Here is a 72,089-nt window from a genome sequence, read left to right on the forward strand (position 1 = left end):
ACGCTGATGCTGCTGCTCTGGCTCTCGCTCGATCGCTCGCTCGCCCAGCTGCTGCTGCTCCGGCTCTCGCTCGCTCGCTCGCGCTGCTGCTCTCCCCCTTGCTCGTGCTGTTGCTCTGCTCCGATTTAGTTACACTTCAGTCGACTGAATCGACTTTTGGGTCAGTCGATTTTCAGGGGGTGGGGGGGCTCGCCGGAGTTAAGGAAGAACCACCCACAGCGGGGATGGGGGCTCGCCGGAGAGGTACCCCACTATCTATCTTAGGGTTCAGGGTGGGGGCGGGGGGCGGGGGGCCTAGAGGGCTGGTCGGGGTGGCGGCGGACCAGTGGTGGGGAGTTGTTTCGGGGCGGGGTGGCGGCGCTGGGGCCGGCGGTTCGGCCGGTGGTGGCTGGCGGCTCACGGGGGTGCAGGTTGAAGATGAACTGCAGGCCCTCCCTAAACAACATGTCAAGTGCCTCTCTGCTACCATTGCATTCAGTTTCGACAGTAACATTCAGATTCCACAGTAAATTTCAGTTTCGACAGTTAAGTTCAGAGTCAACAGTTTTTACCTCATCTGTTGTAGTCAGGTGGTTTTTGGTGATGTAAATTTTACATCTATTTTACATCATCTATTGGAGATGCTATTAGAATCCCACTTGAGATTGACGATGTCTGTCTTGTGCTGCTTCAGCCTTGACGTCTTACGGCTCACCGGAGCTGCTCCAATGACAGAACGATCCATCACAACAGAGTAGTGCCCTGGACGCCATCTACATATTCCTTAGATCTTCCTCCACACCTCTGACAGCCACCTCTGCCTCAACTGCTTCAGTGACCAACCCAATGATGCTGAGGTCGACACGGCTATGGCAAAGAGGTTGTACACTTGTTGCATCACTTATTACTATACATTCATGTCGATCCATTAGGGCTATTTTGGTTCAACGGAAAAACATAGCAATAGGGAATTTTCCAATGGCACTCTACTATTCAATTATTCATGCATTTTGTTGAAAGGAATGAAGCAAAACATCCACCTGGACCTACTTTTCAAAATCATATGCATGAAAACAAGACCAAGTGCATTAGTGCCTGAATAACATTCTAACTGTACACGCTTTCATTTCGTTTCACTCTATTTTGGCCATGTTTCTTTGCATTCCTGTGCTCTTCCAATTCCTGTAAACCAAACACCCAAGTTGACAGAAATCATGTGTTTACAAATGCTCTGTTTACTATGTGCATTCCTATCCTATTCCAGTGTTTTTCCTATCTCTGCGTTTTTAGAATCATGCAAGCCAAATGAGCCCTTACAGAATTACTTCAGTTACAGGTAGGTGTCGAAGGGAACTTTGTGTGGTTTGTCCTGCTCCTGCCGCGACGTCGTCCACCTCACCTGAGCTGCTCCATCGATAGAAACATCCACCAAACCAGACATCACGACTCCTGACCGTATTTTGCCGCCTCAGATCTCCTTCCCTGCCGCCGGCACCCACCGCAATGGCATCACCATCATCGACTCAACAGATGAACCTGAGGAGTACACGGGTCCACAAGAGAGGTCGCACTCTTTTGTTTCTGCTTATGTTATGCATTGCTTAAAATTACCTACTACTTTATCGTCCTGTTCACCTCTTAGACTCCAAGTCAGGTCCAAATTAATGTTCAAACTTGAGTTCTAAATTAGTTGTGGGGCACATATCGAGGAAGCAATGAATAGTATCTCTGTCTAATATCTTGTTCACCTAGGGTATGCCTATGTTGTTCATCTTGGGTGGGAAACAGATAGTAAAGCAATCATCATCTATCTTTTTATTAAATTAAAGCAATCATGAGCCTGTTATCATTATTTTTGGATCCATCCACTGGTTGTTACCATCACTCTAAATTTCTGCATGATCTCCTTACATAATGTCACCATATTTTTTTCATATGCATGTCAGATATTGTACACAGTCATGCTGAACATGTAGAGAAAAAGAGAAGAGTTTTGCACGGCAATACAATGTCATGCAGACATCGCTCCATGGTGGGTTCAATGGCAAACCCACCCCACCCCTCTCCAGATTGTAATCCAGAGGAAGATATCTGTTCTGAGGTGGATTCAGACGCCACTGACCACTCCTATTTACCCCCCAAGGTGTTTGCTCTACCTTGGCATGATGATGTTAGTCATATCATGCATATGTTGCCTTGCAGTGCCTACTTTTGACATCATATATGTCATCTGCTTAGTTTAGGCATGTTCTGTAATGCCACTTGTTCAGTTTCTATATCATATATGGGAATTATGCAGTCTCATGTCTTTTAGCCAGCCATAATATATGTGAAATGTGCAATGCCATCATGTTTAACCAGACATCATATATTTGAATGATATCTTGCCCATCCTTTTCATCATTACATTTCCATTTGTCGGCAATGTTTGTACATTAAACTACTCTTCCTGTGAATCAGCCATTTGGGTGGGAGATTGAAAAATTTGGAGTGAAAACAAGGCCTTCAGAGCAGACAGTGCTACCTGTCGAAGCAGATCTCTTGTTGGGTCCCGATAGCTCCTCAGAGATGGTCTAACTTGGCACGGTTATACTACTCATATCATGCATATGGTGTCTTGCATTGCATAGTTTAGACATCATATACACAATATTCAACACCATGTTCTTAGTTCAGACATCATATCGAATGCCCTCTATTTAGCATATAAATCACATATGTGAATGAAATGATGCAATCCTGATTACTTAGATAACATGTAGGTATGTCATGCGATCCTGTTTAGTTATTCATCATATCTTTGAATTATGTTATGCTATGCTATCCAGTTTAGATAGACATCATATATGTGAAATTATGTCATGCTATCCGTTTTAGTTAAACAATATACATGTCCTCTTTTTTCCACACTATCTATTGCATCTGTCTCTCATACAATGTCTGTACATTCAACTATGTTTCCTGTTTATCAGCCATTTGAATTGGAGCGGGTGATGCCAGTTGTCGGTGTCAAAACCGGCGGATCTCGGGTAGGGGGTCCCGAACTGTGCGTCTAGGATCGATGGTAACAGGAGACGGGGGACACGATGTTTACCCAGGTTCGGGCCCTCTCTATGGAGGTAATACCCTACTTCCTGCTTGATTGATGAATATGAGTATTACAAGAGTTGATCTACCACGAGATCGTAATGGCTAAACCCTAGAAGTCTAGCCTATGTGTATATGGTAATGAGTATATGCGGTGTCCTTTCCGGACTATCCCCTTCGGTTTATATAGACACCGAGCGGATCTAGGGTTTACATGAAGTCGGTTACATAAGAAGGAATCTTCATAGTCGGTCGCCAAGCTTGCCTTCCACGCCAAGTAGAGTCCAATCCGAACACAGGTGCAGTCTTCAGCCTTCATGTCTTCACAGCCCAATAGTCCGGCCCATTGATAACAGGCCGGATGCCCGAGGACCCCTTAGTCCAGGACTCCCTCAGTAGCCCCTGAACCTGACTTCAAGGACGAGGAGTCCGGCGTGCAGATTTATCTTCGGCATTGCAAGGCAGGTTCCCTCCTTCCGAACTCCAGAATAGTCTTCGGATGAAGTAAATATATCCGGACCTGTGTATACAACTACGGAGAATACGATATCTCACGAACCCAACTTGCTGACAACTGTTCATGACATAGTATCATGCCCGCCTGGTTGCTATTTCCAACCGTTGGCTAGCGAGTCGCCCCACGTCTCGGGCCGCGGTTTTATTGGCACGTCTTGTTGAAGCAGAGATCGTGTCCCCTTATTTACGGGATCTTCATTAAGGCAGGCGTGGGTAACCCAACCGTCCCCTGGGTACAACTCCTTGATGATAGGTAAGTTTAGAGACCCAGGGGGAGACGCCCAGAATTCGGGGCCTTTATATAGAGACCCAATCTCGTCTTCTTCTCTTGCGCTTGCTCCTTCCTCAACCCTAGCCCATCCCCCAAGTTCCAACCCTCGGGTTCCAATCGCCACCAGCCTTAATCATGTCTAGATCCAACCGTCAGGGCCGGTGGGTGGCTTCTTCTATCACGGAGGAGGATATTGCGAAGCTCCGCGCAGCGAGGTATCTGACCTCGGAAATCCTTCATCGGCTGCCAGCACAAGGGCAAATTATACCGACCCCAGAACTGGCGAGAGGGTAGTATTCGTGTCCCACTTCCTTCATGGGCTAGGGTTCGCGCTTAACCCCTTCGTCCGGGGGCTCATGTTCTACTACGGGCTAGATTTTCACGATCTGGCCCCGGACTCTATTCTCCTCATCTCGACATTTATCGTCATGTGTGAGGCCATCCTCCGAACTCCTCCACACTTTGGTTTGTGGCTCAAGACCTTTGACGTGAGGCCGCAGGTGGCAGAGGAGGAGCTGGCGGAGTGCGGCAGCGTCGCAATAGGAAAGTTGGCCGGCGCGGTTTGGCCCGAGGGATCTTTCGCCAAGTCTCCCGACCTATGGCAGCAGAGGTGGTTTTATGTCAACGAGCCGCGGGGCTCCCAGTGGGCGGCCACACCTGCGTTCCGACCTGGCCCCCCAACTCAGCTCGCTTCATGGATCAATAAGGGATTGGACTGGGGATCCGTCAATGAGGTGCAGACTCTGCAAAGTCGCATCCGAAGCCTTACCGAGAAGGTCATTGATCTTGTGAACGTCGTTCAAGTAATGCTGGTCCTCCGGATCCTGCCATGTCAGCGGCGGCCTCTTCGTATGTGGGAATTTAACCCAGAAGGGCGGCGGACCCTACAGCACTTCTTCGGCACTACGCACGAAGGAATGTGGAAATTGTATTTCGGGGATCGAGAGCAATGGCCGGACACCACCGAAGATGTTGGCCTTGACTGCAACCATCCGGACACTTCGGTAAGTACACGATATCCGAGCACCTTCCATTCGAGTGTCTCTTAACAAGATACTGAACAATCCATCCTTGTACAGGACTGGATAAAGAAAGCGGTGCTAATCTGGTGTCCGGTGCCCCTTCCCGAAGACCCTCTGACCGCCCTGCTGACGAGAATGCTGGTTCCAACACCGTACCAGGTGGCTGTATTCGGGGAAACTGGAATCCCTTTGTCCAAGGGTAAGGGTGCAGAGGGAGCCCTCCATGGCAAGAAGAGGGCCGCCTCCGAAGATCAGGAGGGGAAGTCCTCCAAGAGAGGAAAAACGCCATTGTCGAGCGGCTTGGGCCGGGCGAGCGAGGCTGCCGTAGAGCTTGATGACGAGGACGAACCTCGAGGCAAACCGTAAGCGAGGCTGGGGTACCTTAAACGCACCTCGTTATTTTCCTATTAGTGAAGTAATCATCCGACATATGTTCGTCCACGCAGGTTAACGCCTGGTGCTTCTCCGTCGTCTTCCTCCTTGGGAGATCTTCTTCCGGAGATGATGGAGAGTGATACGCCTTCTCCGGCCTCACCGCCCCATGGGGGGATGATACCGAGGTATCGTCCCAAAGGGCTCCTCCCGAACACCAAGTAGTACAGGGAGCGAAGAAGGCATTACCCGAAGGTGGTACCTCTGTCACTCCGGGTTCCGGGGTCAGGACTGGCGTCGTCGAACCGTCCGGTTTACAGCCGGAGACGATTCTGGAGGCAAGTAAGCGGGTTCCTTCACAGGAATGCCATACTCCGGCGGCGGTCTCCGATGACCCAGGAGCGCCGGAAATGCTGATGGCCATGCTACGATGAGCATCCATTTCAGAAGAGCACCGTACTTTGATGGCTACGGTGGTCGAAAGGGTTCTATCCGCGAAGAGTGGATTGAACGAGGCCTTCACGAGCCTTCTAAAAGGTTTTGAGGTTTGTGATGTAGTTTTCTCAATTGAATTTTATTGACAGAATGCACCTGTTGTGTATGTAGTAGCCCCTGAGACTCGGGTTGCCTTCCGAAGGAAGCGATAGGAGGATCAAAGAGATATGCTCAGGTTTTAACCTTGATTTAATCTGAAATACAGGCTGCTTCCCCTCCTGTGGCTGCCCGAAATACGGAAGTAGCCGAACTGCAGCGAAAGCTGGATATTGTGGAGGATGACATTGCATTGATCAACAGGCGTCTTGACGACTCGCAAGGTATATATTCCAAGCATTCCTTACACCAGTGTCCTTGATGCGGAAAAGAGTTTTATATGAAATGTGCATGAAATGCAGATGGTGCTGCCGCCGTGGAGGTTCTTCGGGCGGAGCTAGTCCGGGCCAAGGAGCGGGCCCGGTTTAGTGATGCTGCTGCTGAAAGGGCATCGGCTGAATTGAAGGCCGAACAAGCTGCGCGATGCCAGGGCGAGGAGAAGATATCCACGATGTCATTCGCGTTAGAGAGTGCCACTGGCCGCTGCGAATTGGTTGAGAAGGAGAAGAAAACCTTGGCGGCTGAAATGGACAAGGCCCGATGGGAGGCAAGAGAAGCGCGATCGGAGTCCAGAGCACTCCGTGAGGAGGTTCGGCAGGCGAAGGAGATAGTGGCTGGAAAGCCCTTTCTGCTGCAGACTAAGTTCGGCGACCCAGACTATGCTCTGCTTAGCCAAGTGTGGAGTTCTCCGGACAAGTATTTGGACTTGCCGAAGAGTTCCGCCGATGCAGCGCGGTATTACCAGGCACAAGATGGATATGCAACGGAGAAGCTTTTTTGGTCACATTTTGGCGCGTCGAAGCGCCCTCTGCTGCTCAATGAACAGATGTCCCAATGGGCGGAACTTCATAGGGTATCGGCTGCTGCCATGAAGGATGTCATAATCCGGTTGTGGCCGACCGAGCCTGCGCCGAATAGCTATTTTGGTTTGGTGCAGAGGCTTGTCAATGCAGTGCCGCGAATCGATGCTGCGAAGTGATCGGCGTGCATTGAAGGTGCACGGATGGCCCTTGCCCGAGTCAAGACATTCTGGGGGAATATGAAGGCCATCGACGTCGCAACGAGGGGTCCGCCCAAAGGCGAGGACCATCCGAAACCGGAGCATTACTTTGAAGACGTCTTGGAGGCCGCCCGCTTGATTGAGGGTCAATGCTCGAAAAACATAATGTTCGAGTGATGTGTATAATGATTGTAAAAGATGATTTTTAATCTATTTATGTTTTTGCTCGAAAAGCTTGAATTCCTCCCGTGCGGCCATTTTAATATAATCTGAAAGTTTTCCAGTCGTCGGCTTCATCCCCCTCGTAGGAAGTACGGGGGTGTTCAGAAAAGCATTGAATCACTCTTTAACCAACGTCTTGGTCCATGAAGGAGGTGATAATGCGGCGAACCAGGCAATCGGACTATAAGGCGTTAACACTTTCACTTAGCCATAGGAGTTTTATGGTGGGGTTACGACATAGCCCCTGGTATGTATGCGGCATGTCATGCCTTACATATCTGATCTGAAAAAGATCCCTCATGTTACACGGAGAATCTCTAAGGATTCCAATGAGTCGTCAAGTGGTTGACCAGCTCTCGCCGCATCATGACAGTCAGTTTTCGGCTTTCTCTACTGAGGTGCTCATCCGGTTTAGGCCAGGGCACAATTGCAGTAGTTCTCCCTTTACTACCCTAGCCGATAGAGCGGAACATAGGGTAGCAAGCACAGGAGCTGAGCAACCCAACTATTGACCCAAGACAATGATTCGGAGCTGATGCATATAAGGCCAAACTTGCGACGCCGAAGTGTGCTTTAGAGCTGTTCGGACTTTTACTGGCAACTCATTCGTGCCCATGCCGAGCCCCTGGCAGGGTGTGCCGAGGTGCATCTGCAAAGCAGCCGTTAAGGCTGTACTTATTGTTGAAAGAGTATGAAAGATTGGTTCGGATAAGGCTTGCTGAGAACGGAGCGAAGTGCCAATGATAAATATATGCATATATATATATATGTATATATAAAAAAGGAACCACAGACCCGGCTATTTGACATGCTCGTGGTCGGGATCAGAGGAAAAAAAGGGCATAGTACAGGCTCGGAATGAAGAGTGCGATCTACAAAAAGTAATTTTGGACCTCCTGTCGCACGTCTGCGTCGCCCATCCTCGAGGAGGGAAGTCCTTAATGAAAGTAGCCCCTTAGGTGAGTGTTCGGATCCGAACTCCGATAGAGTCCGTTGTAGATGTTGTCCAGTTGGTCACCTGTTCTTTAAGGATGATACAGAAAAAATGAGAAAAACATAAAAAATGTTACGGGAATGCTTGAAGGGTTGTCCGTGTTGTGCTTCCGCCGATGCCCATGGTATCTTGAGTGCATAGTGATGTGCGCGTGGTACAAATTTCGCCAATACGGTAGGTGGGTGGTGGAAGCCGAACTGCTATTTGCGTTCCGGGAGTGGTCGAACGTCGGAGGGGAACTGTTTCTGGCCCCTGGTGTTCTGCTGGCGAGCCGATCCGTCGTCTTTGTCGCCCGGTGGCCTCCTCCCCTTGTGATCAGCGTTAAGCTTGCCTGCCTGCTTGAAGACCCAACAGTTACGGTTGGTATGATTAGCTGGCCTATCAGGGTGACCGTGAATCTGACAAGGTCGGTCCAATATCCTGTCAAAGGTGGATGGTCCATCCTAGTTTGCCTTTAATGGCTTCTTCTGTTGACCGGGCTTCGGATTGTGAAATCTGGCGTTCACCGCTGCGTCGCGTATATTACTGCGACTGGTGTATTCGGTTTGTCATGGCTTACCGTTGCCATCTCGGATTTCAGAAGTGCCCGGGCCACTGGCGTCGTTGCTTTTACGAGCAAGCCAGTTGTCTTCTCCCGCGCAGAAGCGGATCATTAGAGTGGTAAGGGCTGTCATGGATTTGGGTCCTTCCTGGCCGAGGTGACGCACTAGCCATTCATCTCGGACGCTATGTTTGAAGGCCGCAAGGGCTTCTGCGTCCGGACAGTCAACAATCTGGTTCTTTTTTATTAAGAACCTGGTCCAGAGCTCCCTACCTGACTCGCCGGGCTCCTGGACAATGTGACTTAAGTCATCGGCGCATAATGGCCGGACGTATGTTCCCTGGAAGTTGTCTCGAAAGGCGTCTTCCAAATCTTCCCAGTTGCCAATAGAATTTTCTGGCAAACTGTTTAGCCAGTACCGAGCTGGCCCTTTAAGCTTGAGAGGTAGGTATTTAATGGCGTGGAGGCCGTCTCCGCGGGCCATGTGAATGTGGAGGAGGTAATCCTCGATCCATACCGCGGGGTCTGCCGTCCCATTGTATGATTCGATGTTAATGGGTTTAAACCCATCTGGAAATTCGTGTTCCATTACTTCGTTAGTGAAGCAGAGAGGGTGTGCGGCTCCTCTGTGTTGGGCCACACTATGAAGCACCTCCGGCGGGCTCCGTTTACGGTGCTCGGACCGGGCGTGGCCAGCTCTGTAGTGTCCAAATAAGCGACCATCATCGTCGGTCGGGGTATATCTTCATGACCTGTACATCGATCTTGTGCGCCCTGCTCTATCCTCCATGTCCTGTTTGATATCGCGAGTGTTCCCCCGAGCTGTTTTGTTTTGACGGCCGAATGGGTTGGTATGGTGCCTTGCTTGGGTTGCTGCTTTGTCTGGACCGAACTGTGGTCGGCCCGCCGCATTGTTCGATGGTGGTATGGGCTCTATCGCCCTGCCATCGTATTGAGGGAGCCACCTACTCTTGGGTTGGCTTTTGCCTGGGCATCTAAGGCCGTATTCTTCGGCGTCCAAGACCTCGGTCCATCTATCATTGAGCAAGTCTTGGCTTGCTTGAACCTGCAGCTGCTTCTTTCTTAAGCTCCTTGCAGTGGCTATAAGCCGGCGTTTAAAGCGCTCCTGCTCGAGAGGTTCCTTTGGCACTATAAAATCCTCGTTGCCGAGAATCTCCTCCTCCTCGGAGAGGGGGAGATAATTGCTATCCTCCGAGTCCCCACATGTGGCCTGTTCATCAGGGTTGTCTTGCCCGCCTTCCTGTTCCTCCTGCTCGGATTCTACCTCAACAGGGTCTTCATTGTCCGGAGTATCGTCTTCTCTGGTGCTGGCAGTGTTTTCTCTTGGGCGATGAGGCCTTGACCGGATCCTCCTTCTCATCGTCGAGAGTGCCGTAAGGTGTGTCTATCATACACACGTCATACCAGGAGGTGCTCATCCCATGTCTAGCGGGTAGTACGCTCTGGCCTTGCCCCTCGTCGTCGTCCACACCGTCGATGTCTTTGGAGCAGGGATCGGGCATGTTTGTTACATCTTCAACAGTGGCTATGAAGTGGGTGGCGGGTGGGAAGCAAAACTCTCCGTCGTCCGCCGTAAGTTCAAACCGAACATAGTTCGGGGACGGGCCGTCCGTCAGGGATAGGCTTTTTAGCGAGTTTAGTATGTCGCCCATGGGCGAGTGTTGGAAGAGATCTGCGGCGCTGAACTTGAAGATCGATAACCGATCGAGTTCGGTACACGCGGGCTCACAGGGTTCGGAGTTCGGCATAGGAGGCGAGTCCGAGGTTCCATTGATGCAGATACCGTTTGAAGTGGAATCTGCGTGCGGCTCCAGCGCCGTGATGGGGTTGAGCGTCTCATCTTCGGACGACTTAAACTGCTTCGGATTTAGGGCCGGAGCCGCTACGGGAGCTATCTCCTAGATGCGGCCTGATGACGGGTTTAAGCCATGTTCATCGGGGCGATGGGGAGCGGTTGCCGCGGTCTTGAATCCGTCGAAGATCAAATCTCCAAGGATGTCCGCAACGTAATTCAAGCTCCCGAATCTGACCTGATGGCCAGGGGCATAGCTGTTGATCTACTCCAGATGGCCAAGCGAATTGGCCCGCAGTACGAAGCCACCGAATACGAAGATCTGTCCAGGGAGAAAGGTTTCTCCCTAGACAACGTCATTACTGACGATCGAAGGGGGCCATCGAGCCCTTTGCCGACGGCACAGTGGAACTCTCAATGAAAGCACCAATGTCGGTGTCAAAACCGGCGGATCTCGGGTAGGGGGTCCCGAACTGTGGTCTAGGATCGATGGTAACAGGAGACAGGGGACACGATGTTTACCCAGGTTCGGGCCCTCTTGATGGAGGTAATACCCGCGTGTCTTTCAAATACTGGTCAGTGGCTCTGGTAAGCCCATCCCGAGCAGCTCGGATGTATGCATCAGCCGAGCTAAAGGCCTCGAACGCCTCTTTAGCAAAGTCGGGGTCGCGAAGAGCGGCCCTCCGGCGCCAATGATTCATGGCACTCTCTACTTCAGAATTCGTGACGGATACATTGTCCGAATCCTCTGAAGGAGGATAATCCGGCATTACTCCCATGTCTGCCCCCGCCCTAGAACTAGGGTCTGGAACCTGATTGGTGGGGGCCCGACTGACAGGCTCCTCGGACACGGTCCGGCGAACGCTCTTCCTGATAAAACACAGCGGACAGTGTCATGGTTCGATGTGACTGCCATAGGGCATATTTAAAGCCATACCTCTTTGAGGAAGGTTCGGCCGTGTTGTCATTTGCCTTTCTCTTCGAAGACCCGCCCGACGCAGGCGCCGCTCTCTTCTGAGACACCTCTGGTGCAATATGACGCGTCGAGCGCCTCCCCTTTGGAGCACAAGATAGTGCGGCGGGTGAGGCATAATGAGGAAGCTCCTCTGGAGGAAATGTCTCCTGGCTACTTACATATGAGGCAGGAAGGAGGCCGGGATAATCGGCCGTGATGGCCACTTCTGTGCCATCATAGCTCGCCTAGTAGAAGACTCCCTCCTTGAGCTCCACGAATATGTCTGGATCTTCTTCGAATCCGGGATCGAGGTCCCGGTTATGGTCCTTCGGCTGTGGAGCGGGGCTATGAATCCCCGCAGCGACCCTTCGCCATTCCTATTTGACGGACGGGTTAATGTTGGTTAAACATAACTCGGGGAGAGGATTGAATAAAGTGGTGGGATTAAAACTCACCCAGGTAGGAGGATTGTACATGGAAAATCCCTCTCGGCGCGTAAGATGAGTGAACTCCTCTTTCTCCCCTTTATATAGATCGGCCAATATTGCGGCCAGGGCGGTGAGGGAATCCGGACCCTTATGTCCGCGGCGTGAGGCGTCATCTTCCCCATTGTAGTGCCACATAGGGAGCCCCTTGAATTCGAGCAGCTGAACACCTCGCGCTATGGAAGTTGCCATTACCTCGATTATTGATACTCTGGACTGGGCAAGTGTCCTTATCTTGCCCATTAATTGTTGGACTTCTGCGTTGTCTTCCTCCTCGAGGCTCTGAGGACGCCAGCTGTGGCGTTTCCTCAACGGAGCGCTAGAAAATTCGGGAAGGCCCATTCGGACTAGATCGGGGAGAGCGACATCTTCAATATAAAACCATTCCGAGGGCCACTCTTCGGATGCCTTCTTTGGCGTGCCGGACAAGTATCCGGTCCCGGCTATGCGCCATATCTCGGCGCCGCCCACCTCGAATATGGATCCCTTTTGGGTACGAGGGACGAGATAGAAAAGTTTCCTCCATAAATCAAAGTGGGCCTCGCAGCCCAGGAATAGCTCGCAAAGAGCGACAAAACCCGCGATATGCAGGATGGAGGCTGGAGTGAGGTTGTGCAGTTGGAGTCCGTAGTACTCCAGAAGACCTCAGAGGAAGGGGTGGATTGGAAACCCGACGCCTCTTATTAAGAAGGATATGAAGCACACTCGCTCCCCCTGGTTGGATTAGGGAAATTTTCCGATAGGGCTTCGCCTGTAAAAGAGGTTAATCCTGCCCGGACGGGAACTAGATCCGCGGGGGGAAGGAATCCCTATGTTTGAAGCTTACTCAGCTGGTCATGGGATACTGAACATTTCTCCCAATCGCCTTTTTCGGAGCCATGGGGGCGGGAGGAAGAACTGGGAACGCTAGCCATGCTGGAGTGGTTTCTCTTAGCAAGCTCTAAGGATTTTCCGCCTGGTGTGAGATGGCATCTGAGATCTAATCCACTTAAATATACGCCTTTCTTACATGGCCAGGGTGTTATGCGCAAAAATACTCTGACCTTTCGTGTTCGCTCGACACGTGGAAGCCGAAGCAATGGAGGCGCATAAGCAAATGGGTACAACATTAAATGGAAAGCCGAGTATAACTCTTCGGATCAGACGCATTGAAGTATTCGGAGGAAGAACCCGCCTTGCAATGCCGAAGACTATCAGCGCGCCGGACACATCGTCATTGAAGTCTGGTTCGGGGGTACTGAGGGAGTCCTGGACTAAGGGGTCCTCTGGCGTCTGGCCTATGTGATGTGGGCCGGACTGATGGGCCATGAAGATACAAGACACAGAAGACGACAGTCCCGTGTCCGGATGGGACTCTCCTTTGCGTGGATGGCAAGCTTGGCGTTCGGATATGAAGATTCCTTCCTCTGTAAACCGACTCTGTACAACCCTAGGCCCCTCCGGTGTCTATATAAACCGGAGGGTTTAGTCCGTAGAGGCAATCACAATCATACAGGCTAGACATCTAGGGTTTAGCCATTATGATCTCGTGGTAGATCAACTCTTGTAATCCTCATATTCATCAAGATCAATCAAGCAGGAAGTAGGGTATTACCTCCATCAAGAGGGCCCGAACCTGGGTAAACATCATGTCCCCCGTCTCCTGTTACCATCGACCTTAGATGCACAGTTCGGGACCCCCTACCGAGATCCGCCGGTTTTGACACCGACACTAACCCACAGGTCTTTTCCGAGGATCTTACCTGAATCTTCTAATTTTTCAGAGTTATTCCCAAATTCTCTTCAAGGTGTGACGTAAGTATGGATTCCATCTGTCAGATGCCTTTCCAAGATCGATTTCAAATTATTTTCATTGATGGCTCAACCTCTTCGCTTTTCGTTCTCCCGGAGTATCTCAACAAGTTTGGTGGTGTTCCTCGTCGTCATTCTCAACATTTGAATACCGAAGAAGATTTTTCCTCCAAATCTTGTCCGTTCTCTCGGAGATTTGTGGTGCTAGCTTGATGTTGTCCTCCCAAATTGTTTCCAATCGTGTGATTCCCTCCCTACCCATCCGGAGTATTTCAGGAGTTGCTTTCCGTTTCCATTATCCGGAGGTCATCATGTCAGAATATTTATTCGTTCCAAGTTTTCAGCTTCGTTCGTTCCCATATTTGTACCGGTGCTTCGTTCTAGCTTTCTTTAATCAGTTTGTGATCCCTTCGTTCTCTTGCATCTTGATTCACTCAAGTATCTTCGTTCGTTTTCTAATTCGTTCCGATGATTCGTTCTCTTCTCTTCGTTCATTTCATTGTCACGGTGGTTCATTTAAGATTTTCACTTTCGTTCTTATCTTATCAATTCATTCGTTCTTTCCAGCCCTACCGGTGGTTCATGAAGACCTTCCCAAGTTTTGCGCTATATCTCACCGTAATCTTTTTCCAATGCGAATAAGTAGTATGCGAATCCATTGCTTCTCATCAATTTAAATTGATGAAGGATATGCATAACGTAATGCTTACTATTGTTTCACCCAAATGATCTAATTCCTTCTTCCGGAGTTCGTTCACGATATCAATTTCTCGGTCCTAAGTTGTTCATCTTTTCTTTTCTGGAGTTCCAAGTTTCTCGCTTGTCTCATCGCGAAGCTCCATCTAAATCATTGCAAGTCTTCAAATCTTATTCTTTTCATCCTTCAATTCTATCTCATCATTCTTTTGTTACCGGAGTTCTTCACGGTGGTTCGCAAGGATTTAATTCATTCTTCAAGTGTTCATCAAGATTCTTTTCGAGGACCGCAAGTATCTTTTCTTCTCGCGTCTCGAGGTGCAAATAATTCTCCGTATTCTTTTGAAGTGGAGTTTTGCATTTCTTCGTTCTTCTCGGCAATTCAAGCATTCGGTTGTCGCATAATTTCACCTCAAGTTTTGAGATGTTTTTCCATAAGCCCACAACAAGCTTATGCATTTCATTATTAAATTTCCAACAACTCCGTGCAATCCTTCCTTGCAAGGACGCTTCTCAATTCAATCATGGTAGAAGTTGTCTTTTGTTCCTCCTTTGTTTCTTTTCCTTTCTACGAGTTAGCTTCTATTCTTCCATTCAGGAGGCAGTGTGATGTTGCTCTTTTCGCCCATCATCCAGTTTAATCATTGCTTATTCATTTTACCGGAGTGTCAAGTCCTCTTTTGAAATCTTTTTGTGCCAATCTCTGCATTCCTTTCTACCCGGACGCTATCCGAATTCTTTTGTTCTTATTCCCTTTCTATCTTGTTCTAACCGGAGTGGTTTCATAGTCCATCTTGTTCTTTGGGCTTTTGATTCTCGTCATAATCAACATTCCTCTTTTCTACCCGAGTGCTCTCGACTTTGTTCATCTTCTCTCTTAGACTCGTGGTTACCTTGTCCTCGTTCTCTTTCGTCTTGTTCCTAATATCTCGGGACGAGATCTCTTGTTGGTGGAGGAGAGTTGTAACGCCCCGAGTCTGATGCGCTAGGTGTCTCCCAGTTATTCGCTGTCGTTGCCATGTCATTCGCTTGCGTGTTGCACTTTGCCATTTCACCATGTGCATTTCATCATCATGTTTTTCAAAACTTGCATCCGGACACTTTCTCCGTTGTCCGTTTCAGAATCCGACACTCTCACATGCACCCGCCGCACCTCTCAGATCTCGTTCTTCTTCCTAGCGGGATTTCAGGCAAGATGACCGTCACCCTGGATCTCACTACTACCTTTGCTATGCTAGTTGTCTCGATGGTATCGCTATGTCGCGCTACCTACCACTTGTTTATCAAGCCTCCCAAATTGCCATGATAACCTCTAACCCTTTTCACCATCCTAGAAAATCGTTGTTTGGCTATGTCACCTCTTGTCTCAGCCCCTCTTATAGCGTTGCTAATTGCAGGTGCAGTTGCAGGTTGTTCCATGTTGGGATATGGATACCATGGATATCATGGGATATCACAATATCTCTTATTTAATTAATGCATCTATATACTTGGTAAAGGATGGAAGGCTCGGCCTTATGCCTGATGTTTTGTTCCACTCTTGCCGCCCTAGTTTCCGTCATACCGGTGTTATGTTCCTTGATTTTGCGTCCCTAACACGGCGAGGGTTTATGGGCCCCTCTTGATAGTTCGCTTTGAATAAAACTCTTCCAGCAAGGCTCAACATTGGTTTTAACATTTGCCATAATAATACTGAACTAAATAATTAATTGGCATAGGGCGTCATGAACCCGAGGATTCTTTCTACATAAACAGGGTGGGCCAGTGCTGTTGGTGTTGGGCCCAAACGGGTAGACTGCGGGGCCACCACGAGGAAACTTGAGGATTTGGTTTTACTCGTAGGATGTCCCATCCGGACGTGGCCCGAGACGAGATACGCGTGGCTACTATCAGGGTGTCGGCACGCCGGGAGGTCTTGCTGGATTAGTTTTACCATTGTCGAAATGTCTTGTGCATCGGGATTCCGAGTCTGATCGGAGGGTCTCGCGATGGAGGATTGTCTCCGTGGATCGTGATCTTGTCATGGGCTAAGTTGGGACACCCCTACAGGGTTTAAACTTTCGAGAGTCGTGCCCGCGGTTATGTGGCAGATGGGAATTTGTTAATATCCGGTTGTAGTGAACTTGAAGTTAACTCAATTAAAATACACCATCCGCGTGCGTAACCGTGACTGTCTCTTTTCGGGGAAGTTCGAGAGGAGAACACGGTTGGGTTATGTTTGAACGTAAGTAGTTCAGGATCACTTATTGATCATTATTAGTTCGTGACCGTTTGCGTAGATTATCGTATTATTCTTGTACTCGTAAGTTAGCCACCACACATTGCTTAGTCGCTGCTACAACCTCACCACTTATCTATTCCATACCCATTAGCTTTGCTAGTCTTGAAACCCATGGTATGGGATTGTTGAGTCCTCGTGGCTCACAGATTACTACAACAACAGATGCAGGTACAGGTAATGCGATGATCATGACGTGAGAGTGATGTTTACCTATTTTGGAGTTCTTCTTCTTCGTCGTCGATCTTGGGTTAGGTTACTAGTCGGCAGCCTGGGCTAGCAGGGTGGATGTCGTTTGAGTTTCTGTTTGTGTTTCATCCGTAGTCGGATGTTGTTCTCATGTATGAAGTTTGATGTATTCGTGTGGCATTGTGTGCCTTTGTATGTATCCCCAACTATGATGTAATGGTACGATGTAATGATATCCACCTTGCAAAAGCGTCTCCAATATGCGCTTCTATCCTTGGTGGGACCTTCGAGTTCCTTTAGGATAGAGTCGCATATTGGGCATGACTAGAGTCGCATATTGGGCGTGACAAGTTGATATCATTACAACTTGTCACGCCCAATATGCGACTCTATTCTAAAGGAACTCGAAGGTCCCACCAAGGATAGAAGCGCATATTGGAGACACTTTTGCAAGGTGGATATCATTACATTGTACCATTACATAATAGCTGGGGATACATACAAAGGCACACAATGCCACACGAATACATCAAACATCATACATGAGAACAACATCCGACTACGGATGAAACACAAACAGAAATTCAAATGACATCCACCCTGCTAGCCCAGGACACCGACCAGGAACCTAACCCAAGATCGACGACGAAGAAGAAGAACTCCAAGACAAGCAAACATCGCTCTCACGTCATGATCATCGCGTTACCTGTACCTGCATCTGTTGTTGTAGTAATCTGTGAGCCACGAGGACTCAGCAATCCCATTACCATGGGTATCAAGACTAGCAAAGCTTAATGGGTAAGGATTGGATAAGTGGTGAGGTTGCAGCAAGCGACTAAGAATTGTATGGTGGCTAACTTACGAGTACAAGAGTAATATGATAATCTACGCAAACAGTCACGAACTAATAATGATTAGTAAGTGATCCTGAACTACTTACGTTCAAACATAACCCAACCGTGTTCTCCTCTCGAACTTCCCCGAAAAGAGACAGTCACGGTTACCCACGCGGTTGGTGTATTTTAATTGAGTTTACTTCAAGTTCACTACAACTAGATATTAACAAATTCCCATCTGCCACATAACCGCGGGCACGACTCTCGAAAGTTTAAACCATGCAGGGGTGTCCCAACTTAGCCCATGACAATCTCACGATCCGCGGAGACAATCCTCCACCGCGGGACCCTTCGATCAGACTCGGAATCCCGGTGCACAAGACATTTCGACAATGGTAAAACAAGTCCAGCAAGACCTCCCGGCGTGCCGACACCCTGATAGTAGCCGCGCGTATCTCGTCTCAGGCCACGTCCGGATGGGACATCCTACGAGTAAAACCAGATCCTCGAGTTTCCTCGTGGTGGCCCCGCAGTCTACCTGTTTGGGACCAACACCAACAGCACTGGCCCACCCTGTTTATGTAGAAAGAAACCTCGGGTTCATGACGCCCTATGCTAATTAATTATTTAGTTCAATATTATTATGGCAAATGTTAAAACTAATGTTGCGCCTTGCAGGAAGAGTTTTATTCAAAGCGAACTGTCAAGAGGGGCCCATAAACCCTCACCGTGTTAGGGACGCAAAATCAAGGAACATAACACCGGTATGACGGAAACTAGGGCCGCAAGAGTGGAACAAACACCGGGCATAATGTCGAGCCTTCCACCCTTTACAAAGTATATAGATGCCTTAATTAAATAAGAGATATTGTGATATCCCATGATATCCATGGTATCCATGTCCCGACATGGAACAACCTGCACCTGCAACTAGCAACGCTATAAGAGGGGCTGAGCAAAGCGGTAACATAGCAAACAACGGTTTGCTAGGATGGTGAAAAGGGTTAGGGGTTATCATGGCAATTTGGGAGGCTTGGTAAACAAGTGGTAGGTAGCGCGACATAGCGATAGCATCGAGATAACTAACATAGCAAAGGTAGTAGTGAGATCCAGGGTGACGGTCATCTTGCCTGAAATCCCGCTAGGAAGAAGAACGAGTCCATGAAGAAGACGATCCCACGTAGTCGAACGAATCCTCACAATCGCAACGAATCATGAACTATTGAGAAGGAGCACAACCGGAAAGAAGCAAACAACATGGTAAACACACAACACATAACATGGCATGATGCTCAACCAAGTATGATGCATGACAAGTCTAAATGATGCTACTCATGGCAAGAGATGATGCAAACAAGAACAACACATCAAGGCAAGTTTAAATGAGGCCGGAAACAACATATAACAACTCCGGTAAGTCCTCATAAGCAAATTTCGAAATTGGTCCAGATCTGAATAACACATTATGTTGAAGTTGTTAAACAACAAGTTAAAGTGCACCAAGAGGATCTACGCGTCTTTCTAGTCAAGTTACATATAAGGTTCATTTAATTCGGAGCTACGGCCTAGAAGATATGAGCAAAACAAGTTAAACATGGCATTGATGCAAATGCAAGCAAAACAACATCACAAACACTCCAAAACATGGATGCAACAAGGTAACATGAAACTACATGCAAAACCAAGCAAGTTTCATATAGAGCATGCTCAAAACGGAGCAACGGTTCAACACACACACGAAACAAGTTTAAAAGGACAAGCTGTCCAAAACAGCAAGTAGACATTTTCCAATCAAGGAAACAACATGCTACATGAAACATATGGGCACAAACTTGATATGCACTCAAAGAACAGATTACATGCTTCGAATATCATTAAGGTTCAGGTTCATAGGCATCAAGATTAATCCAAGATGATCAATGCAAAAAGCAACTTAATAACACAGATTATGACAGTGAAAAACAGGGCATACATGTGAGCAGGAATAACATGTTGACATGTTGGAGGCATAAAACAAGAATGCTACAATGCAAAATCATAGCAAATAAAAGCATGGCATTAAAGTACAGGTAAAACATGGCAAAACGTGATTAATAAGCATCTCCATATAACCCATAGATCAGTGGCATTCATCAGGACAAGATTGCAAGTTAACAACAGATTCTCAGACTTGGAGGAAATCTGGGAATGCAAAACAAAAAAATTATGATGCTGAATTTGGAGGGACATAACAGTAAGCATAGCAGCTTTAATAAATGTGCAAAAGACATGAGCATGTAGTAGACATGATATACTTCAACTCATGTAATTGGAGCATCTCCAGAAGAGGCATAGAAAAATTAATAACAAGCTCACAACATGGCATCATGAAGTTAACAAAAAACTAGAACATCATTTAGGCATGTTGATGGCAAGGAAAACATATGCTACAGGATATATATGAGGCATCATATGGCATTGAAAGTATGTACATGTAGAGCACTACAAAATAAGAACACTGAGCTACTAACAGAAACCACTAGAACATACTTAAAACATCATGGCAATTATGCAAATGATAACAGGTTCACAGACTTGGCAGAAATCATCATCACAGAAATCAGCAACATCAAGTACCCTACTTCACAAGCTTGATGCACTCACCACAAGGCACATACAAATACATGGATTGCATCACTGTAAAGATGGCATGAATATTCTTGTAAAACATGTTGACATGATGCTCAAAAGATAAACACACAAAATGCTATGAAAAAAGACAAATCAGCAAGTTATGACAACTTTCAGCAAGTTATAACATTTAGCACTTTTGCAACAAGGATTAAGGCATCAAGATCAAAAGTAACATGCATGCAAACTATACCACCATGTAGAGCATTCAGAGATGAACAATTTGCCATATTATACACACGAAACGGATCAACATGCACCAAGTTATGGGATGATGAAGATGCACACATAATGCCGATTTCGAGGGACTTGGACGAATTCAGAAGAAGAAGAAACACGGAGTGGGCGCATGATAGCTAAGGCCAACTCCACCGCGCGACCCCAAACGGACGTCTGTTTTGTCCGAATTCTGTCCGTTTGGGTAGGGCGATGGGGTCGTGTCCGGGCCTGTCCTGGGATGCGGTGGCCGTGCGCCCAGCGCCCGGCCGCATCCCGGCCGCATCCTGTCCACGTATTATTTCTTTGCAAGTCCTTAACTTTATTTCATCATTTATTTTTGGTACATGAAAAATACATCATCACATTTTGACTAGTAAAGCAAGACCAAAGAAAACAAGAACCACTAGAATACATTTTAGAAGATACCCAACTTTCATAACTGCTCCCTTGAGTTGGGTTAGGGCCTTCTCGATGCACTCATTGTTGATCTGTGGAGGAGGCTCGATCTGGCATCCTCCTTTCTTCTTCAAGCCAGAAGTCGATGTTGCTTCCTCAGACCTAGTCTCGTGTCTAGCCTCTAATCTAGCAACAAGTGCACTTGTCTCATTTACAGCCTCTATGCTAGCTAAAAGTGCACGAACATGTACTAAATTTCACTCTATCAATATATCGATGTACTCTTCTTCCCAATACCAAAACTTGCATCCATTCTACACAACAAAATTTGAAGTTAGCACAAGTAGTCAAATCTAGAGGACAAACCGAAGCTAAAAAAAGTGCGTACCCCATCGTTTAAGCACTTGATGAACACCCATCCGGGATGTTCCGGCGTTGTAGACACGCGGCGCACGACCATCCTTGGGCAGTGGTCGCACTTAATGAGTGGCAACGGTGCGCCGGCGAGCTTTTGGGCAAGCACCGAGCCCGGCCGACCGCCATTCGTGTATCTGCCGGCGGACCACCGACGGTGCAGATCCGAGCGGCTAGAGGAGGAGCCACTGCCTGCATGTGGCCTTGCGGCCCTGCCAGGGCCTTCCGGCGAGGTGCCCGGCCAGTCCATGGCGCGGCCCAGCCTCCCACAGCCGGGCGAGCTCAAGACCGACCGGATCCGACCCAAATCCGGCCGGCGGGTGCGCAAACCAGATGGCCGTGGTTGGGTAGCTCGGCAGCGCCGAGGGGAAGGGGCTGGGCGAGCTAGCGTCCGAACTGCACGGCTGCAATGGTAGCGGCGGCGGCAGCGAGGGGAAGAGTGGGGAAGAGTGGAGGGGGTGCGGCCGGAGGGAGGGAGGGGGCGGATAGAAAAAGGCCTGCCCTGTGCCACCGACGGGCGGGCCAGGGGAGGACACGCGCAGACTACCCGCGCGTCCGCGTGGTGTCCGTTTCACCCCAAAAGCGGCGCAAACTTGGGCCACAGATGGGTCGAAAGCGGACACAAAACGGGCAAAAGTTCGTTTGCTCCCGCGCGCTGGGCCGCCTCGTTTGTCCGTTTTACCCCAAATGGACGGGGCCGGACAGGATAGGGTCGCGCGGTGGAGTTGGCCTTAGAAGCGCCTAGGGCGAGGGATAAGGGGGTTCGCTCACCCTAGCCTCGTGGGCTGTCGGTGGTGGATCGGGTCGCGGTGGAGGCCGAGCAGGCTGGCGGAGTTGGGCCCTGGGAGGCCCACGTGGCCCACGCGATGGGCGAGGCCCAGGCGCGGTGCGGCGCCGAGGCGACGGCGGCCGGCGACGCGGGATGCAGCGGGCGCCGAGGCGACGGCGGCCGGCGACGCGGGATGCAGCGGGCGCCGACGACGGCGCAACGCAGGGACGACAGATCTGCGGCGGCCTCGGCCGGATCTCGCCGGACCCGGGCCGGAGACGGCGGCAATCGTCGACGGCGGGGCGAGGAGACGAGCTAGCGGCGGGGCTCGGTGGGAGACGGCGGGGTTCGGCGCAGGCGCGAGGAGACGGCGAGCGGCGGCGGCGGGGCACAGGCGGCGAGGGGCGGCGAGGCGCGGCAGGCGGGCGGCGGGGCGGAGGCGCTGGCGAGCAGCGACGGAGGTGCGAGCGCGCGCGGGCTCGGGGACGAGCCCTGATGGGCTCCGCGGGCTCACCCCGGGCCTAGGCGGGCCGCGGCGGCGCGGTGAGGCAGGAGGGACGCATGGCACTACGGGATTGGGTGCGGGCGGCGGGGACGGCGGCGCTGACCCGTGTGGTGGCGCCAAGTGGCGGTGCGGGGCTGGCCGGGCACGGAAACCGAGGAGGAGGGTGGAGGCTGCGGCAGGAGGTAGGTGGAGGGCTAGAAAATGTTCAAAAATGGCATGGGGAGGGGTTTAAATAGGAAATGGGGGCTAGGGTTAGGGGATTAGCTCCGTTTTCGGACCGTTTGATGTTGATCGGACGGTCCGGACCGGAGGGGGTAGGTAGGTGGGCTAGTGGGCTATGTAGAAGGCCATGGGCTGAGAAGAGAGAGGAGATGGCAGCTCGGCAAGGGTTTTCGGAGACCAAAAATGTCCGACGTTTGATCGGCAACGGTGCCGCTATATGTTTAACGGTTGGGCTATCAAACGGATTCCGAATGCGACTAATTGACAGGCGGTCTACCTACACTATAATAAGACCGCACGCCAACTTTCAACCCATTCCGAGAATATTTTTATGCCACTTATAAAATAATATTTCGGAGGTGCCGCGGGCGCGTGCGAGTGTGAATGCGCTTGGAGCGGATGACGGAGAGAACTGGGAGACCCGAACAAATGCAAGTTTTGAAAGACATGCAGATGAAATGCACATGATGATATAGCAAAGTGCAACACGTAAGCGAATGAAATGGCAACAACGGTGAATAACTGAAAGACACCTGGCGCATCGGACTCGGGGCGTTACACCCAAATCCGGCGGTCCTTCGCGACCAAAGGCAAAGGCGTTACAAGACGGTCTAGAACGCATCAAGGAGAGGATTGGACGGTCCAAAATTACTGAGCTATGAAGAGGCTCACGTTCATACGTGAATTTAATTATACGATACTCTCATTACGACCAGCCTTAGAAAAAAAACAATCAAAAGACTGAAACCAAACACTGGGCACAAATTCCGGACCCTCGAGAGCCACCCGTCTCTCCACTCCATTCTACGGGCTCAGCAATTAAGGCCCAGTTAGCCCCTCCATTTCTTAATTAATTAAGATTCCCAATTTTTCAGACCAACTCGCATTAATTAAGATTTAAGTCGAGCCTAATCTAGTCCCCGGCGCACGCACTGCGCTCGATAACAGCAGCACCCATGGCCACGGAGCCCGTGCAGAGACGCTCTCAGTCACGCCCCCACTTGCCATGGCGAGACTAACCTTCGCCGCCGGCGCTGGCGCCGTGGTGGTGGTAGCCACCGCGTGGCTCCTCGCCTCTGCTGGCGTAGCGGCCGGGGACCCGCCGCTCTCACCCAAAGGTCTCAACTATGAAGGTGGGTGCGCCGCTTGCGCCTGGCGTTGGCTGGGGCGGCTGGGTTAGGGTTTGCGGATTTGGTACTACGTGGAGGATGTTCTCGTGCTAACTGTGCTCGGTGCGCTTTGCGCGGTGTTCCAGTGGCGGCGCTGATGGCGGTGAAGAGCCGGATGCGGGACGAGAAGGGGGTGATGGCCGGGTGGGACATCAACTCCGTCGACCCCTGCACCTGGTCAATGGTCGCCTGCTCCCCCGACGGATTCGTCGTCTCGCTGTGAGATCTCGCTCCCTGATTTGTTGTCTTGTTGCTGGACTGCGCCTGCGCGAATGCTCCTTCTGTTGTTGTTGCTTGGCTGTTGTTGGTGATGCCGTGCTGTTTTGTTTGGATGCTGGAGCGCAGGCAGATGGCTAACAACGGATTGTCGGGGGCTCTGTCGCCGAGCATCGGGAACCTCAGTTACCTGCAGACAATGTAAGGCCTTGGAAACGAACTCACCTATCCGATCACAGTTCCTGTTTCCTTAGTTCATTTGACACGGTGTGTCTTGCAACACCGTTTCAAGTAGCTGTCGAGCTGAATTGCTTCAAGATGAGGAGGTTCATGCTTGTGTGTCTAGCCGTTGGAAAATTTGAAGCACAACTGCTGTTTAGGTTGCAGAGGCCAGGGAGTAATAAAGCTCTTTCTCCCCACCCAGCAAACAAAATTACTGTTTAGGCGATTCCGTCAGTGCCTGATCAGTATCGGGATAGTTAGGGAGCTGAAGGTGGGGAACTATACAATACAAGTCTTGCCTTTTGAATTTATGATGCGTGCAAACTCTCAAGGCCAGGACAAGAACTGGTGAATAGAATAATGCTGAGAGATCACAGGCGGTACAACCCCTCATGAACAAAATTTGTTTTCTTTATTTGACAAGAATGGGTGTTATTGGGCGTACCGTATTCTTTCAGAACTCAACACAGCTAAATCAAGCTTACTTTATACGATTGGATTGACGGCGAACGTCCAGCTAGACTTTCTATTCCTTATTGTACCCATCATACTGTGTTCACCCTACTTATATGAACATGACCTTATGCGCATTGTATGCATCATATTTATTATTACTTGTGCTCTCTCAGTCATGGGATTGTATTCTTTCTACTGTACTGTTTGTAGATCTTGTTTCACTGACTTCCATCTGTCGCACTGAAAACGAAATTTACTACCAATGCTTTGTTGCTCAAGCTTTTTTTTTCTTTTTCTCTTGCCCCACTTCAGGTTACTACAGAATAACAGAATATCTGGTGAAATTCCTCCAGAGATAGGGAAGCTGGCCAATCTGAAAGCTCTTGATCTTTCAGGTAACCAGTTTATTGGTGAAATCCCGAATTCACTGGGGCAGCTGACTCAACTAAATTATTTGTAAGTATATGCTATCTATTACCTCAAATTGACAATCTATCTATTTGGATTATTTATGTCTTGCTCTCTAAAGCATCACTGTGTCTGTTAGATTTACATGCATATGTTACAGGTGAATTCTGATTAAGTTTGTTGTGTATGCCTGCCCAAGAAACGAAAACTCCTCTGTTGTGAATACAACCCATATTTTTTTTTAGAAAAGGAGGATGTACCCCCGGCCTCTGCATCTGGACGATGCATGCAGCCATATTATTAATTATTCACAAAGACCATACAAGGTGATACATCAATAAGCCTGAAGCCACCATCTTGGCAACGCTGTTGCTACTCCTATCCCCTTGATGAAGGTGTGCCGAATGTCCGGGCCTAATACCAAACAGACATCGCACCAAAGCCTAACATCTAAAGCCGGGTGTCCCATCCAAGCCACTACCTGGATTGAGTCCCACCCCGGTCTGGCACACTCCTAGTGAGCACCGCACGCTGCAAGGGCCGTCACCTCCATCATCCCTCGGTCCATCCTCAGAGCAAAAATGATGTACCAACCTTGCCAGGCCTGTCTGCCATCAACGCCACCATGACGCCAGACAGCTTCCTCCTCCTGCGCACGTCCATCCAGACACATCCATCGTCGAGAATCAGCTACACCATGCCGCCAATACTCTTCGTCGTCGACGCGGTAGATCCAACGCCGCTCCACCTGCCGACCTCCACATCGTCTCCGCTGCAGGAACTGCCATGTAGAGCCCACCACCCACAGTACCTCTCCCCCGAACACCCAAGCCTCCCAAGACGGCGCCTCCATGGAGGACACGACGCTAAGGGCGGCGCCGCCGCCCAATCCAAGACGGATTTTGGACTTTAGTCCGGGAGTGGGTCAGAGGTGGATAGGAGGGGACCTCGGCTTCGCCTCCAAGGAGGGTAATGACGCCAAAGCCGTTGTCGATGCCGGGTCGAGCTAGCCGACCAAAGTTTCCTCCGGTCCCCAACCTGTACCACCAACCTCTGTCTGCTCCGGATCTGGCCTCAAACCGAGAAACGAAACCATCCGGAGAAGAAAGCACCATGGGGTGACTCTAGTGCAGATCCGTCCAGGCTCCAGATCCAGAGAATCCAACCTGGGCAACGACGAGTACCACCACCCCGCACTGGCCGCCGGCGTCCAAGCGCCAGATCGCGAAAGATCAGACCCGAAAGCGACGGCTCACGCAGCCACCAGATCCTGGCGCTCCCGCAACCGCCAATCCGTGCTGCAAACGTGGACTCCAGCAATCGGCGCGTCGTGCACGCCGCCGCCAGGATCCGCCCGCAGCGCCGCCGAACCCCACGGTAGTCCGGCGCCACTTCACGCACAGGTCGTCCCGTGCCAGCCAGATCGCGCGTAGGGGAGAGATACCCCGCCGCCGCCCTTGCCGGCCAGGCTTCGCCCGGCGGCCCTGCTGGCGGCGGCGAGGGTGAGGGAGGCAGGGGAGAGACGCCCGACGGCGGCGGCGGCTAGGGTTTCCCCCTGGCCGCCCACGGGGCGGACGAGGGGGTTACGAGGAGGGGGTGGAATCCGTTGTCTATGCGCCCATATGATGAATTCTAATTAAGTCTGGTCATACAATGTCAGATGGACCATGTAGAATTAAGCAATAACCACTACACCTGCGATACTAATCTATTGAACTAATTCTGAGTATAAAGCTAGCAAAGTCGTACAAGCTTGATGACACAATGTGTACAAATCTAATTTTTTGGAGCTATGTCACTGTTTGAAAAAAGCATGCATACAATTGTAACACAACAGTCATACCTGCACATGAACCATATTTGGAACTATGTCTAGAACTCTAGATATATTGTTCCTCTTTTGCCCGTGGGCCACGGCAACTAAGTGAAATTGTTGTATGTTTGTACTAGTAATATTTTCAGTTACCTATTTGTATGGTTTTCTTATATTTCTAAGTAATTCACATTTTCGTATGCAATAAATGTTAGAAAAATGTTTGCTATCTTTTCTTAAAATTACTAGCCTGAGCAGACACACGGTTTGACAACTAAGTTTTTGATGACTGTTGCTTTGCAAATCCTTCAGGCGCCTTGATAAGAATAACTTGTCTGGACAGATCCCTATAGATGTTGCGAAGCTTCCAGGTCTCACATTCCTGTATGTCTCCAGTTACATGTTTATTCCTTTTTTGATAAATGGTGTGGCTAAATGTGATTCTTGATGTTCAAACTGACGTGGGAAATATGTTTCAGTGACATATCATTCAACAATTTAAGTGGTACAGTTCCAAAAATCTATGCACATGACTACAGGTAAGTGGGTACGAGAGTATGTATAATATGCTCCATTTTTTTTTTGTTATTTAACTCCATTTGCTCATCCAAATTCTTTGCATAACTGGGAAGTAGTGCTTGTGTCATCCTTCATATGCTAAAACTCGTCATAGTCATACACACATCATTTTTTCCTTTCTATTTCAGTACTTCACTGAATATTACTGTACCTATGCTTTCCAGTCTCGTGGGAAACAAGTTCCTTTGCAATTCCTCAATTCTACATGGCTGCACACATCTTAATGGAGGAACTAACGGTAACGTTTTTACCTGACATCATCTGTTTTTTAATCTTTACTACAACTCTACAAGTGTACCCTTTTGAACTAACTTACCTTTTGGGAAGTGGAACTAACTTACCTTTGACTACAGATACAGTGTCTAGACCGTCAAATAAAACGAAGAACCATCATCAATTAGCATTGGCAATTTCCTTAAGTGTCACCTGTGCCACAATCTTTGTCCTGTTCTTTGTATGCTGGCTAAACTACTGCAGATGGCGTTTGCCTTTTGCTTCTTCTGGTAATTAGCTAATCATCTATAACCTTACTATCGGAAATAGTATATGATTTGATGACCACTTATTTATTCAACTATAGATCAAGATCTTGAAATGGAACTGGGTCATCTGAAGCATTTTTCATTTCACGGCCTGCAAAGTGCAACAGACAATTTTAACTCAAAGAATATATTAGGCCAAGGCGGTTTTGGTGTTGTTTATAAAGGCTGTCTCAGAAATGGAACTTTAGTGGCAGTCAAGAGGTTAAAAGATCCCGATGTTACTGGTGAAGTCCAATTCCAGACAGAACTTGAGTTGATTGGCCTAGCTGTGCACAGGAACCTTTTGCGCTTGTATGGATTTTGCATGACCTCGAAAGAAAGGTTGCTCGTATATCCATATATGCCAAATGGCAGTGTTGCTGACCGCTTGAGAGGTAACCTTTCATACGTCCACAAAATTTTATTTTTCTAATAGAAGTCTATGTTTTCCTTACTAAGAATTACTCCCTCCGTTTGGAAATAACTGATGAATTTGAACTAAAACCACGTCAGTCATTTCCGAACGGAGGTAATACTTTTTTTGCCCTGTGTTTTGCTATTCTATTATTCCCTTGTTTTCTACCCCTTCTCTTTTTAATGTAAAGTGATTTTTTTGCAGAGTATCATCATGGAAAACCTTGTCTTGATTGGAGTAAACGTATGCAAATTGCTATTGGGGCTGCCAGAGGACTACTATATCTTCATGAACAATGCAATCCTAAGATCATTCACAGGGATGTCAAAGCGGCAAACATATTGCTTGATGGAAGTTTTGAAGCAGTCGTTGGGGATTTTGGATTGGCAAAACTACTTGACCGACAAGATTCGCATGTTACTACTGCAGTTCGGGGAACTGTTGGTCATATTGCTCCAGAGTATCTCTCAACAGGGCAGTCTTCAGAAAAGACCGACGTTTATGGGTTTGGTATTCTACTGTTGGAACTGATCACTGGACCTAAAACCTTGAGCAACGGACATGGTCAGTCCCAGAAGGGGATGATTATAGATTGGGTAACTTCTTTTGCTCAATCTTTACGTACTATATAATTGATGGCATAACCTGGAGTAATTTGACGACCATTTCCAACAAAGTTTAGCTAACATGAATAGGGAAGATCTAAAACAAAAAGCTTCTTTTTCCTTTGTATCATCATATATTCGTAGTTGATGATGAAATAAGTTTATTGGCAAATCCTTAATACAATGCTTAGCAAAGGCCTAGTTGATTTCCTGGCATAAGCAGGTACATATCGGATTTTTGTGGATAACACGTTCATTTAGTATAATGCTAGGAAGCGCTCCTGCCATTTACATGGAATTCGTGGTATACTCTGTTTATCACCTGATGTCAAATTTTTAATCCTCTGCAGGTTAGAGAACTCAATGAGGAAAAGAAACTGGACAAACTAGTGGACAGGGATCTCAAAGATTCGTTCGATGTAGCCGAGCTAGAGTGTGCAGTAGGCGTGATTCTCGAATGCACCCTCACCAACCCTATTCTGCGGCCCAAGATGTCAGAAGTTCTCCAGGCCCTTGAATCTAATGTGACGCTGGCAGAGAATGGTGTGGACTTGAATAGAGAAGCGCTGCTGCCTTATGGAGGCTCTTGCAGTTTCTCTGTGAGACATGAGGATCCTCACGACTCATCGTCCTTCATAATAGAGCCAATTGAGCTATCCGGTCCTAGATGATGACAAGTGCTGGTTTCACGAGAGAAAACAGAGGAAAGCGATGATAGTTGTACAAAACATGTATAGACTGGATGTAGTCCAACTTGGGAGGAGTTTCCTCAGGTTGCGTCTCACAAACCATTTTCGGCTAGAAACTAGGAAGATCATATGTTTCCACTGCAAATCTGTATGCCACCACAAACTGCAACCAGTATGGTCTTTAGGATAGAGATAATTACCATGAAACCATCACATTTAGGTCTAGGGTAGCGATTGGTACCAGATTTGGAGCAAATCACACCGCAACACCATTTTAGCTTATGAGAGAATCAGTGTGGTTACCTTGGCACCAAACATGGCGGTTTTATGCAATTTTGGTCTCCTGAAGACTATTACTTCTACATAAGTTGTTGTGACCCCTAAGTGGAAGGGATGATGTAAGTGCAGCAGCAAATATTTTTCTCAGTTGAGAATTAAGGTTTATCAAACAAGTAGGAACAATGGGTATCACAGGTAATGATAAGTAACTGTACACAATTCCGCTCTTCGTAGTTACAAGAATTATAGTCCGGTCTACCTTTAAACAAGGGGATTCCTATTTCACATCTAGATGCAATGTACGCGTTCTTTGTTGTCTTCTACTCCATCCGTTCCAAAATATAGTCTTTCTAGAGATTCCACCAAATGACTACATACGAAGCAAAATGAGTGAATCTACACTCTAAAATATGTCTACATACATCCGCATGTTGTATTCCATTTGAAATGTTTAAAAAAGACTTATATTTAGAAACGGAGGGAGTAATTATTACTGGTTTCCAAGACGTGGCATCTTTAAAAAAAACATCCTCTAAAAAATGGCAAGTTTTTAAAACGTGTTCTGTAAAAACATGGCAACTTTTGGGATTTGTAATGGCACATGGTGGTAAAAAAATGTTCTTTCAAAAAAGGAACAATCCGGGATTTTTAGCTGAATTTTAAAATAAAAAACAAATTTAACTTCAAATACATAAAGTTGTGTAAGCATATGTGTTCACAAAACCCACTTCAGTCCAAGTACCCCCTCCGCCTTTCCGCGCTGCCTTTTTTTAAGAGAAAAAAAGAGTGACCCCCCTAGCAGCGGTTCTAGCGAAGTAATCCAGAAAACTAACGTCGCACCAGCCTTGCGCAAAAATCTAGGACGTGGCTAGCAAGCGCTCGGGCGCCTGTTCATGTGATCCAGCACCCTATTATATATGTAAAATACAACAGATTTCTCTCCACACACTTCCAAAAAAGGAACCACTCTGTCCCCTGCTACCACCTTTTCGCGTACCCACATGACCTTGTAACGTTACCAAAGAAATCGGTCCACGTCTTGTCCCTACGTGCGTTTATTTGAAGTTCAAAATGTCTTAAAAGCCATAATTTTTGATTCAAGCATCGAAATTCAGTTTTGTTTTCACCGTTGGGTTTCTCACGACGAGTTTTTCAAAACTAGAACCCACTAGAAGCATACGCGCGCCTTGCTGCGCCGTTCTATTTTTCTACCTTTTTTTGTTTGATTGTTAATTCACCAATAGATTCTTTGCTGCTCTATTTGAGGGTCGGGGGTTGTTGCTCATTTCAAGGGCATTCTGTGTTTTGGCTTCCATAATTTTGGGGTGAGAACACCCTTTATTGCATTGCAGGATATGTTCGGATGCTAAGACATATCATCATCTAGTTAGTAGGATATTACTCACTTTTTTACAACTATTGTTCTTCACAAAAATGATATATATTAGCAGCACTGCCAAAAACATATCCAAAATAGTGATTGGTGTAACGCATGTCCCGGCCCTGCAGGGTTAAACCATAGTACTGGATGGACAAGATAATATTCATCTACAAAACTAATTCAAAACTAAGATATGCGCAACTGAGGTTTCCGATTGTAGTATTCATCTAAAACAATCATACAACTCTATTATTTGACCAATCAATTTTTGATAACCTACCTTGGTCACATACAAATAATACAAAACACCAACAATAATGGTTTGCAATTGAAGGAAATATGCCCTAGAGGCAATAATAAAGTTATTGTTTTATTTCCTTATATCATGATAAGTGTTTATTATTCATGCTAGAATTGTATTAACCGGAAACTTGATACATATGTGAATACATAGACAAAACAAAGTGTCCCTAGTATGCCTCTACTAGACTAGCTCGTTAATCAAAGATGGTTAAGTTTCCTGACCATAGACATGTGTTGTCATTTGATGAACGGGATCACATCATTAGAGAATGATGTGATGGACAAGACCCATCCGTTAGCTTAGCATTATGATCATTGAGTTTTATTTCTATTGCTTTCTTCATGACTTATACATGTTCCTCTGACTATGAGATTATGCAACTCCCGAATACCGAAGGAACGCCTTGTGTGCTATCAAACGTCACAACGTAACTGGGTGATTATAAAGATGCTCTACAGGTGTCTTCGAAGGTGTTTGTTGGGTTGGCATAGATCGAGATTAGGATTTGTCACTCCGTGTATCGGAAAGGTATCTCTGGGCCCTCTCGGTAATGCACATCACTATAAGCCTTGCAAGCAATGTGACTAATGAGTTAGTTGCGGGATGATGCATTACGGAACGAGTAAAGAGATTTGCCGGTAACGAGATTAAACTAGGTATGATGATACCGACGTTCGAATCTCGGGTAAGTAACATACCGATGACAACGGGAATGACCTATGTAGTTATGCGGTTTGACCGATAAAGATCTTCGTAGAATATGTAGGAGCCAATATGAGCATCCAGGTTCCGCTATTGGTTATTGACCGGAGATGTGTCTCGGTCATGTCTACATAGTTCTCGAACCCTTAGGGTCCGCACGCTTAACGTTCGATGACGATTTGTATTATGACTTATGTGATTTGATGAACCGAAGCTTGCTCGGAGTCCCGGATGAGATCACGGACATGACGAGGAGTCTCGAAATGGTAGAGAGGTAAAGATTCATATATTGGAAGGTAGCATTTGGACATCGGAATGGTTCCCAGTGGTTCGGGCATTTTTCCGGAGTACCGGGAGGTTACCGGAGCCCCCTGGGAGAAGTTATGGGCCTTATGGGCCATAAGAGGGAAGCACACCAGCCCACAAGGGGCTGGTGCGCCCCCCCCCTTGGGCAGGAGGCCGATTAAGACTAGGAGAAGGCCCCCCCCTTTCCTTCTTCTCCCTTCCCCCTTTCCTACTATGTGTGGGAGGTGGAATCCTACTAGGACTAGGGAGTCCTAGTAGGACTCCACACCTTGGCGCGCCCCCCTAGGGCCGGCTGCCTCTCCCTCTCCCTCCTTTATATACGGGGGCAGGGGGAACCTTAGAACACACAAGTTTCTCTTAACCGTGTGTGGTGCCCACCTCCATAGTAACACACCTCGATCATATCGTCGTAGTGCTTAGGCGAAGCCCTGCGCCGGTAACTTCATCATCACCGTCGCCACGCTGTCGTGCTGACGAAACTCTCCCTCGGCCTCAACTGGATCAAGAGCTCGAGGACGTCATCGAGCTGAACGTGTGCTGAACGCAGAGGTGCCGTACGTTCGGTGCTTGGATCGGTTGTATCGCGAAGATGTTCGACTACATCAACCGCGTTACTAAACGCTTCCGCTTTCGGTACGAGGGTACATGGACACACTCTGCCTGCTCGTTGCTATGCTTCTCCTAGATAGATCTTGCGTGATCGTAGGAAATTTTGAAATACTACGTTCCCCAAAAGTGGCATCCGAGCCAGGTCTATGCGTAGATGTTATATGCACGAGTAGAACACAAAGAGTTACCAACAACGTCTTACTTTGATTCGGCGGTATTGTTGGATGAAGCGGCCCGGACCGACATTACATGAACACGTTCATGAGGCTGGTTCTACCGACGTGCTTCGCACACAGGTGGCTAGCGGGTATCTGTTTCTCCAACTTTAGTTGAATCGAGTTTGACTACGCCCGGTCCTTGTTAAAGGTTAAAATAGCACACTTGACAAAAAATCGTTGTGGTTTTGATGCGTAGGTAAGAACGGTTCTTGCTATAAGCCCGTAGCAGCCGCGTAAAACTTGCAACAACAAAGTAGAGGACGTATAACTTGTTTTTGCAGGGCATGTTGTGATGTGATATGGTCAAGACGTGATGAGATATAAATTGTTGTATGAGATGATCATGTTTTTGAAATTATCGTCAACTGGCAGGAGCCTTATTGTTGTCTCTTTATTGCATAAGATGCAAGCGCCATGTAATTGCTTTACTTTATCGCTATGTGATAGCAATAGTTGGCGAGACGACCATATGACGACACATTGATAGAGATCAAGATGATAGAGATCATGGTGTCATGCCGGTGATGATAGAAATCATGACGATACTTTGGAGATGGAGATCAAAGGCATGAGATGATGGTGGCCATATCATGTCACATATTTTGATTGCATGTGATGTTTATCTTTTATACATCTTATTTTGCTTAGTTCGGCGGTAGCTTTATAAGATGATCCCTTACTAAAATTTCAAGGTACAAGTGTTCTCCCTGAGTATGCACCGTTGCGACAGTTCTTCGTGCTGAGACACCACGTGATGATTGGGTGTGATAAGCTCTACGTTCACATACAACGGGTGCAAGCCAGTTTTGCACACGCAGAATACTCGGGTTAAACTTGACGACCCTAGCATATGCAGATATGGCCTCGGAACACTGAGATCGAAAGTGTAACATCCCAATATTCTAAATTTTGGAATGTTATTTGATTGTGGTGTGGTTGCTTGTGTGAAAATGAGTGAAATTTGAAACTTTTGAAAGTTGAATGAGAGGGAATGAAATGACTTTCCCAAACTTTCACCTTGCATTTATGATCTCCATGAATTCAAATTCTTTTCATCACAAAACCCTAGAGTGAAGTTGACATGACTTCTTCCATTTAAATAAATGAAAAGGGTTCTGAAATGGTTTGAACTCCATTTGGAACTATTTCAAATTCGAAAACTTTTATGCAGCTCAATTATTTTCATGAGAGAAGATAAAATGACTTCTTCAAATCGTATGAAATATGAGTTGGAAGTTTCAAAGAATCAAATTTAAAGTCCTTTGAGATTATTTCCAATTTGGATTTATTTGGTTTTCATTCAAATTATTTTCCTCCAAAAATAAAATATATGGAAAATAGGGTAAAATGATTCCCTACATTAGAAAATAGGAGAGAAATAAATTTGAAATTATTTTGGTATTTTAAAATAATTTTTGTTTGATTTTTAAATGCAGTAGCACAGTTTGATTTATTTACATTTTTTGGAATTTATTTGCCTCTAAAAAATGTTCATGTTGTAGAAAATATTTTTCTGAAAATTTTGATATATAATATCCCTATATATCATTTTTTTATTGTTGTTTACTCTTACTTTCTTGTCTGTAAAATTGTTTAAAAAAACTAAACTCTCGAACTGGGCCGGCCCAGCCAATCGGGCCAGGCCAAGCCCAGCCCAGCGCCGCGTCACCCCCGACCTGGCGACGGAGTCCGCCGCCAGCACGACTCCACCGGCCGCCGTCGTGCCGCCTTCGGCCTCTCCACCGCGTCGCCCCTCCTCCAAGCAAGCCGCTGCCCCTGCCCTCCTTAAATACCCCGCCCCGGCCTCTCTTCTCTCCTCCCCAAACCGCAAACCGCAGCCACCGCCGCCCTCGTCGGAGCCCCGCCTCCGACGAGATCTGCCGCCAGATCCACGCTCCGTTCCGCCTCCCTCGACCGACGTCAACGCCACCATTGGATGCGCCGCTCCGCACCGCCCCTCCCCATTTGCTCGGCCATCGCCGCAGACCACCGGAACTGCCGCCGCCGCTGTTTTCGCTCGCCGCCGACGCCGCCCGTCGCCGCGGTAAGCCGCCGCTGCCCTTGTCCGTCCGATCTTAGATCGGCGGTCGAGATTAGATCTAATTGTTTTTTTCTTATGAACCGGTATGCTCTAGTTAGCAAGCGTTCGCTGGTTAAAATCTCTGCATCGAACGTTTTCGTTTAATAAGCCTCTGCAGCGAACGGTCGTCCTTTAGGTTTTGTCTCGAAGTCGGGGACCTAGATATAAATACTTTTCTTACAGATTAGCCCCTGCTTTTTCAATCTATCACAACTTTTTAATCGTTGGTCCAAATCCAACGAAACCAACGCCCAATTCTTCGTTATGATCCCCTCTATCCAGAAAACACATAAAATCAACCTTTTGAAATTATTAAAATTTGAATTAGATCAGATTCAAATTGAAAAGCAGCTAGAGGAACCTGCCTCTGACGCTCCACCAGAAATTCCTAACCTTTCCGTTGACCACACCAATACTGATTATTTAAACACTGAACCATCCGGCTCACGTAAGCCGTCAGAGACTCATGCTGATGACGTTCTGATCACCGGCACCGGTTTTACAGAACCAGGAAATCCAACTGTCTTGGCCAAGCACTCCGCCAAGCAAGAGGTTATTGAGAGGCGGAAAGTGAGGTTTGATATCTCCCACTATGCGCAATTGAGCAACAGTTAAATTCTGTCTGGCTACCTCAACCAAGTACACTCCAGCCGTGATCTTGAAATTGACATGGTGAAGTAGATGCATCAAAAGTATGAGGTATGACTTCCGGCTATAAATAAGTTATGCACATCCTGCCAGCCCCCAACTCTACTGGTTATGATAAGATTGAATATGCTGTAGACTTAGAATAATCCATAAGCTTCTGTAGTCCCCAAGTCTACTGTTTATCCATATGTTGTAGACTTAAAATTAAACCGGATGTTTTAAATAATTTAGCATTGCATCCTTAGTCCCCAAGGGCCAGTTTAATCAGCATGAATGAGCCGGTCCTATTTACCACTGTTAAAAAATGAAAGCTTATCTGTGTAGCCCCCATGAGCCGGCTGTGATTGTTTACAACACAACTGGGTCATCATAAAGTAGTAGGAACATACAAGCGATATGCATTAGCCCCCAAGTGCCAAGTAGTCTTGCTTGCAAAGTGCTTGGGACTTTATTCATATGAGCCATTTATTTGAAGAATTTCTTTGACAGACATTAGCCCCCAAGTGCCAAGTGTTGTTGTTTGCAAAAGACTTAGGACTTCTATTCTTGTAATCCTGATATGAACGTGTTGACAACTCTGAGCTTCATACAGGCTGCTACTGCTGAACTGGAGTCACAGTTAAATGATGCAAAGACCCGGCTGGCGAATCAGGAATCTGAGATCTGGAAAGTGAGTCAAAATTCCAGTTTAGCATAGCTAAATCCGAAAAGCTGAAGACCAGTTTTGAGGCGGAGAAAAGCACTTGGGCTGAGGAAAAGACTGCTTTAACGCAGCGAGCTGAAAAAGCAGAGGCAGCTCTTCAAGAGGTGACCACTGAGCTCACCGGCTTAAAACACTGTGTATCTCAGATGGTTTCTGCTATCTTTGGTGAGTCGCCTTGCTAGTCATCAAAAGTGAATCCTTGTCGTGATAATATAAACCGCCATTAACCAATCTGTGATTTATTCAGGTCCCAGGAGCAGCAACCTTAATCAGGACATGCTTGTGAAGCTCAAAGTTGTCTACACACTTGTCAAATAGATGTACACTGGAGCTCAACGTGCACTGCCAGCAATTTCTCCAACGAATCAAGCGCCTACTCTTTTGATAGATGTATTGAAAAAACTTTATGTGTTGCCTGCTAGGTTTGATGAAATAAAGCGGTCGTCTGCAAGAGCCGGTGCCGTGACGGCTTTGAGCCGGGCCAAGGCATGGGTACCAGAGCTTGACCCATCTGAGGTAGCCATTGGATACCCAAGCTTGAAAGAAGATGGCACTCCGTTTGATCAGAAGGACTTCTCGGCTTGCGTAAAAGAAATACGTCCAATGGCAACTCTGATTGCCAATGATTCAGATCTTTCAAAGTACCATCCGTCTTATAACAAGGAGAACCACAAGATGCCGACCCCGGCTTATAGAGTGATGGACTTAATCCCCCCAATCCGTAAGCACACTTTTGCCCCTGAAGTTGAGCCGTCTGATCTTTTAGATGACGAGGCTGAATTTCAAGCTTTATCTGGCATCGATTGGTCATCACCAAATTCTCAGACGGCGGAGGAGGACGAAGAACCGGAAAGGGATGACCCAGAGGCCTCCAATCAGCAAGGCCAAGAGGAATGAACCGCCAGGCAGTTTATATATTGGTCCCTCTGAAAACACTTAATCTTATTTGGCTTGTGGAGTCATGTAATAAGGTAGTAAAAGACTTGAATCTATCATGCCATCGTGCACATTTCTGTTTTGCACATACTGCGGATCCGCCAGTTTAAGAAAATATCACTTTTATGCTTATGATAGTCTTGATTTATGCAGATCAGCTTGATCATTACCCTGCACACAAATAGATCACAAGTACCCTAGCGGTTTACCGCCGGGCGGGTCATAGTACCCAATTGAAACCACTGGGGACGGATAGTCCATAACCAGGGCCGGTTTAATCACCATGTTGACAATTGTTAAACAATCATACCTGTGGTGTATGTTTAAACTGCTGGCTTATCAGCTACACGCAGCTAGAGTTTTTAGAGCGATGACTCTAAAACATAAGATTATGATCCTCTGACGACTTAGAGTCTGCCATCCTGGTGGGTTGTAGAAACCCAAAAGATGCTTCAAATATAAGCCATAAGTAGGGCAGCCTGGCCCGATTCGTAAAAACCAGATGGCGAAAAAGAGATCATATAAAGAAAAGAAATCAAAAAATTCGAGGCTTTTGAAGGCCGCCAAGCCAAAGTGTCTTCTTCGATGAAACTAGCCTAAGCCACTGGAAGGTACGTGCTTTCTGTGAGCCGGTACTCACAGTACCCAATCGACATTTGAACCCAGATAAAGTCAGGTCGTATTTAAAGATAGACTTATAAGGAGTACGCGGGGTCAGAGTAGCAGCATGCATCACGGGCCGATTTATCCAAGTTTCAAGGAAGGCGGCTTATGAAGCCTGGATCTATCCTGACTATCTGTAAGCCGTGCTCTCACATGAAAAACCGCCGTTTGAACCTTAACGAGCTCAGAATCTTTGGTCGAATACGCCGTAAAAGATTGATCGTCAAGAGTTCGGCGGGTCAATCGGGATTACCCGATGGAGTTGAAGCAGCTGGTATACAGGTAGGATGACCTGGAAAGGTTATGTCCTCTTTGGTCGAATACGCCTATGTTTGTACAAGATAACTAGGTCAAGAGGGTAGTAACGCTATGTTCTCTTTGGTCAAATACGCCTATGTTTGAACAGGAAGCCCCCAAGTGACATACTGACAAGTCGTGCTCGTCAGGGACCTATGTTTGAGATGTGCCGTGCATCCAACTCTCTTTGGTCCCTGACATTTGGGCGTCAAGCCTCTTAAATGAATATGTAAGATGATGATAAAGACTCAGCTTCGAAGAAGTGAAACGGCAGAGGCCCTGAATTATCAGGGATGCCGACTTTATTATACTGTTTATAATATATACATCATCAGACTATATACATCATGAGAGCCGGTGGCTCAAGTATAGTAGGGCCGAAGATGAGCAATATTCCACGGCCGACAGGTCTCCTCCTCCGACTTGTGTGAGTCCTTGTGGTCTCGAACGTCGATAAGATAGTATGACCCATTATGCAGATTCTTTCTGACCACAAAAGGTCCTTCCCAAGGCGGTAATAGCTTATGCATATCCTTTTGGTCCTGGATGAGCTGGAGCACTAAGTCGCCTTCTTGAAAGGTTCTGGTTTTGACCCGGCGGCTATGATAACGACGTAGGTCTTGCTGATAAATTGTCGAACGAGCCGCCGCGAGTTCACACTCCTCATCCAACAGGTCAAGTGCATCTTGACGTGCCTTTTCGTTATCAGCTTCAACGTAAGCCGCCACCCGGGGTGAATCGTGACGGATGTCACTAGGGAGAATCGCCTCTGCTCCATAAACCATGAAGAAAGGTGTGTAACCCGTAGATCTGTTGGGGGTTGTATTGATACTCCATAACACTGAGGGTAACTCCTCTACCCAACAACCCAGCGTTCTTTGCAAAGGAACCATAAGCCGGGGCTTGATACCTCGCAGAATCTCTTGATTTGCTCGTTCTGCTTGACCATTGGACTGAGGGTGAGCCACAGAGGAAACGTCAAGCCGGATATGCTCCCGTTGACAAAATTCTTTCATAGTGCCTTTAGAGAGATTAGTACAATTATCTGTTATAATGCTGTGTCGAAAGCCAAAATGGAAGATCACCTTCTTCATGAATTGAACCGCCGTTGCTGCATCACACTTACTAACCGGCTCTGCTTCAACCCACTTAGTAAACTTATCAACTGCCGCCAAAAGGTGGGTCTTCTTATCCTTGGACCTCTTAAAAGGCCCAACCATATCAAGCCCCTGCTACCTCTTGAGCACTGCGTTGGTTTTCCCTTGAAGAGGAAAGGGTGATGCAGTAAAGTAGCGTAAGTATTTCCCTCATTTTTTGAGAACCAAGGTATCAATCCAGTAGGAGAACACGCTCAAGTCCCACGCACCTACACAAACAAATAAGAACCTTGCAACCAACGCGATAAAGGGGTTGTCAATCCCTTCAGGCCACTTGCAAAAGTGAGATCTGATAGAGATAATAAGATAATATTTTTGGTATTTTTATGATAAAGAGTGAAAGTAAAGAACGCAAAGTAAAATAGATGTAAACTTATATGATGAAGAACAGACCCGGGGGCCATAGGTTTCACTAGTGGCTTCTCTCAAGAGCATAAGTATTACAGTGGGTAAACGAATTACTGTCGAGCAATTGATAGCATTGGGCATAGTTATGAGAATATCTAGGTATGATCATGTATATAGTCATCACGTCCGTGACAAGTAGACCGACTCCTGCCTGCATCTACTACTATTACTCCACACATCGACCGCTATCCAGCATGCATCTAGAGTATTAAGTTCATAAGAACGGAGTAACACTTTAAGCTAGATGACATGATGTAGAGGGATAAACTCATGCAATATGATATAAACCCCATCTTTTTATCCTCGATGGCAACAATACAATACGTGTCGTTTCCCCTACTGTCACTGGGATCGAACACCGCAAGATTGAACCCAAAGCTAAGCACTTCTCCCATTGCAAGAAAGATCAATCTAGTAGGCCAAACCAAACTGATAATTCGAAGAGACTTGCAAAGATAATCAATCATACATAAATGAATTCAGAGGAGATTCAAATATTGCTCAAAGTTAATCTTGATCATAAACCCACAATTCATCGGATCTCGACAAACACATCGCAAAAGAAGAGTTACATCAAATAGATCTCCAATAGAATCGATGAGAACTTTGTATTGAGATCCAAAGAGAGAGAAGAAGCCATCTAGCTAATAACTATGGGCCCGAAGGTCTGAGGTAAACTACACACACATCATCGGAGAGGCTATGGTGTTGATGTAGAAGCCCTCCGTGATCAATGCCCCCTCCGGCGGAGCGCCGGAAAAGGCCCCAAGATAGGATCTCACGGGTACAGAAGGTTGCGGCGGTGGAAATAGGGTTTTGACTCTGTATATGATGTTTCCAGGGTATATGAGTATATATAGGCGAAAGAGGTCGGCCAGGAGAGCTACGAGGGGCCCACGAGGGTGGGGGCGCGCCCAGGGGGCAGGCGCGCCTCCCTGCCTCGTGGCCTCCTCGTTGATTGCTTGACGTCCACTCCAAGTCCTCTGGATCACGTTTGTTCCGAAAATCACGTTCCCGAAGGTTTCATTCCGTTTGGACTCAGTTTGATATCCTTTTCCTTCGAAACACTGAAATAGGAAAAAAACAGCAATTTGGGCTGGGCCTCCGGTTAATAGGTTAGTCCCAAAAATAATATAAAAGTGTATAATAAAGCCCATTAAAAATCCAAAACAGAATATATAATAGCATGGAACAATAAAAGATTATAGATACGTTGGAGACGTATCAAGCATCCCCAAGCTTAATTCCTGCTCGTCCTCGAGTAGGTAAATGATAAAAACAGAATTTTTGATGTGGAATGCTACTTGGCATAATTTTCAATGTAATTCTCTTATTTGTGGCATGAATATTCAGATCCTAAAGATTCAAGATAAAAGTTTAATATTGACATAAAAGTAATAATACTTCAAGCATACTAACTAAGCAATTATGTCTTCTCAAAATAACATGGCCAAAGAAAGTTCATCCCTACAAAATCATATAGTTTGGTCATGCTCCATTTTCGTCACACAAGAATGCTCTCATCATGCACAACCCCGTTGACAAACCATGCAATTGTTTCATACTTTAGTAATCTCAAACTTTTTTCAACTTTCACGCAATATATGAGCGTGAGCCATGGATATAGCACTATGGGTGGAATAGAATATGATGATGGGGGTTATGTGGAGAAGACAAAAAAGGAGAAAGTCTCACATTGACGCGGCTAATCAACGAGCTAGGGAGATGCCCATCGATTGATGTCAATGCAAGGAGTAGGGATTGCCATGCAACGGATGCACTAGAGCTATAATTGTATGGAAGCTCAACAAAAGAAACTAAGTGGGTGTGCATCCAACTTGCTTGCTCACGAAGACCTAGGGCATTTGAGCAAGCCCATTGTTGGAATATACAAGCCAAGTTCTATAATGAAAATTTCCCACTAGTATATGAAAGTGACAAAATAAGAGACTCTCTGTCATAAAGATCATGGTGCTACTTTGAAGCACAAGTGTGGAAAAAGGATAGTAGCATTGCCCTTTTTCTATTTTTTTGGGCCTTTCTTTTTTGGCCTTTTCTCCTTTTTTTTATTTGGAACAATGCTCTATGAATGATGATCATCACACTTCTATTTATTTACAACTCAATGATTACAACTCGATACTAGAACAAAGTATGACTCTATATGAATGCCTCCGGCGGTGTACCGGGATGGGCAATGAATCAAGAGTGACATGTATGCAATAATATGCATGGTGGCTTTGCCACAAATACGATGTCAACTACATGATCATGCAAGGCAATATGACAATGATGAAGCGTGTCATGATAAACGGAACGGTGGAAAGTTGCATGGCAATATATCTCGGAATGGCTATGGAAATGCCATAATAGGTAGGTATGGTGGCTGTTTTGAGGAAGATATAAGGAGGTTTATGTGTGATAGAGCGTATCGTATCACGGGGTTTGGATGCACCGACGAAGTTTGCACCAACTCTCAAGGTGAGAAAGGGCAATGCATGGTACCGAAGAGGCTAGCAATGATGGAAGGATGAGAGTGTGTATAATCCATGGACTCAACATTAGTCATAAAGAACTCACATACTTCTTGCAAAAATCTACAAGTCATCAAAAACCAAGCACTACGCGCATGCTCCTAGGGGGATAGATTGGTAGGAAAAGACCATCGCTCGTCCCCGACCGCCACTCATAAGGAGGACAATCAAAGAACACCTCATGTTTCAAATTTGTTACACAACGTTTACCATACGTGCATGCTACGGGACTTGCAAACTTCAACACAAGTATTTCTCAAATTCAAAATTACTCAACTAGCACAACTTTAATATCACTACCTCCATATCTCAAAACAGTCATCAAGCATCAAACTTATCTTAGTATTCAGCGCACTTGTAAGAAGGTTTTTACTAGTCTTGGATGCCTATCATATTAGGACTAATTTCATAATGTAAGCAAATTACCATGCTGTTTTGTAGGACTCTCAAAATGATATAAGTGAAGCATGTGAGAACAATAATTTCTATAAAACAAAACCACCACCGTGCTCTAAAAGATATAAGTGAAGCACTAGAGCAAAAACTATATAGCTCAAAAGATATAAGTGAAGCACATAGAGTATTCAAATAAATTCCGAATCATGTGTGTCTCTCTCAAAAGTGTATTCAGCGAGGATAATTGTGGTAAACTAAAAAGCAAAGACTCAAATCATACAAGACGCTCCAAGCAAAACACATATCATGTCGTGAATAAAAATATAGCTCCAAGTAAAGTTACCGATGGACGAAGACGAAAGAGGGGATGCCTTCCGGGGCACCCCCAAGCTTAGGCTTTTGGTTGTCCTTGAATTTTACCTTGGGGTGCCTCGGGCATCCCCAAGCTTAGGCTTTTGCCAATCCTTGTTCCATAATCCATCAAATCCTTACCCAAAACTTGAAAACTTCACAACACAAAACTCAACAGGAAATCTCATGAGCTCCGTTAGCGAAAGAAAACAAAACACCACTTCAAGGTACTGTATTGAACTCATTCTTTATTTATATTGGTGTTAAACCTACTGTATTCCAACTTCCCTATGGTTTATAAACTCTTTTACTAACCATAGACTCATCAAAATAAGCAAACAACACACGAAAAACATAATCTGTCAAAAACAGAACAGTTTGTAGTAATCAGATTTGTTCGAAAACTTCTGGAACTCCAGAAATCCTGAAAAACTAGGACAACTTGGACAATTTGCGTACTGATCTACTGCATCGGTAATTTATCACGTTCTGGTGAGTTTTAACAATTATATTCGTGAGCGCAAAGTTTCTGTCTTTTTCAGCAAGATTAAATAACTATCATCCAAGAAGGTCCTATTGGTTCTACTTGGCACAAACACTAATTAAAACACAAAAACAAATCTAACCAGAGGCTAGATCAAAGATTTATTCCTAAACAGGGGCAAAAAGCAAAAAAAAACTAAAATAAAATTGGGTTGCCTCCCAACAAGTGCTATCGTTTAACGCCTCTAGCTAGGCATAAAAGCAATGATAGATCTAGGTATTGCCATCTTTGGGAGGCAACTCTTCAATAAAACACTTATAACCCTTAGGAGTTTCCTTATTTTTATTAATGATTAAACCCCTAGGCAAGAAATCAAGAAAATCATTTGTAGCAAAAGGTTCCTTAATGATAGCAAGAAAGTTGGGGTGAACACTTATGGATTTGAGATCCGTGTTTTCCTTACTAGAAGTTTCACCCTTATTTTTAGGAACATAGATCAATTTGGCAATTTTAGTAGGAGGTTTTGGAGTATTTTTCGCGGAAGCAAAGGCTGACCCTAAGTTGGTAATAATATCCTCAATTTTATCAATTCTAGTGGAATCTTGATCTATCTTTTCATTGACCATGGGTTCCTTTTCTTTGAAATTTTTAAGAGCAACTCCTACTTTAGATACATATTGGGTAATTTGGTTGTGGATCTTTTTATCCAAATTTTCAATCAACTCTACTGTGGCAACTTTATTTTCAATAATTTCAAGCCTTTGCATCACATGTTCCAAAGTTAAAATAGTTCCATTAACCAAGAGAGGTGGTGGCCCAAACAAATCTATCATAGCATTATAAGAATCAAAAGTATGGCTACCCAAAAAATCCCTCCGGTAATGGTATCAAGAATATATCTATTCTAGGGAGTGATGCCTAAAAAATTGCGAAGAAGAACGGAAGTAGATTGCTTCCTAGTAGATCTATTTTGCGCATTGCAAATTCTATACCAAGCATCTTTTAAAATTTCTCCCTCCCTTTGTTTAAAATTAAGAACTTCATTCTCGGGAGACAAAGGAGTAGATAAAGGACTAGCTATAACGACGAGGCAAGCGAAAAAGAGGCGAACGGAAAAAGAGGGCGAATAAAACGGCAAGGGTGAAGTGGGGGAGAGGAAAACGAGAGGCAAATGGAAAATAATGTAATGCGAGGGATAAGAGTTTGTGATGGGTACTTGGTATATCTTGACTTGTGCGTAGACTCCCCGGCAACGGCGCCAGAAATCCTTCTTGCTACCTCTTGAGCACTGCGTTGGTTTTCCCTTGAAGAGGAAAGGGTGATGCAGTAAAGTAGCGTAAGTATTTCCCTCAGTTTTTGAGAACCAAGGTATCAATCCAGTAGGAGACCACGCTCAAGTCCCATGCACCTACACAAACAAATAAGAACCTTGCAACCAAGCGACAGAGGGGTTGTCAGTCCCTTCACGGCCACTTGCAAAAGTGAGATCTGATAGAGATGATAAGATAATATTTTTGGTATTTTTATGATAAAAAGTGAAAGTAAAGAACGCAAAGTAAAATAGATGTAAACTTATATGATGGAGAATAGACCTGGGGGCCATAAGTTTCACTAGTGGCTTCTCTCAAGAGCATAAGTATTACGGTGGGTAAACGAATTACTGTCGAGCAATTGATAGAATTGAGCATAGTTATGAGAATATCTAGGTATGATCATGTATATAGGCATCATGTCCGTGACAAGTAGACCGACTCCTGCCTGCATCTACTACTATTACTCCACACATCGACCGCTATCCAGCATGCATCTAGAGTATTAAGTTCATAAAAACGGAGTAATGCTTTAAGCAAGATGACATGATGTAGAGGGATAAACTCATGCAATATGATATAAACCCCATCTTTTTATCCTCAATGGCAACAATACAATACGTGTCGTTTCCCCTACTGTCACTGGGATCGAGCACCGCAAGATTGAACCCAAAGCTAAGCACTTCTCCCATTGCAAGAAAGATCAATCTAGTAGGCCAAACCAAACTGATAATTCAAAGAGACTTGCAAAGATAACCAATCATACATAAAAGAATTCAGAGGAGATTCAAATATTGTTCAAAGATAATCTTGATCATAAACCCACAATTCATCGGATCTCGACAAACACACCGCAAAAGAAGAGTTACATCAAATAGATCTCCAAGAGAATCGAGGAGAACTTTGTATTGAGATCCAAAGAGAGAGAAGAAGCCATCTAGCTAATAACTATGGGCCCGAAGGTCTGAGGTAAACTACTCACACATCATCGGAGAGGCTATGGTGTTGATGTAGAAGCCCTCCGTGATCAATGCCCCCTCCGGCGGAGCGCCGGAAAAGGCCCCAAGATGGGATCTCACGGGTATAGAAGGTTGCGGCGGTGGAAATAGGGTTTTGGCTCCATATATGATGTTTCCAGGGTATATGAGTATATATAGGCGAAAGAGGTCGGTCAGGAGAGCTACGAGGGGCCCACGAGGGTGGGGGTGCTCCTCCCTGCCTAGTGGCCTCCTCGTTGATTGCTTGACGTCCACTCCAAGTCCTCTGGATCATGTTTGTTCCGAAAATCACGTTCCCGAAGGTTCATTCCGTTTGGACTCCGTTTGATATCCTTTTCCTTTGAAACACTGAAATAGGCAAAAAAACAGCAATTTGGGCTGGGCCTCCGGTTAATAGGTTAGTCCCAAAAATAATATAAAAGTGTATAATAAAGCCCATTAAACATCCAAAATAGAATATATAATAGCGTGGAACAATAAAAAATTATAGATACGTTGGAGACGTATCAGCCCCCAAGTTGCAAACGGCCAAGTAATTGGAATCACCCTCAATTCTTGAGCCGGCACATGAGCTCGTCGTGAGAACTTCTGACAACCGTCACATTTGCTTACCAAATCCTCAGCATTAGCATGAGCCGTCAACCAATAGAACCCATGACGAAAAGCCTTGGCTACAAGATATTTAGAGCTCGCATGATGACCACAATCTCCTTCATGAATCTCCTGTAGAACCTCACAGCCTTCTTGAGGAGAGACGCAACATGGAAACGCCCCTGTGACACTGTGATGGTGCAATTCCCCATTGACAATTGACATTGACTTAGACCGCCGGGTTATCTGTCTGGCCAAGATCTCATCCTCTGGCAACTCGCCCTGGGTCATGTAAGCCAAATACGGAACTGTCCAATCAGGAATAGCATGAAGAGCCGCCACCAACTGTACCTCCGGGTCAGGGATAGCAAGATCCTCCTCTGTAGGTAATTTGACAGAAGGGTTAAGCAAAATATCCAGGAACGTGTTAGGTGGCACTAGCTTACGCTGAGAACCTAACCGGCTTAAAGTATGAGCCGCCTCATTCTTCCTGCGATCAATATGTTCAACTTGATAACCCTTGAAATGACCCGCAATAGCATCAACCTCTCGGCGATAAGCCGCCATGAGTGGATCCTTAGAATCCCAGGTGCCAGAGACTTGTTGAGCTACCAGATCTGAATCACCGAAGCACCTCGCCAGGCTTAAGTTCATCTCTTTCGCCATCCGAAGACCGTGGAGTAAGGCCTCATATTCAGCTGCATTGTTAGTACAAGGGAACATTAACCGGAGAACATAAGAAAACTTGTCACCTCATGGGGAAGTCAAGACAACTCCAGCGCCCGAGCCTTCCAACTGCCTGGACCCATCAAAGTGAATTGTCCAATATGTGTTGTCCGGCTTTTCCTCAGGCGTCTGCAACTCTGTCCAATCATTGATAAAATCCACAAGTGCTTGAGACTTGATGGCCGTGCGAGGCACATACTTCAAACCATGGGGTCCCAGCTCAATTGCCCACTTGGCAACCAGGCTTGTGGCTTCTCTGTTTTGGATGATGTCTCCCAAAGGAGCAGAGCTAACCACATTAATGGGATGACCCAGAAAATATTGCTTGAGCTTCCGGCTTGCCATGAAGACCCCATACACAAGCTTCTGCCAGTGTGGATATCTCTGCTTGGACTCAATAAGCACCTCACTGATGTAATAAACCGGCCGTTGAACTAGATATTCCTTGCCTGCTTCTTTCCTTTCCACCACAATAGCTACACTGATAGCCCGGCTATTGGCGGCCACATATAACAGCAGAGGCTCCTTATCAATAGGAGTAGCAAGGACCGGCGGCTCAGCCAGTTGCTTCTTAAGTGCCTCAAACGCCTCATTAGCCGCATCACTCCAGACGAAATTATCTGTCTTCTTCATCATCTGATACAGAGGGGTGGCCTTCTCTCCCAACCGGCTTATGAACCGGCTTAAAGCTGCTATGCGACCCGCCAAACGCTGAACATCATTAACACACGCCAGCTTAGCCAACGAAGTAATGGCTTTGATCTTCTCCGGGTTAGCTTCAATGCCTCTGTTAGAAACCAGAAAGCCCAAGAGCTTGCCTGTTGGTACACAAAAAACGCACTTGGTCGGGTTAAGCATCATCTTGTAGGCTCGGAGATTGTCAAATGTCTCCTTGAAATCATCAATCAAGGTCTCCATTTTCCTGGATTTCACCACAATGTCATCTACATAAGCATGAACATTACGCCCAATCTGATTGTGATGGTAATTTTGCACACACCGCTGGTAAGTCACCTGGGCACTCTTGAGCCCGAAAGGCATAGACACATAGCAGAAGGCTCCAAACGGAGTAATGAAAGCTGTCTTATCCTGGTCCTTCACCACCATCTTGATCTGCTGATAACCAGAATAAGCATCCAAAAAACTCAAATGCTCACAACCCACTGTAGCATCAATGATTTGATCAATACGAGGGAGAGCAAACGGATCAGCCGGACAAGCCTTGTTTAAGTTCGTGTAATCCACACACATTTGCAAAGTGCCATTCTTCTTAAGCACCAACATCGGGTTAGCCAACCACTCAGGATGAAAAACTTCAACAATGAACCCGGCCGCTAAGAGCCGGGCCACTTCTTCACCAATGGCCTTCCACCTCTCCTCGTTAAAACAACGGAGGAATTGCTTGACCGGCTTAAATTACGGATCAATATTAAGAGTGTGCTCAGCGAGTTCCCTCGGTACACCCGGCATGTCTGAAAGCTTCCGTGCAAAGATGTCCCGGTTCTCACGGATGATCTCGATGAGCGCGCTTTCCTATTTCGGATCCAGATTGGCACTGATGCTGAACTGCTTAGATGAGTCGCCAGGAACAAAGTCAACCAACTTGGTGTCATCTTCCGACTTAAACTTTAGCAAGGGATCATGCTCCGTGGTTGGCTTCTTCAAGGACGTCATGTCCGCCGGGTCAACATTATCCTTGTAAAATTTCAGCTCCTCTGTTGCATGATACGTCTCCAACGTATCTATAATTTTTTATTGTTCCATGCTATATTATATTATGTTTTGGATGATTAATGGGCTTATATATACACTTTTATATTATTTTGGGGACTAACCTATTAACCGGAGGCCCAACCCAAATTGTTGTTATTTTGCTATTTCAGTGTTTCACAGAAAAAGAATATCAAACGGAGTCCAAACGGAATGAAACCTTCGGGAACGTGATTTTTGGAACAAACGTGATCCAGAGGACTTGGAGTGGACGTCAAGCAACGGACGAGGAGGCCATGAGGTAGGGGGTGCGCCTACCCCCCCCAGGCGCGCCCTCCACCCTCGTGGGCCCCTCGTGGCTCCACCGACCTACTTCTTCCTCCTATATATACCTACGTACCCCCAAACCATCAGAGGCGTCCACGAAAACCTAATTCCACCGCCGCAACCTTCTGTACCCGTGAGATCCCATCTTGGGGCCTTTTCCGGCGTCCTGCCGGAGGGGGCATTGATCACGGAGGGCTTCTACATCAACACCATAGCCTCTCCGATGATGTGTGAGTAGTTTACCTCAGACCTTCGGGTCCATAGTTATTAGCTAGATGAATTCTTCTCTCTCTTTGGATCTCAATACAAAGTTCTCCTCGATTCTCTTGGAGATCTATTCGATATAATCTTCTTTTGTGGTGTGTTTGTCGAGACCGATGAATTGTGGGTTTATGATCAAGATTATCTATGAACAATATTTGAATCTTCTCTGAATTCTTTTATGTATGATTGGTTATCTTTGCAAGTCTCTTCGAATTAGCAGTTTGGTTTGGCCTACTAGATTGATCTTTTTTGCAATGGGAGAAGTGCTTACTTTGGGTTCAATCTTGCGGTGTCCTTTCCCAGTGACAGCAGGGGCAGCAAGGCACGTATTGTACTGTTGCCATCGAGGATAATAAGATGGGGTTTATATAATATTGCATGAGTTTATCCCTCTACATCATGTCATCTTGCTTAAAGCGTTACTCTGTTCTTATGAACTTAATACTCTAGATGCATGCTGATAGCGGTCGATGTGTGGAGTAATAGTAGTAGATGCAGAATCGTTTCAGTTTACTTGTCACGGACATGATGCCTATATACATGATCATACCTAGATATTCTCATAACTATGCTCAATTCTATCAATTGCTCGACAGTAATTTGTTCACCCACCGTAATACTTATGCTATCTTGAGAGAAGACACTAGTGAAACCTATGGCCTCCGGGTCTATTTTCCAACATATTAATCTTCCAACACTTAGTTATTTCTATTGCCGTTTATTTTACTTTGCATTTTTATTTCTCTTTATCATAAAAATACCAAAAATATTATCTTATCATATCTATCAGATCTCACTCTCGTAAGTGACCGTGAAGGGATTGACAACCCCTTTATCCGTTGGTTGCGAGGTTCTTATTTGTTTGTGTAGGTGCGTGGGACTCGAGCGTGGTCTCCTACTAGATTGATACCTTGGTTCTCAAAAACTGAGGGAAATACTTACGCTACTTTACTGCATCACCCTTTCCTCTTCAAGGGAAAACCAACGCAGTGCTCAAGAGGTAGCAAGAAGGATTTCTGGCGCCGTTGCCGGGGAGATCTACGCACAAGTCAAGACATACCAAGTACCCATCACAAACTCTTATCCCTCGCATTACATTATTTGCCATTTGCCTCTCGTTTTCCTCTCCCCCACTTCACCTTTGCCATTTTATTTGCCCCTCTTCCGTTCGTCCTTCTGTTTGCTCGTGTTACCATGTGCCTTCTTTTTGCTTGCATCTTCGCTTGCTAAAAGTTTATGGATCCTCATCCACTTGCTAATCTCTTTAGGAGATCCAATTATGATGAACCAATTTCTAGTGATTTGAGTGCACTAGATTATCTTTATGAGGTTTTGCTTGAAATCCTTGAATCTGAAAATTGTGATGAAGTGCCTTATGAAGTGATTCACGATAGATCTTTGAATAAAAAGCATGATGGCAATGATGTTATCATAAATTCTATTAATGTCAATTGTGTTAATGATATGCAAAACCCTAAGCCTGGGGATGCTAGTTTTGCTATGTTTACTACTTGTTGCAATGATCATGATTGGGGTGATTCTTCTTATGATCTTGAAAATTTATTTAAACCCCATGATGAATATGAGATTGATAATCATGTTTGCAATAATATTGAAAGTGGGTTTGGAAGAGTGTCAACTTTAGATCCCACATATTTGGAGAATATCCAATCTTATGGTATTTTTCATAAAAGTGGGTTTGGAGAGGTCATGACTTTAGTTAATGTTAATCCCACTATTTTGGGAGAGTGTCAACTTCGCATGCATGTGGATCGTGTTGAGAATATGGTATGTGATAGCTATATTGTTGAATTTTCTTATGATCCTACATGTAATTATTATGAGAGAGGAAAATATGGTCATAGAAATTTTCATGTTACTAAATTACCTCTCGTTATGTTGAGATTGCTATTGTTTCTTTCCGCTTCCTTGCATATGCTAGTTTTTGCTTGCCTTGATAATTTGTTTGTCTATAAGATGCCTATGCATAGGAAGTATGTTAGACTTAGATGTGTTTGTCACGTCTTTTATGATGCTCTCTTTGTGCTTCAATTCTTGTCTTTCATGTGAGCATCATTGAAATCTTTATGCCTAGCTAGGGGCGTTAAACGATAGCGCTTGTTAGGAGGCAACCCAATTTTATTTTAGTTTTTTGCTTTTTGGTTCTGTTTAGGAATAAACAATCCATCTAGCCTCTGGTTAGATTTGTTTTTGTGTTTTAATTAGTGTTTGTGCCAAGTTAAACCTTTAGGATCTTCTTGGATGATAGTTATTTGATCTTGCTGAAAATTCCAGAAACTTTCTGTTCACGAAAACAATTGTTAAACATTACCAGAACGTGATATAATATTGATTCCAATTGCGGCAGATCATTAAACAAATTTTCTAGGTCGTCCTATTTTTGTAGAATGTTTAGAGTTCCAGAAGTTTGCGTTAGTTACAGATTACTACAGACTGTTCTGTTTTTGACAGATTCTGTTTTTGGTGTGTTGTTTGCTTATTTTGATGAATCTATGGCTAGTAAAGGAGCTTATAAACCATAGAGAAGTTGGAATACAGTAGGCTTAACACCAATATAAATAAAGAATGAGTTCAATACAGTACCTTGAAGTGGTGTTTTGTTTTTTTTCGCAAACGGAGCTCACGAGATTTTCTGTTAAGTTTAGTGTTGTGAAGTTTTCAAGTTTTGGGTAAAGATTTGATGGAGTATGGAACAAGGAGTGGCAAGAGCCTAAGCTTGGGTATGCCCATGGCACCCCAAGGTAATCTAAGAATACCAAAAAGCCAAAGCTTGGGGATGCCCCGGAAGGCATCCCCTCTTTCGTCCTCATCCATCGGTAAATTTACTTGGAGCTATATTTTTATTCACCACATGATATGTGTTTTGCTTGGAGCGTCTTGTATGATTTGAGTATTTGTTTTTTAGTTTGCCACAATCATCCTTGCTGTACACACCTTTTGAGAGAGACACACATGATTCGGAATTTTTTAGAATACTCTTTGTACTTCACTTATATCTTTTGAGCTATATAGTTTTTGCTCTAGTACTTCACTTATACCTTTTAGAGCACGGCGGTGGTTATATTTTATAGAAATAATTGAACTCTCATGCTTCATTTATATTATTTTGAGAGTCTTAAACAGCATGGTAATTTGCTTTAATCGTGAAATTAACCTTCCATATTGAGTTCATTAAATATCATGAGAAGTTAGATACTGGATAAGCGTTTTGAGATATAAAGGTGGTAATATTAGAGTGTGCTAGTTGAGTAATTGTGAAATTGAGAAATACTTGTGTTAAAGTTGGCAAGTCTCGTAGCATGCATGTATGGTAAAAGTTGTGTAACAATTTTGACACATAGGTGTTCTTTTATTGCTTTCCTTATGAGTGGCGGTCGGGGACGAGCGATGGTCTTTTCGTACCAATCTATCCCTCTAGGGGCATGCGTAGTAGTACTTTGCTTCGAGGGCTAATAAACTTTTGCAATAAGTATATGAGTTCTTTATGGCTAATCTGAGTCCATGGATTATACGCACTCTCAACCTTCCATAATTTTCTAGCCTCTACGTTACCGTGCATTGCCCTTTCTCACCTTGAGAGTTGGTGCAAACTTCGCTGGTGCATCCAAACCCCGTGGTATGATATGCTCTATCACAGATAAGCCTCCTTATATCTTCCTCAAAACAGCCACCATACCTACCTATCATGGCATTTCCATAGCCATTCCGAGATGTATTGCCATGCAACTTTCCACCGTTCCGTTTATTATGACATGCTTCATCATTGTCATATTGCTTTGCATGATCATGTAGTAGACATCGTATTTTGTGGAAAAGCCACTATTCATAATTTTTTCATACATGTCACTCTTGATTCACCGCATATCCCGGTACACCGCCGGAGGCATTCATATAGTCATATTTTGTTCTAAGTATTGAGTTGTAAATAATAAAAGTGTGATGATCATCATTATTAGAGCATTGTCCCATGTGAGGAAAGGATGATGGAGACTATGATTCCCCCACAAGTTGGGATGAGATTCCGGACTAAAAAAAAGAGGCCAAAGGAAAAAAGAGAAAAGGCCCAAAAAATGAGAGAAAAAGAGAGAAGGGACAATGTTACTATCTTTTTTCCACACTTGTGCTTCAAAATAGCACCATGATCTTCATGATAGAGAGTCTCCTATGTTGTCACTTTCATCTAGTGGGAATTTTTCATTATAGAACTTGGCTTGTATATTCCAATGATGGGCTTCCTCAAAATGCCCTAGGTCTTCGTGAGCAAGCGAGTTGGATGCACACCCACTTAGTTTCTTTTGTTGAGCTTTCATATATTTATAGCTCTAGTGCATCCGTTGCATGGCAATCCCTACTCCTCTCATTGACATCAATTGATGGGCATCTCCATAGCCTATTGACTAGCCGCGTCAATGTGAGACTTTCTACCTTTTTTGTCTTCTCTCATAACCCCCATCATTATACTTTACTCCACCCATAGTGCTATATCCATGGCTTGCGCTCATGTATTGCGTAAGAGTTGAAAAGGCTGAAGCACGTTAAAAGTATGAACCAATTGCTCGGCTTGTCATCGGGGTTATGCATGATGAGAACGTTTGTGTGACAATATTGAAACATAGCCTAACTATATGATTTTGTAGGGATAAGCTTTCTTTGGCTATGTTATTTTGATAAGACATAATTGCTTGGTTATTTTGTTTGAAGTATTATTATTTTTATGTCAATATTAAACTTTTATCTTGAATCTTTCGGATCTGAATATTCATACCACAAATAAGAGGGATACATTGAAAATTATGCTAAGTAGCATTCCACATCAAAAATTCTGTTTTTATCATTTACCTACTCGAGGACGAGCAGGAATTAAGGTTGGGGATGCTTGATACGTCTCCAACGTATCTATAATTTTTGATTGTTCCATGCTATATTATATTCTGTTTTGGATGATTAATGGGCTTATTTATACACTTTATATTATTTTGGGGACTAACCTATTAACCGGAGGCCTAACCCAAATTGCTGTTTTTGCCTATTTCAGTGTTTCCCAGAAAAAGAATATCAAACGGAGTCCAAACGGAATGAAACCTTCGAGAACGTGATTTTTGGAACAAACGTGATCCTGAGGACTTGGAGTGGACGTCAAGCAACAGACGAGGAGGCCACGAGGTAGGGGGCGCGCCTACCTCCCCCCCCCAGGCGTGCCCTCCACCCTCGTGGGCCCCTCGTGGCTCCACCGACCTACTTATTCCTCCTATATATACCTACGTAGCCCCAAACCATCAGAGGCATCCACGAAAACCTAATTCCACCACCGCAACCTTCTGTACCCGTGAGATCCCATCTTGGGGCCTTTTCCGGCGTCCTGCTGGAGGGGGCATTGATCACGGAGGGCTTCTACATCAACACCATAGCCTCTCCGATGATGTGTGAGTAGTTTACCTCAGACCTTCGGGTCCATAGTTATTAGCTAGATGGCTTCTTCTCTCTCTTTGAATCTCAATACAAAGTTCTCCTCGATTCTCTTGGAGATCTATTCGATGTAATCTTGTTTTGCGGTGTGTTTGTCGAGACCGATGAATTGTGGGTTTCGATCAAGATTATCTATGAACAATATTTGAATCTTCTCTGAATTCTTTTATGTATGATTGGTTATCTTTGCAAGTCTCTTTGAATTATTAGTTTGGTTTGGCCTACTAGATTGATCTTTCTTGCAATGAGAGAAGTGCTTACTTTGGGTTCAATCTTGCGGTGTCCTTTCCCACTGACAGCAGGGGCAGCAAGGCACGTATTGTATTGTTGCCATCGAGGATAAAAAGATGGGGTTTATATCATATTATATGAGTTTATCCCTCTACATCATGTCATCTTGCTTAAAGCGTTACTCTGTTCTTATGAACTTAATACTCTAGATGCATGCTAGATAGCGGTCGATGTGTGGAGTAATAGTAGTAGATGCAGAATCGTTTCGGTCTACTTGTCACGGACGTGATGCCTATATACATGATCATACCTAGATATTCTCATAACTATGCTCAATTCTATCAATTGCTCGACGGTAATTTGTTCACCCACCGTAATACTTATGCTATCTTGAGAGAGGACACTAGTGAAACCTATGGCCCCCGGGTCTATTTTCCAACATATTAATCTTCCAACACTTAGCTATTTCTATTGCCGTTTATTTTACTTTGCATTTTTATTTCTCTTTATCATAAAAATGCCAAAAATATTATCTTATCATGTCTATCAGATCTCACTCTCGTAAGTGACCGTGAAGGGATTGGCAACCCCTTTATCGCGTTGGTTGCGAGGTTCTTATTTTTTTGTGTAGGTGCGTGGGACTCGAGCGTGGTCTCCTACTGGATTGATACCTTGGTTCTCAAAAACTGAGGGAAATACTTACGCTACTTTACTGCATCAACCTTTCCTCTTCAAGGGAAAACCAACGCAGTGCTCAAGAGGTAGCATTGCACAAATAGACTCAGCGTAAGCAGCATGACCTTCATCACACTCCAAGGCCACCTTGCGACTCCCATGTACTGTGATGGTGCCCTTATAACCCGGCATCTTAAGCTGCAAGTAAACATAACAAGGCCTCGCCATGAACTTAGCATAAGCCGGCCTCCCAAACAGAGCATGATAAGGGCTCTTGATCTTGACCACTTCGAAGGTTAAAGTCTCAGACCTGGAATCATGCTCATCTCCAAAGGCAACTTCCAAAGATATCTTACCCACTGGGTAGGCTGACTTACCCGGTACCACACCATGGAAAACAGTGTTTGACGGCTTAAGATTCTTATCAGTCAATCCCATGTGATGGAAGGTCTCATAATAAAGTATGTTAATACTGATGCCTCCATCCATGAGTACCTTAGTAAATTTATAGCCCCCAACCTGAGGCGCCACCACCAGAGCCAGGTGACCCGGATTATCAACCCGGGGCGGATGATCCTCACCACTCCACACAATAGGCTGTTCTGACCACCGTAAATAACGTGGCACCACCGGCTCAACAGCATTCACTGCCCTCTTATGAAGCTTCTGATCCCGCTTACATAAGCTGGTGGTGAAGACGTGGTACTGTCACTATTCAATTGCTTCGGGTTGCTTTGATAACCAGACTATTGCTGCTGCTGATTTCCCTGATTATTCTGTTGGTTGTAACCATCTTGATTGCCTTGGCTGTGAAACCCAGAATTTGAGCCGCCGCCTCCATGACCTGGACCATGAGAGCCGGATCCTGAACCACCGTTCAGGCCACGGTCGTGCTGGACAGACTCCCTGAAGTGTCTCATGATACTGCAATCCTTCCAGAGGTGGGTAGCTGGCTGCTTCTCCGTTCCGTGCTTCGGACATGGCTGATTCAATATTGCTTCAAGGTCAAATTTTGTCCCTTGAGTTGGCCTCCCCTTACGATGGTGGTTATAACTCCACGCACTGGTGTTAGCCACAAAATCATCAGCTTGCGCTTACCATTGCCGCCCTGATTGGCCGGGTTGTACTGCTCTCCCTTCATGCCGCTACTCTTCTTTCCCTTTCCCGATCTTTCATCCTCAGTGTCGGGGTCGTTGGTACCATCACAGTCGGCATACTTGACAAGAGCCGCCATAAGCTCCCCCATGTCGTTGCAATGACGCTTAAGCCGCTCAAGCTTCTGCTTAAGTGGGATGAAATGGCAATTTTCTCCAACATTAGAACCGCTGAGCCGACGTTGATGTTATCTGAAGAATGTATGATAGTCGAGACCCGGCGCACCCAGCTGGTCGTTGACTCGCCCTCAGCTTGAACACAAGAAACCAAATCCATGATCGACATAGGCTGCTTGCACGTGTCTTTCAAATTTTGGATAAACCGGGCCTTCAGCTCCACCCATGACCTGATGGAGTTGGCCGGTAGCCCCTTCAACCACGTACGAGCCGTCCCTTCTAGCATCATGGTGAAATACTTAGCGTATGCAGCCTCGCTGACATCCAGCATCTCCATAGCCATCTCATAACTTTCCACCCAAGCCTCAGGGGGCTGATCCACCGTGTAATTAGGCACTTTACGAGGGCCTTTGAAGTCCTTGGGCAGACGTTCGTTTTGCAGAGCCGCCATTAAGCACGGCACACCGAAAGCTCTAGAAGTTACACCTGACTCAACTGAAACCATCGGGTAAACCGGCGCATGCTGATGAGCCGCCAGTTGAGCCACCAGCTCGGCCTCTCGACGCGCTCTGCCCTGGTCCACCAAATCCTATGCATTGGCACCATTGCGCGCCGGGTCATGTCCATGAGGTTGGTTACGACGCTGCTCAGTACTCGAGATTGTTGGCGAGTCAATGTGCCTGCTGTAGCTCCGGCTTGGACGAGGGGTCGAATGAATCTGGTCACGACTATAGGAATAAGCCTGCTGATGTACCAAAGCCGTTTGAAGAAGCTCTCTGGCCCTTCGGGTTTCAACCGCCGTCGGAGTCTCGCCCTCGACTGGCAGAGCTGCCCATCACGTAGCTGCAACAATCATATTGTCTAATGGGGTGGAGTAATGACCCAACGGTGTCACCGCACGCTGAGGCGGGATGTTATTCATATGTGGAAGACCCGTCACACGCGGCTGACCCGGCGTTCCACCCCCTTCAGCCGTTTGGTTTATCACCGGCGGGTTACTGGCCCCCGCTCCAGGTGTATTGAAGCGGTTCCTCGACTCATAAACCGAGGGCAGGCGACTCCGGTGTTCTCTCCTCAAGACTTCGCTTGAAGCGTTCTGATCCACCATAAGCCGGTATGAATCTGCTTAAATCTGTTGTGCTTGGGCGTTCAAAACGGCCCGTTCCACGGTCATCCTAGCGTTTTCCGCCGCCAGCTCAGCCTTGGCTTGTGCTATCTCATCACGCAGCTTAGCTACTTCCGCTTTATGCTGCTCCTGGTTGTCTGGGGTTACATCAACCTCCATCAGAGTCGCCAGAGCTTCCAACAGATCCGTCAAAACTTGAGCCGGCGGGCGCGCTGAACCGCCAGCACCTACTGCCGTCACCGCCGCTGCACTGGAAGTCATGGCCGCGGTGGCTGTTGAACCGAGAACTGGCTGGGTGCCAGCCATGAAGATCGCCACTCTGTTCGGCGGCTCATGGGGGTCCAGAATACTGTCGCCATCAGAACAGCCCCCAAGCTGTCCATCTTGCAGTTGATACATTGAGTTGGTCTTGCCCGTGGACGACTCACCATCAGAGTAGATGGCCGTCTCACCTCCAGACACAAAGCCTTCCAATTCAGCCCCGTTGATAAATCCAACAAAGACACGCTTCACGGCGGTTTGAACCCGGGCGGGTTGTGCACGCTGAGCCGTTTGGATGATGTGGGTGCAGATGTCCGGCTCAGGGCCCGGTTCGCCGATCTTGCCGATGAAGACATGGATTCCGCCGAAGGGGACCCGGTACCCGTACTCAATTGAGCCGGCCTCGGGGCCCCAGCCTGCATCGTCGATGTAGAGCTTGCCGCGACGACTCTTGGTCATCCGGCCCATAGCGTATCCCTTGATCCCTTTGAAGCTGCCCATCAAGAACTCAAAACCACCGTGCGCAGGCCCCATGGTGGGCGCCAACTGTCATGGAATTGTCACGGCAGATGTTCTAGTGAAAGGACTTAGTTGTGGAACAATGGCGACGAGGTTAGCTTAAAGGGGTTAAACGGGACAAAGGACACGAGGAGTTTATATTGGTTCGGCCCCTTGCGGTGAAGGTAAACGCCTAATCCAGTTTGAGGTGGTATTGCTAGGGTTTCGATTACCAGGGAGCGAATACACTTTGCCTGGCTTTTGATCTGTTGTCTCTTCCCCTAAGCCGTTGTTGGGTCGTCCCCTTATATACATGGGTTGACACCCTGCGGCCTACAGAGTCCCGGCCGGCTCATACAAACGTGTCCGACTCGGTGACTTATCTTACATGCCTTACAATACAAGTTTACATATACATGGCGGTTTACACTTACGGGCCTTAAGCTGCCTTTGGGTTTGGGCCCTTTAACAAGCCTGTCTTGTTAACCGCCATCTTCAATATACTCTTGGGCTTCATTTAGATGAACCGCCATTAGGATAACCTGGCCCCTCCTGGGCAGGTCATATCCGATAATCATATCCCCAACAATTATGCAAAACTAAACTTAGAGCCTCCACCAGCCAAATATGCATGTAGTGATAGCTATTATTCCTCATTGCTCTACGGTGTGAATTTGCCAGTACATTATATGTACTGACCTACATGGCTGCAACGTCTCATGATGTAGGAATCTTACGACGAGTAACTGATACGTTAGGGTTACGATGTCTACACTCAACTTTGCCGTTGGCGTTGTTGGGAACTCCACAACTTTGTTGTTACTTCCACTATATGGATTGAGGTAATAGTATTTACATTACTTTATACATGTGATTTACCTCTGTTATAAATCCTCGAGTACTGTGTGTGTCAGTATACCGATCCAGGGATGACACTTAAGCACAGAGACTTCGATCCATTCGGGTCGGGTCGCTACAGAAATATCGAACGTGAATCATATAGTAGATATGATCAACATAGTGATGTTCACCATTGAAAACTACTCCATCTCACATGATGATCGGATATGGTTTAGTTGATATGGATCACGTGATCATTTAGATGACTCGAGGGATGTCTATCTAAGTGAGAGTTCTTAAGTAATATGATTAATTGAACTTAAATTTATCATGAACTTAGTCCTGATAGTATTTGCATATCTATGTTGTAGATCAATAGCTCGCGTATAGCTGAAGGAAATATGCCCTAGAGGCAATAATAAAGTTGTTATTTATATTTCCTTATATCATGATAAATGTTTATTATTCATGCTAGAATTGTATTAACCAGAAACTTAGTACATGTGTGAATATATAGACAAACAGAGTGTCCCTAGTATGCCTCTACTAGACTAGCTCGTTAATCAAAGATGGTTAAGTTTCCTAGCCATAGACATGTGTCGTCATTTGATGAACAGGATCATATCATTAGAGAATGATGTGATGGACAAGACCCATCCATTATCTTAGCACTATGATCGTTTAGTTTATTGCTATTGCTTTCTTCGTGACTTATACATCTTCCTATGACTATGAGATTATGCAACTCCCGAATACCGTAGGAACACTTAGTGTGCTATCAAACGTCACAACGTAACTGGGTGATTATAAAGATGCTCTACACGTGTCTCCGATGGTGTTTTTGAGTTGGCATAGATCGAGATTAGGATTTGTCACTCCGACAGTCGGAGATGTATCTCTGGGCCCTCTCGTTAATGCACATCACTATAAGCCTTGCAAGCAATGTGATTAATGAGTTAGTTCCGGGATGATGCATTACGGAATGAGTAAAGAGACTTGCCGGTAACAAGATTGAACTAGGTATGATGATACCGACGATCGAATCTCGGGCAAGTAACATACCAATGACAAAGGGAACAACGTATGTTGTTATGCGGTTTGACCGATAAAGATCTTCGTAGAATATGTAGGAGCCAATATGAGCATCCAGGTTTCGCTATTGGTTATTCACCGGAGATGTGTCTCGGTCATGTCTACATAGTTCTCGAACCTGTAGGGTCTGCACGCTTAACGTTCGATGACGATTTGTATTATGAGTTATGTGTTTTGATGTACAGAAGGTTGTTCGGAGTCCCGGATGTGATCACGGACATGGCGAGGAGTATTGAAATGGTCGACACACAAGTTGATCTTTAGCCGTGTGCGGTGCCCCCCTCCACAGTTTTCCACCTCGGTCATATTGTCGTAGTGCTTAGGCGAAGCCCTGCGTCGGTAACTTCATCATCACCGTCACCACGCCGTCGTGCTGATGAAACTCTCCCTCGGCCTCAGCTGGATCTAGAGTTCGAGGGACGTCACCGAGCTGAACATGTGCATATCGCGGAGGTGTCGTGCGTTCGATACTTGATCGGTTGGATCGCGAAGACATTCGACTACATCAACCGTGTTACTTAACGCTTCCGCTTTCGGTCTACGAGGGTACGTGGACACACTCTCCCCACTCGTTGCTATGCTTCTCCTAGATAGATCTTGCGTGATCGTAGGATTTTTTTTGAAATACTACATTCCCCAACAGTGGCATACGAGCCAGGTCTATGCGTAGATGTTATATGCACGAGTAGAACACAAAGAGTTGTGGGCGATAATAGTCATACTGCTTACCACCAACGTCTTACTTTGATTCAGCGGTATTGTTGGATGAAGCGGCCCGGACCGACATTACATGGCTGCGTTCATGAGACTGGTTCTACCGACGTGCTTCGCACACAGGTGGCTAGCGGGTGTCTGTTTCTCCAACTTTAGTTAAATCGAGTTTGACTACGGCCGGTCCTTGTTGAAGGTTAAAACAACACACTTGACGAATCGTTGTGGTTTTGATGCGTAGGTAAGAACGGTTCTTGCTAGAAGCCCGGAGCAGCCACGTAAAACTTGCACCAACAAAGTAGAGGACGTCTAACCTGTTTTTGCAGGGCTTGCTGTGATGTGATATGGTCAAGACGTGATGATATATAAATTGTTGTATGAGATGATCATGTTTTTTAATAGTTATCGGCAATTAGCAGGAGCCATATGGTTGTCGCTTTATTGTATGAAATGCAATCGCCATGTAATTGCTTTACTTCATCACTAAGCGATAGCGATAGTCATAGAAGGAATAGTTGGCGAGACGACAACGATGCTTCGATGGAGATCAAGGTGTCAAGCCGGTGACGATGGTGATCATGACGGTGCTTTGGATATGGAGATCAAAGGCACAAGATCATGATGGCCTTATCATATCACTTATATTGATTGCATGTGATATTTATCCTTTATGCATCTTATTTTGCTTAGTACGGTGGTAGCATTATAAGATGATCTCTCACTAAATTTCAAGGTACAAGTGTTCTCCCTCAGTATGCACCGTTGCGACAGTTCGTCGTGCCGAGACACCACGTGATGATTGGGTGTGATAAGCTCTACGTTCACATACAACGGGTGCAAGCCAGTTTTGCACACGCAGAATACTCGGGTTAAACTTGACGAGCCTAGCATATGCAAATATGGCCTCGGAACACTAAGACCGAAAAGTCGAGCGTGAATCATATAGTAGATATGATCAACATAGTGATGTTCACCATTGAAAACTACTCCATCTCACGTGATGATCGGACATGGTTTAGTTGATGTGGATCACGTGATCACTTAGATGATTAGAGGGATGTCTATCTAAGTGGGAGTTCTTAAGTAATATGATTAATTGAACTTTAATTTATCATGAACTTAGTACCTGATAGTATTTTGCATGTCTATGTTGTTGTAGATAAATGGCCTGTGCTACTGTTCCATTGAATCTTAATGCGTTCCTAGATGATGGTAGCAACTACACGGACTAGGTCCGTAACTCGAGGATTATCCTCATTGTTGCACAGAAGAATTACGTCCTGGGAGCACCGCTAGGTGCCAAACCCGCTGCAGGAGCAACTCCAGATGTTATGAACGTCTGGCAGAGCAAAGCTGATGACTACTCGATAGTTCAGTGTGCCATGCTTTACGGCTTAGAACCGGGACTTCAACGATGTTTTGAACGCGATGGAGCATATGAGATGTTCCAGGAGTTGAAGTTAATATTTCAAGCAAATGCCCGGATTGAGAGATATGAAGTCTCCAATAAGTTCTACAGCTGCAAAATGGAGGAGAATAGTTCTGTCAGTGAGCATATACTCAGAATGTCTAGGTACCACAATCACTTGACTCAGCTGGGAGTTAATCTTCCGGTTGATAGTGTCATTGACAGAGTTCTTCAATCACTGCCACCAAGCTACAAAAGCTTTGTGATGAACTATAATATGCAAGGGGTGGATAAGACAATTCCCGAGCTCTTCGTGATGCTAAAGGCTGCGGAGGTAGAAATCAAGAAGGAACATCAAGTCTTGATGGTCAACAAGACCACTAGTTTCAAGAAGAAGAGCAAAGGGAAGAAGGGGAACTTCAAGAAGAATGGCAAGCAAGTTGCTGCTCAAGTCAAGAAGCCCAAGTCTGGACCTAAGCCTGAGACTGAGTGCTTCTACTGCAAAGGGACTGGTCACTGGAAGCGAAACTGCCCCAAGTATTTGGCGGATAAGAAGGATGGCAAAGTGAAAGGTATATTTTGATATACATGTTATTGATGTGTACCTTACTAATGCTCGTAGTAGCGCCTGGGTATTTGATACTGGTTCTGTTGCTCATATTTGCAACTCGAAACAGGGGCTACGGATTAAGCGAAGATTGGCTAAGGACGAGGTGACGATGTGCGTGGGAAATGGTTCCAAAGTTGATGTGATCGCCGTCGGCACGCTACCTCAACATCGACCTTCGGGATTAGTTTTAGACCTGAATAATTTTTATTTGGTGCCAGCGTTAAGCATGAACATTATATCTGTATCTTGTTTGATGCGAGACGGTTCTTCATTTAAATCAGAGAATAATGGTTGTTCGATTTATATGAGTAATATCTTTTATGGTCATGCACCCTTGATGAGTTGTCTATTTTTATTGAATCTCGATAGTAGTGATACACATATTCATAGTATTGAAGCCAAAAGATATAAGTTTAATAATGATAGTGCAACTTATTTGTGGCACCGCCATTTAGGTCATATTGGTGTAAAGTGCATGAAGAAACTCCTGCTGATGGGCTTTTGGAATCACTTGATTATGAATCACTTGATGCTTGCGAACCATGACTCATGGGCAAGATAACTAAGACACCATTCTCCGGAACAATAGAGCGAGCAACAGACTTGTTGGAAATAATACATACTGATGTATGCGGTCCGATGAATGTCGATGCTCGCGTCGGGTATCATTATTTTCTGACCTTCACAGATGATTTGAGCAGATATCGGTATATCTACTTGATGAAACATAAGTCTGAAACATTTGAAAAGTTCAAAGAATTTCAGAGTGAAGTGGAAAATCATCGTAACAAGAAAATAAAGTTTCTACGATCTGATCGTGGAGGTGAATATTTGAGTTACGAGTTTGGTCTTCATTTGAAACAATGCGGAATAGTTTTGCAACTCACGCCACCTGGAACACCACAGCGTAATGGTGTGTCCGAACGTCGTAACTGCACTTTATTAGATATGGTGCGATCTATGATGTCTCTTACTGATTTACCGCTATCGTTTTGGGGTTATGCTTTAGAGACGGCTACATTCACGTTAAATAGGGCACCATCTAAATCCGTTCAGACGACACCATATGAACTGTGGTTTGGCAAGAAACCCAAGTTGTCGTTTCTTAAAGTTTGGGGCTGCGATGCTTATGTGAAAAAGCTTCTACCTGATAAGCTCAAACCCAAATCGGAGAAATGTGTCTTCATAGGATACCCAAAGGATACTGTTGGGTACACCTTCTATCACAGATCCGAAGGCAAGATATTCGTTGCTAAGAATGGATCCTTTCTAGAGAAGTAGTTTCTCTCGAAAGAAGTGAGTGGGAGGAAAGTAGAACTTGATGAGGTAACTGTACCTGCTCCCTAATTGGAAAGTAGTTCATCACAGAAATCAGTTCCAGTGATTCCTACACTAGTTAGTGAGGAAGCTAATGATGATGATCATGAAACTTCTGATCAAGTTACTACCGAACCTCGTAGGTCAACCAGAGTAAGATCCGCACCAGAGTAGTACGGTAATCCTATTCTGGAGGTCATGTTACTTGACCATGACGAACCTACGGACTATGAGGAAGCGATGATGAGCCTAGATTCCGCGAAATGGCTTGAGGCCATGAAATCTGAGATGGGATCCATGTATGAGAAGAAAGTGTGGACTTTGGTTGACTTGCCCAACGATCGGCAAGCCATAGAGAATAAATGGATCTTCAAGAAGAAGACTGACGATGATGGTAATGTTACTGTCTACAAAGCTCGACTTGTTACGAAAGGTTTTCGACAAGTTCAAGGAGTTGACTACGATGAGACCTTCTCACCCGTAGCGATGCTTAATCCGTCTGAATCATGTTAGCAATTGCCGCATTTTATGATTATGAAATTTGGCAAATGGATGTTAAAACTGCATTCCCGAATGGATTTCTGGAAGAAGAGTTGTATATGATGCAACCAGAAGGTTTTGTCAATCCAAAGGATGCTAACAAAGTGTGCAAGCTCCAGCGATCCATTTATGGACTAGTGCAAGCATCTCGGAGTTGGAATAAACATTTTGATAGTGTGATCATAGCATATGGTTTTATACAGAATTTTGGAGAAGCCTGTATTTACAAGAAAGTGAGTGGGAGCTCTGTAGCATTTCTAATATTATATGTGGATGACATATTGTTGATTGGAAATGATATAGATTTCTGGATAGCATAAAAGGATACTTGAATAAGAGTTTTTCAATGAAAGACCTCGGTGAAGCTGCTTATATATTGGGCATCAAGATCTATAGAGATAGATCAAGATGCTTAATTGGACTTTCACAAAGCACATACCTTGATAAAGTTTTGAAGAAGTTCAAAATGGATCAAGCAAAGAAAGGGTTCTTGCCTGTGTTACAAGGTGTGAAGTTGAGTCAAACTCAATGCCCGACAACTGCAGAAGATAGAGAGAAAATGAAAGTCATTCCCTATGCTTCAGCCATAGGTTCTATCATGTATGCAATGCTGCATACCAGACCTGATGTGTGCCTTGCTATTAGTTTAGCAGGGAGGTACCAAAGTGATCCAGGAGTGGATCACTGGACAGCGGTCAAGAACATCCTGAAATACCTGAAAAGGACTAATGATATGTTTCTCTTTTATGGAGGTGACAAAGAGCTCGTCGTAAATGGTCACGTTGATGCAAGCTTTGACACTGATCTGAAGGACTCTAAGTAACAAACCGGATACATATTTGTATTAAATGGAGGAGCTGTAAGTTGGTGCAGTTCCAAGAAGAGCGTCGTGGCGGGATCTACGTGTGAAGCGGAGTACATAGCTGCTTCGGAAGCAGCAAATGAAGGAGTTCATATCCGATCTAGGTGTCATACCTAGTGCATCGGGTCCAATGAAAATCTTTTGTGACAATACTGGTGCAATTGCCTTGGCAAAGGAATCCAGATTTCACAAGAGAACCAAGCACATCAAGAGACGCTTCAATTCCATCCGCGATCAAGTCAAGGAGGGAGACATAGAGATTTGCAAAATACATACGGATCTTAATGTTGCAGACCCGTTGACTAAGCCTCTCTCACGAGCAAAACATGATCAGCGCCAAGACTCCATGGGTGTTAGAATCATTACAATGTAATCTAGATTATTGACTCTAGTGCAAGTGGGAGACTAAAGGAAATATGCCCTAGAGGCAATAATAAAGTTGTTATTTATATTTCCTTATATCATGATAAATGTTTATTATTCATGCTAGAATTGTATTAACCGAAAACTTAGTACATGTGTGAATACGTAGAAAAACAGAGTGTCCCTAGTATGCCTCTACTAGACTAGCTCGTTAATCAAAGATGGTTAAGTTTCCTAGCCATAGACATGTGTTGTCATTTGATGAACATGATCATATCATTAGAGAATGATGTGATGGACAAGACCCATCCGTTAGCTTAGCACTATGATCGTTTAGTTTATTGCTATTGCTTTCTTCATGACTTATACATGTTCCTATGACTATGAGATTATGTAACTCCTGAATACCGGAGGAACAATTAGTGTGCTATCAAACGTCACAATGTAGCTGGGTGATTATAAAGATGCTCTACAGGTGTCTCCGATGGTGTTTGTTGAGTTGGCATAGGTCGAGATTAGGATTTGTCACTCCAATAGTCGGAGAGGTATCTCTGGGCCCTCTCGGTAATGCGCATCACTATAAGCGTTGCAAGCAATGTGACTAATGAGTTAGTTTCGGGAAGATGCATTACAGAACGAGTAAATAGACTTGCCGGTAATGATATTGAACTAGGTATGATGATACCGACGATCGAATCTTGGGCAAGTAACATACCGATTACAAAGGGAACAACGTATGTTGTTATGCGGTTTGACCAATAAAGATCTTCATAGAATATGTAGGAGCCAATATGAGCATCCAGGTTCCGCTATTGGTTATTGACCGGAGATGTGTCTCGGTCATGTCTACATAGTTATCGAACCTGTAGGGTCCGCACGCTTAACGTTCGATGACGATTTGTATTATGAGTTGTGTGTTTTGATGTACCGAAGGTTGTTCGGAGTCCCGGATGTGATCACGGACATGACGAGGAGTCTCGAAATGGTCGATACATAGAGATTGATATATTGGACCATGTTATTCGGACACCGGAAGTGTTCCGGATAGTTTCGAATAAAACCGGAGTGCCGCAGGATTACCGGAACCCCCCCCCCCAGGAAGATATGGGCCTTAGGGAGAGAGAGGGCGGCAGCCAAGAGGTGGCACACCCCCCCCCCCCAAGGGGAGTCCGAATAGGACAAGGGGGCGCGGCCCCTCTTTCCCTCTCCCTCTCCCTCTCCTTCCTTCGTCTCCTTGTTGGACTAGGAAAGGGGGTAACCTGCTCCTACTAGGAGTAGGATTCCCCCCATTGGGCGCGCCCCTTGTGGCCGGCCGCCCCTCCTCCCCTCCTTTATATATGGGGGAGGGGCACCCCATAGACACACAAGTTGATCGTTAGCCGTGTGCGGTGCCCCCCTCCACAGTTTTCCACCTCGCTCATGTTGTCGTAGTGCTTAGGCGAAGCCCTGCGTCGGTAACTTCATCATCACCATCACCACGCCATCGTGCTGACGAAACTCTCCCTCGGCCTCAGCTGGATCTAGAGTTCGAGGGACGTCACTGAGCTGAACGTGTGCAGATTACGGAGGTGCCTTGCATTTGGTACTTGATCGGTTGGATCGCGAAGACGTTCGACTACATCAACCACGTTACTTAATGATACGTCTCCAACGTATCTATAATTTTTTATTGTTCCATGCTATTATATTATCTGTTTTGGTTGTTTATGGGCTTTATTATGCACTTTTATATTATTTTTGGGACTAACCTATTAACCCAGAGCCCAGTGCCAGTTTCTGTTTTTCCCTTGTTTCAGTGTTTCGCAGAAAAGGAATATCAAACGGAGTCCAAACGGAATGAAACCTACAGGAAAGTTATTTTTGGAACGGAAGCAATCCAGGGGACTTGGAGTGCATGTCAGGGAGTCAACGAGGAAGGCACGAGGCAGGGGGGCGCCCACCCCCCTGGGCGCGCCCGCCACCATTGTGGGCCCCTCGTGGCTCCCCTGACATATTTCTTCCTCCTATATATACCAATATACCCTAAAACCATCAGGGAACAGAATAGATCGGGAGTTCCGCCGCCGCAAGCCCCTGTAGCCACCAAAAACCAATCGGGACCCTGTTCCGGCACCCTGCCGGAGAGGGGAACCCTCACCGGTGGCCATCTTCATCATCCCGGCACTCTCCATGACGAGGAGGGAGTAGTTCACCCTCGGGGCTGAGGGTATGTACCAGCAGCTATGTGTTTGATCTCTCTCTCTCTCGTGTTCTTGAGGTGATACGATCTTGATGTATCGCGAGCTTTGCTATTATAGTTGGATCTTATGATGTTTCTCCCCCTCTACTCTCTTGTAATGGATTGAGTTTTCCCTTTGAAGTGATCTTATCGGATTGAGTCTTTAATTTGAGAACACTTGATGTATGTCTTGCGTGGGATAACCGTGCTGACAATGGGTTATTCTATTGATTCACTTGATGTATGTTCTGGTGATCAACTTGCGGGTTCCGCCCATGAACCTATGCATAGGGGTTGGCACACGTTTTCATCTTGACTCCCCGGTAGAAACTTTGGGGCACTCTTTGAAGTTCTATGTGTTGGTTGAATAGATGAATCTGAGATTGTGTGATGCATATCATATAATCATACCCACGGATACTTGAGGTGACATTGGAGTATCTAGGTGACATTAGGGTTTTGGTTGATGTGTGTCTTAAGGTGTTATTTTACTACGAACTCTAGGGATGTTTGTGACACTTATAGGAATAGCCCAATGGATTGATCGGAAAGAATAACTTTGAGGTGGTTTCGTACCCTACCATAATCTCTTTGTTTGTTCTCCGCTATTAGTGACTTTGGAGTGACTCTTTGTTGCCTGTTGAGGGATAGTTATATGATCCAATTATGTTATTATTGTTGAGAGAACTTGCACTAGTGAAAGTATGAGCCCTAGGCCTTGTTTCAACGCATTGCAATATCGTTTGTGCTCACTTTTATCATTAGTTACCTTGCTGTTTTTATATTTTCAGATTACAAATACTCATATCTACCATCCATATTGCACTTGTATCACCATCTCTTCGCCGAACTAGTGCACCTATACAATTTACCGTTGTATTGGGTGTGTTGGGGACACAAGAGACTCTTTGTTATTCTGTTGCAGGGTTGCTTGAGAGAGACCACCTTCATCCTACGCCTCCCACCGATTGATAAACCTTAGGTCATCCACTTGAGGGAAATTTTCTACTGTCCTACAAACCTCTGCACTTGGAGGCCCAACAACATCTACAAGAAGAAGGTTGAGTAGTAGACATCAAGCAGTTTCTGGCGCCGTTGCCGGGGAGGTAGTGCTTGAAGGTATATCTTTAGATCTTGCAATCGAATCTTTTTGTTTCTTGTTTTAGCACTAGTTTAGTTTATAAAAGAAAACTACAAAAAATGGAATTGAGTTTGCCTCATACGCTTCATCTTTTTAATATCTTTCGTGAGTATGATGGAAAGGAAAATTGTGCCAAAGTGTTAGAAGAAGAATGCATTAGAATGTTTGGCACTAAATATTTATATGATGAGCATGATTGCAATGTTGTTAGTATGAATTCCTTGAATATCCATGATGCTAATGATATGCAAAGCCACAAGCTTGGGGAAGCTATATTTGATGAAGATGATATTTTTTGTTCCCCAAGCTTTGATGAGCAAATTTACTATGATGAAAGTATGCCTCCTATTTATGATGATTATTGTGATGACACGTATGCTTTAAAGAATAATGATAACCATGAAACTTTTCATCTTGATCTTAATTTTCAATCACATGATAGTCATTTTGTTGAGTTTGCTCCCACTATTATTCATGAGAAGAAATTTGCTTATGTGGAGAGTAGTAAAATTTCTATGCAAGTAGATCATGAAAAGAATGCTTTAGGTGCTGGTTATATTGTTGAATTCATTCATGATGCTACTGAAAATTGTTATGAGGGAGGAATTTATGCTTGTAGGAATTGCAATAATATCAAGTTTCCTCTCTATGTGCTTAAAGTTTTAAAGTTATGCTTGTTTTGCCTTCCTATGCTAGTTGATTATTGTTCCCATAAGTTGTTTGCTCACAAAATCCCTATGCATAGGAAGTGGGTTAGACTTAAATGTGCTAGTCATATTCTTCATGATGCTCTCTTTATGTTTCAATTCTTATCTTTTATGCGAGCATCATTGAAATCATCATGCCTAGCTAGGGGCGTTAAACGTTGGCGCTTGTTGGGAGGCAACCCAATTTTATTTTAGTTTCTTGCTTTTTGGTTCTGTTTAGGAATAAATAATCCATCTAGCTTATTTTTAGATGTGGTTTTATGTTTTAATTAGTGTTTGTGCCAAGTAGAACCTTTGGAAAGACTTGGGTGAAGTCTTTATGATCATGCTGTAAAAAAACAGAAACTTTAGCGCTCACGAGATTAGCTAACACTTTTTACTGGAGAGTGATATTTAGTTGATTCTTTTTGAAGATGCTTACTA

The 72,089-nt window shown here is 45.5% G+C and overlaps 1 protein-coding gene across 1 annotated transcript; it reads left to right on the forward strand.

Annotated features, from left to right (window-relative positions):
- The first annotated feature begins 23,716 nt into the window (after positions 1 to 23,716).
- Positions 23,717 to 30,424, forward strand: LOC109769636 (probable LRR receptor-like serine/threonine-protein kinase At5g45780). Its single transcript, XM_020328371.4, has 11 exons — positions 23,717 to 23,966; positions 24,089 to 24,221; positions 24,348 to 24,419; positions 25,209 to 25,352; positions 27,430 to 27,501; positions 27,597 to 27,656; positions 27,861 to 27,934; positions 28,050 to 28,199; positions 28,277 to 28,612; positions 28,837 to 29,228; positions 29,588 to 30,424. The coding sequence occupies exons 1-11, from the start codon at positions 23,840 to 23,842 to the stop codon at positions 29,906 to 29,908; spliced, it is 1,881 nt and encodes a 626-aa protein (XP_020183960.1). The 5' UTR covers positions 23,717 to 23,839; the 3' UTR covers positions 29,909 to 30,424.
- The last annotated feature ends 41,665 nt before the right edge of the window (positions 30,425 to 72,089 follow it).

The sequence above is a fragment of the Aegilops tauschii genome, chromosome 6 (genome assembly GCF_002575655.3).
Source record: "Aegilops tauschii subsp. strangulata cultivar AL8/78 chromosome 6, Aet v6.0, whole genome shotgun sequence".
NCBI classification, from domain to species: Eukaryota; Viridiplantae; Streptophyta; class Magnoliopsida; order Poales; family Poaceae; genus Aegilops; species Aegilops tauschii.

Bases quoted from the DNA above. Each gene is read 5' to 3' on its own strand.
- LOC109769636 (XM_020328371.4), top strand. From the start codon at position 23,840: ATGGCGAGACTAACCTTCGCCGCCGGCGCTGGCGCCGTGGTGGTGGTA. The intron at 27,935-28,049 runs GTAACGTTTTTA...CTTTGACTACAG, and splicing joins TCTTAATGGAGGAACTAACG to ATACAGTGTCTAGACCGTCA. The intron at 28,200-28,276 runs GTAATTAGCTAA...ATTCAACTATAG, and splicing joins TTTGCCTTTTGCTTCTTCTG to ATCAAGATCTTGAAATGGAA.